We start from the raw sequence: 72,089 nt of genomic DNA on the forward strand, positions 1-72,089 counted from the left end.
GTTTCTTTAGGAAGAAAAATGATCTTCAGTCTTCTTATAATTCCCAGAATCTTTATTAATCTGGAAACCATAATCTGGGGCAAAGGTGTGCTGGAACTAAATTGTGTTGACTCCCAGGAACCCATTATTAAATTTTCAGTGTAAGCATTTATATCTTGGAAGTTGGCGAACACTATAAATCAGGGGTCGATTTAATTGATTGTGTAGGGTGAAAAGTAAAATATACAATTTTTTTTTTTGGAGAGCTAGCTGTTAAACATTTTCTAGAATGCCATTGATCTCTCTGAAAGTTTGGTACCTTCAGCAAGACTTCATTTCTACATCCCATACATATCACATATCTACTGGATGCTCCTTGTGGCTTCCATCATGATATGATAATCTTTCTAGTTTTTAAGAGCTACCTGCTACCTATTAATTTTCTTTTCCTATTGTCTTAATATAGACCAGAGATAATTTTTCCTTGAGGACTGCTTCAGGTCCCATTCTACAAATGTTGTCATGTTATTTCACTATTGAGGTTTTCCTCAACAGTTTGTTTCCCTGATTTATCTTGAATTTTCTTGTAATTCAGACTCTCCCTCTCATTTGGTCAGAAGCTTTTGCTTATGTTTCCTTGTACTGTTTAAGGTTTCACAATCTGAAAAGGATTTGTTTATCTGATTTCTTGCATTTCTTTTTTTTTTTTTTTACTGTCCTTGTCTAACTCTTACCTTTGCACTGAAGTAACCAAGTATTTGTTGGTATGAGGAACTCTCAGGTGATGAATCAGTTCTACTTCAACTCCAGTGCAAGTTGTCACCTTCCCTGCAATTTATAGTCTTAAAGAGTTGACAAGAACACTTAAGAAATAAGTGATTTTCTCAAGATCACAGCTAGTTTGTATCAGTTTAATACTTGAATTCAGGTGTTCTGGTAAGATCAGCCCTCTATCCACTGTAAAACTACTTCTTCATTAGAGTACATGTTGATTTTATTTGGAATTATTTTTTCAAATTCTTCATAGAATTTCTTTACTTCACCCTCTCCGTAGATGGTATATCTTTGCAAACAGTTCATGAGCTATGCAAAAAGAGATTAGCAAACATTCAATGATGTTTTTTGGTGCCTTTAGATACATAATAAACATAACTTCCCCAAATCCTTTGTTTGTCTTTTCAAGGAGAAATTTTGAGCTACTCTTCCTTTTATTTAGCTACAATTTTATCTTTCCATTCATGATAATACCATGGTTGATATGATTCAATCTTTTCAAAAGTTCAATACTCACTGGTTATTGGACAAGGATTTCACATTTAGTGCACAAGCAGATAAATTAATGCTTATCACAGTCTGGAAACTGTAGAATTCTTAGAATGCTTTGCCCCATTTTCTGTCAGAACATGCATTTTTGTCTTAAAGTGAATAGGAGTACAAGGTATTTGATTTAGAAGGACCCATTATCATCTCTTGGTTGGCTTTCAAATTCAGGCACACAGCATCATTTCCCCCATTCCTTCAATTAGGATATTCCTTTTGATCAATGGTTCTAGGTTTTACCCATTGGGACAGTGTAAAAGTTGCCCTGGAGAAACAATGGGAAGGGAATTTGCTGAGGTAAATGACTCAGAAAAGCTAACTCAAGTTTACTTATACCCCTCAATACCATATCTTCATCAGGACTGCCTTAGGCTCACTGGAACTAGTATTAGAAGTAGATTAATTTGGGGAAAGCCATAAAAATATAAATCAACAAATCTCTTTTCAGTCTAGCTCTGAGGCCTCATGCTGGGAATATTTCAAATATGAAAATCTCTCAATCATCTTGCCCCCTATTCTCAGTTTCCTCATCTATAAAGTATACTGACTTCTCAGGGTAATTGGGAGGATTAAATAATTATAAAGTGCTTAGAATAGGGCTAGCACATGGTAGCTGCTATATATATGTTAGCTAATATTGTTAATTACCTATAAAAGGAGATCTGAGAAAATATCAATAACTACCAAGCCCTGTGTCTATTTTCTCCATCTATACATAGTTATTTTAAAATGCAAAATGATATTATTTAGTCAGGTATCTGTGAGAGTTATTTGGAAAAATTCATCCATAGAAATATAATAGGAAGGGAGGGAATCCTTGGTCCTAGTCCCCATACTTAGAATATGAACACTACCAATTCTCTTTCTCTTCGATACATCAGAAATGAATAACTCTCCAGTAACTGCTTCTCCTTCATAGAATTTGTGGAGGAACTACGTGAAAGACAAAAAAGGACTCAAAGCAGCTTCCCAGCCCTCACCAGACAACAATGAAAACTAATTTTCCCATAAACAAAGCTAGATTGGGGTTTTTACTCAGCTGTGAGACATTTTTGCAAAATATATATTTTTTAAAGTCAGTAAGATTCTCATATAATTCTTAGCACCCCAAAAAGGAATATTTATTTCCCCCCCTGATTTTCATATTTGCTTTCTGCCTTTTTTTAAGCTATGATAATAGCTAAATAATAATAATAGATAATAGCTAGCATTTATAAAATACTTTAAAATTTATAAAGTGCCTTACTTATTATCTCTTAATTCTTATAGAATTCTTATAGAATTATCTCTTAATTCTTACAACAACCCTGGGAGGTAGGTGCTACTATTTCCCTTTTATAGATGAAGAAAGTAAGAAAATTAGCATCTAGGCAAGTGATTTTTCCCAGTCACACAGCTATTAAGTGTTTGAAGCTGAATTTGAATTCAGTTCTTCCTGACACAGGTTCAGAGTTCTCACCGTTGTGTTATCTAGCTGCTTTGCTGTTTCTTTTTGCAACTTTCATTTCATAGAAAATGCTGCACACAGATCCAAATCAGCTACGTTGAAAGACATTTATAGCTATCAAATTCAAGATGGACTAAACACAAATTGAGAGATCAATTTTAGAATAAAGGAAAACTTTGCACTTAGTATCTGCCCCCTGCAGAAGGCAGGGAAAAGGAGATAAGCTACTGTTCTTGATCCTGAAAAGTTCCACAAGTTCCTTCCAACCACTCTTCCTCAGGGTTACTTCAGGGGAGTTAAATGGCAGCAGTAGTAGAGGAAACACCTAATACAAAGGCCAATTGCCTCACAGTCCTCTCCTCATTTCTAGTTTCAAGTCATCCATTTGAACTCTTCTTCCAAATAGACTATGTTGGCTCTGCTCACCCTTGTGCCCCAGGGACCTCAGGTGAGAGAAAACATAATGTTATTTTAAGACTTACTTAATCCCTACATCTCCCAGAGGCTCTTTCAAGTCAAGGACTCAGGATGTTCTCTTGGCAGGCAGAGGACTGGTCTTTAATGCCCTTATACAACTCAATGTCTATGTTTGTAGTTTAGTTCTTTATTCTTTAAAAGAAAAAGATCGTTAAACTCTCTTTGTTTACAACTCTTACAATAAAGGTGAAAAATATATACAAATTTTATCATAATAATCTGTATTTGCATTGATGATTTCTTTGATGAGGGTATTAGAAGGGGTTGGGTAAGCCCTCACAAGAAATTTCCAACAGCAGACCAGGGTTTTATCAACACAAAAATGAGTGAAAAACATAAAAATACAAGACTCCACAATACTTGGTTGTTAACTACAGAAAGCACTTGATTTGGTAGAATAAAAGTGCCACAGTTAAGTGCTCTTCTCCAAGGTGTCTCCTAAGCAAGATTTCCTGAAAGAGACAGCAACAGAGATACTTATTCAATGACCCTTCGATCGCTAATATCAAGTGAGGTATAACACAGTGAGATATATGCTCGCTGAAGTTGTGTGCCATTGTCCTAGTGAAGATGCTACCTATAATCAGGCCTCTACAGTCTCTGTGGCTGAACTGAGCTGAAAGTATTAAGCCATGGATGACTTGTGGAGCAGACTCCTTAAGGAGATGGATATAAAATCACCTCCAAAGCAGAGATGAAATGTTTAACAACCCATTCTCATAATAAAAATTGTTTTTATATATGTATATATACACACATATACAAATATTCTCATATACTGTGAAGACTCAATTTTAAATTTAATCTTCATCATTTTTTTCTCTATCACTTCTTAAGCCTTGACAATCAACACAAATGAATTCAGTACTGATTTGTAGTATTTTTTCAATTTTCAAGGTATAAATGTTCATAGTGAAAATTTAACAACTGGCTCTCTGGAGTTCATCTGAGCTGGTTCCAATATTCTAGATCAAAATTAAGTTTGTATCCCAAAGAGATCATAAAAAAAGTGGAAAGGACCTACCTGTACAAAAATGTTTATAACAACTCTTTTTGTAGTGGCAAAGAATTGGCAATTGTGGGGGCGCCATCAACTGGGGAATGGCTGAACAAGTTGTGGTATATGAATATAATGAAATACTATTGTTCTATAAGAAATGATGAATAGGTGGATATCAGAAAATCTAGAAAGAACAGATGCCGAATGAACAGAACTAGAATATTGTACACAGTAACAGCAATACTGTGTGATGATCAACTATGATAGACTTAGCTCTTCTCAGCATTATAGTGATCCAAGACAATTCCAATAGACTTGTGATGGAAAATGCCATCTACATCCAGAGAAAGGCTATGGAATCTGAATGCAGATCAAAGTATACTATTTTCACTTTTTTTTTCCATTTTTGTGATTTTTCCATTTTGTTCTTATTCTTCTTCACAATATGACTAATGTGGAAATATATTTAACATGATTATACATATATAACCTATATCGGATTACTTGCTGTCTTGGGGAGATAAAAGGGGGAGAAGGGAGAACAATTTGGAACTCCATAATCTTAAAAAAAAAATGAATGCTGAAAATTACCTTTACATGTAATTGGAAAAAAAATACAATTAAGTATCAAAAAAAAAAAAATGAGATTGATTTGACAACAGGAAAATCCAAGTGAATGAAAAATGACTTTTGTTTGGACAAATATATATTTGAATGGACAAACTCAGGAATTTGTCTATTAGTATCTTAAACAAGCACTACAAATAGACCACAAGTTGGGCCTAGTACTGAAAGGAATGGGCATAGTTCTACTTAATGACTTAAGTTTAAAATTTAACAATTAAAAAAATAAAACAACTAAGATCATAGCATCTGGGGCTACTACTTTCCTGCAAATAGTGGGATAAGGAAAAAATTTTAAATTCTTGGGCTTAAAGATTACTGCAGATAGCACTGCAGCTATGAAATTATTACTCCTGCTCTTTGAAGGAAAACTATGGCAAACATGAACAGCATCTAAAAAGCAGAAATATCACCTTGCCAATAAAGGTCCATATAGTCAAAGTAATGGTTTTTCCAGTAACAATGTACTTGTGAGAGTTGGACTTATAAGGAAAATTGAGCACTGAAGAATTGATGCTTTTAAATTGTGACACTGGAGAACACTTTTGAGAGTTCCTTGGACAACAAGGAGATCAAGTCAATCAATACTTAAAGAAATTAACTCTTGACTATTCATTGGAGGGACAAATACTGAAGCTTAAATACTTTGGAATCAGAAAACAGGAAACATTTAAGAGAAAAGGAGAAAGGGATGGAAGAATACAACAGATAGTATATGGAAGTGATGAACATAAGTTTGGACAGACTTTGGGAGATAGTGGAGAACAGAATGGCCTTGTGTGATAAGATCCACAGGGTCATGAAGAGTTAGTTGGACATGCCTGAATAACAATGACTTCAAACTTCTCCCTGAAACAAAGACTCGTTAAAAAAAAAAAAAAAAAAAAAAAAAAAAAAAAAGGTATTAAAAAGGCTGCCACACAGTGGGAAAAAACAGGAATTGTTTAGAAGAAATTAAGAAATTTAGTTCTCCGGGTATAGATAAGCTTCAATGAGTGTCAGGAGAGTTGTGATACAAAACAAAAGAACAAACGTAACAACAAAACAAAGTAAGCTATTTGTTAAGAAATTTGCAACTGCTCAAGTCTTACATGAGGATTTTTGAGATCATATATCATGTCCTAAATTGTTAATACTATAAAAAGAACTTTTGAGTTTGCTTCCTTTAGACAATTCTGTCCTGGTCTGAAACATTTACATGTAAACATTAAACCAGAAATAACCGCTGAGATTGATTTTGGGAGTACATAAGAACTTTTTTTCTTCCCTGACTGTATTATGTTACTATGTAAATCTGGGAGACTTTTTGCAACTGCATGATACGGATTATGTATGAGAAATATATGCCTCTAGTGAAACTGATACCAAACACAATGTAAAGTACTTCCCCCCCCCCCAACAATTTAACAAAGGAGAACAGGTATAGAGAACATTATCAAAGGAATGCATGGAAAAAATAAAAGATGATGGATTGGTCACATGGGAAAAAATGACAACCAATGGTTAGGTCATTTACCCACTGGTGTTTTTATGCTACAAAGAATAATTATAACAATCTCCAGTGCAGTTGTGTACCTTCTATGGAAATGTCCAGGAAAAACGTGGATATGAGTCACAAAATGGGCTGGCAGTCGTGAGAAAAATGTTCCTGAGACTTGAAGGTCCAGAGGACTAATGTACAAACTACTGAAATCCTGTCCTAGTTGCCTAGGGTATAAAATGTCAGCCCAAGAGGAGTCAGTGTCCTTCAGACTTGACAGATGTCTCATTGCCATGTGAGTCACCAACTTGCTTAATGACTAGATTGGCTTTTATATGAAGATTGGGGATGGGATGGGTAAATAAACAACGAAATTGGTGTTGTATCTTTACTGAGTTTTCTTAACCATGATATCTTTTATTGTTAGATGACCTTTAAGTAACTCATTTTGTTCCAGTCTCAGACCTAAAGTATTGGAATGGCCTGAGTCATGCTTAGCATAAAACATTGATAGCAAAACTGTATTTGAATGACTTAGAGTTTTGGTGGTTGAAATAGGAGAAGGATAATTCAAAGAAAATTGTGATAGAATGATCTGATATAATAACTACAGGCAAGCCCTCTAGTGGGACAGAAAGGAAACTGAAGGGAGTATTTGTCTAGTAAGTGGTAAAGAAAAGTAAAATAGGTGGTGAAATAAATAATACAAATTCTCTTATTCCTCTTTTTCTTTCTTTTTAAAAATTCTCTTGGCTCTTTGGTTCTTGAGGAAGAGGGAGGAATTACAAAGTGATGACATAAAAACAAAAAATATCATGAAAAAAACTATAAAAAATACAAGTGAATGTGGAGTTGCTTTTGGAGAAAGGGACTAACAGACCACAGCCAAGAATGGTCTTCAACCAAGAAACCGGGGGTGAGGGGGGGGTGAGGGGGGAATGTGTCAAATCCCACCAAGATCAGTAATAGAAGGGAAGAGAATGGAAGTGGCCATGAAGATGAGAACCAGGAATATAGCTCAGTAGAATGAGATTCTCCAACTTAGTCTGTTACTACCTCCATCAAAAGGGATCAAAGACTAGCCCTGAAGACAAGAGGACCCGAGTTCAAATCTGATCTCAAACACTGAACATCTCCTGGCTGTGTGACTCTGGGCAAGTCACTTAATCCCAATTGCCCCAGCCAAAAAAAAAAAAAAAAAAAAAAAAAAAAAAAAAGGATTAAAGGGACAAAAGTTTGGGAGATTTTCAGCTCCAAGGAACTTGGGAAGTTACTGGAGAAGACTTATAATAGCAGCCTGAATCTTTAGAACAATGACTAGAAAGGGTGTGCTCTAATGGGCACAACCTGAAGTTTATTCTGGTGGCAGAGTACCATGGGTTTGGGAAACTCACAGAAGACATACTTTTGCAAAGCTAAGGAATGCTATTTAGAGGCCCCAGATGATGACTCTATTTTTTCCTTTTTACATGGCTAATATGGGGGTATTAATGACAATGTCTTATCCATCTTTTGATGTCCCACAGTGTTTATGTTTAGCACATGACCTTGGACAAAGTATGAGCTCTGTGTGGTCAAATGATGACTGACTGACTGAAATTGAATTTCCATTATTATTCTATATATCCTTCTACGCTCTGAGCATCATGGGTCAGCTCTATTCTTGGGTTAGGCTGGAAATTTATCATATTTATTGTCGTAACTAAAAGTAGAAATAAGAGAGCCAACAACTTGGGTTGGTCATGTTGCAAAGGCGCCATCTTTCATGAATAAAATGTCAGAATGCTATTTGTTACAATAAAGGAGAGACAACAAAGCTTAGTAGATAAAGAGTATAGGATTTGGAGTCAGGAAGACTCAGCAGCTGTGTGACCAAAGGCAAGTCACTGAATCTATCTAAGCTTCCTGCAACTGTCTAAAACTTCTCTACTAACTTAAACAGTATGCAATTGGAATTGGCAGAGGGAGCTTTCGTGCCAATGTAAGTCACAGATGTTTTATTACTGACATATTTGTTATACTGTTTATACTGTTAAGTTATACTGTTATACTGTTTAAATATTATGTTTTTTTAAAAAGGGAGAAATACAGAAAAGAAAGATGTTCAGTCAAAGTTGCTTTTCTGTACTATTTTCATTCCCTATAAAAAGTGCAGGTCAACTACAAAGACAACATTTGGCTGTAGAACCAAAGGTAGCTCATTTTTGGTGCTCTCTTTCTTCAAAATCCCATGTTTTTTGGATGGTCAGTCTAATTATTTATAATCAACTTAAAAGTAAATGTTATCCTTCTTCTATCCTGAATTCTATATTTTACTTTCCTGAATTCCTTTTTATTTATTTCCTAATAATTCAAGCTTCTTAGAAACATGCTTTTCAGAAAGACTACATGCTTCTTTTTCCTGGCTTGTGGGATGGATGACATATGTTCTTCTCTGAAAGAAAAGATCACATTGATGGCTCAAGTCAACAAAAGTATCACTCAAGTATCTTAATTTCTGTTTTGAAAGCAAAACTCTGCATTCTTCCTTTCTTGAAGAAATGAATTAAATGTTTTTAAGCTCAGTTAAATAATCAGATCTCTTTTGGAGGGTTCAATGTTTACTCAAAGCTAAAAAAACTAGAAATTATATAATTAGCTATTAAGCTAGATGAGACCAAAAAGGAATCAACAAAGGGAAAAAAAAAACCAAATCAGTACAAAATGATGAAAAGACAATAGGAAATGCTACTATTAATTTCATTTTTGTTTAAAAATTATATCCTTCATTAACATTTAAAACTCCAGATGGATTGGAAACATAAACCAAATATTACGTCTATTATTTTCCAATGGGTTCTCACTTTCTAGTTTCTTATAAACTTATGGTTTTGTTAATACCAGAACCTCAGTGGATTTTCATGATATTCTTCCTTTGAACAGGAAATGAGCTTCTGCACCACAAACCATTCTGATAGGCCTGTAGAACTAAATATAGGAACTGGTCCTCTTATATGTTCATGTTTTTTTCTGGGTATATTTGGGTAGGAACTGAGTTCGAATAAAGAGGATAAGCTTGGTCTCTGTGAAGAACACAGTCACAAGGGTAGCTCCCAAACACAAAGCCCCCACAATGATGTGCAGAAGCCTGGCCAGCCAGCCTCTCTCACAGCACAAAAACACCTAAAGGGAAAGAAAACATCATTAGAGCCAGGAACGTTTAGCCCAATCCAACTCTCCTAACATTTCACTCCAGAAATTCCACTAGGACCATAAATAATTGCTTATTGTTAGAGAAGCTGAGAGACAGCCCACTTCTAGAAGTAACTGATGGAAAAATAAAGGTCTTGTTATCTCTAGCTGTTTATTCAAACCAACTAATAAGAATTTAATCTATTATGCACACAAGCCTGACATTTTATTGCATGGTCTATCACTGACAAAGTAAACATTTAGGAAGAACAAAATCCAAAGTTGAGTGGGATTGAACAAATACTTATCATGGTAGGCACCTCAAGTTAGACAATACTAAAAGAAACAGGGGTATGGCCTGAGAGAGTGTGTGTGAAAAAAGAAGGGAAACTTACCTCTGAAATGCCAGTAACCACTCCACAAAGCATGTAAACTACAATTAGAAACGGTGAAGGAAGCAGGCCTGCCAGTGGCCTGTAAGGACTCTCTCTGAAGTACCTATAGATATAGCGAATGCTTTGTGCAATCCGAATTCCCATGTTAAAACAGTTGGCAAAGATGAAGCCCACACTGCCTTGCCACTTGGTCAGGAAATAGGAAGACAGCAAGAATGTGAATGACAGGGCCAGCATAATAAAATTGTACCTGTAAGAGAGGGAAGCAAATGAAGCTACACAAGCTACTTATATCATCTATACTTTGGCCTTCTTTTATTCTTTTCAAGGACAGAAAACATAATACATAGTACAGATCTAATAGACCAGAAAAGAATTGGGAAATTTAAAATCACAATATCCCTTAATTTTTAGACCAAAAATTAATGGTTTAAGTGGGGCCTTTTCACTTATTAGCACACATATCAACATTGACTGAGTCCCTGTTGTGAATTATAAGAATGAATATGGAATTCAAATATAATGTAAAATGTAATAAAACTGTCACAGGCAGTGACAGTGTTAATCAAGGCAGAATATTTTATTTTAAAGTGAGTATTAAATTTCATGCCAGAAATGTAGATAATTCCCTCATGAATGAAATTTTTTTGGTGCTTTTCTAACACATATTCTAATCAATAAAGACTCACAAATTTTGTATGAGTTAAGAGGCCTTGAGAGATTTTCTAGCACAATTTCTTCAGTTTTATAAACTTGGAAATGAAGATATATGTTTCATATTCTATCCGTGTTTTATATTGTTTCTATTTATTACATGATTTTATAGGCACTCTAAGACATTCATTTCTTAATAAAGGAAACTAAGAGCCAGAGAAAATGAGCCTTACAGCATGGTAGAACAAACAACCTTCTACTCCCATGGATTTTTCCTAGTCTAGAAATTCTGCCAGTATTGTTACTTTCAGGGCCACTTCAAACTGTGATTGGATTCATATAGTGTTTGGCAGAACTGTGCCCTCCTAATAGACATCTATTTCTTTTGTTTGGCCAAATCAGATCAATACTCATGAATCCTTTTCTTACCAGTTGAAGAATCTCAATGATCGGCCCTTTGATTAGACTTCTAGAGAAGGAGCTTATTTTCTTCTCACACAAGACAAAGTCTTAGTGGACAATCTGAGAACAGAAGCCACAACCACCATTAAATGTCAGAGCTGGAAGGGTGCTTAGAAATCCTTTAGTCCAATCTACTGATATTATAGAAGATAGCACCAAAACCTATATAAGAGAAGAACTTGCTCAGAGATATAAAACAAGCTAGTGCCAGTGTTAGAATTAGAACCCAACGCATGAGCCAAATGCTTAATTAATTAGAAAGACCAACTTCATACTGCAGCTAATGCCAATGATAATAAGGTTTAGAAAGGTATAGTTCTTTGACATTTTTTTCCAATCAATGAGCTGTAATTTATATTACCACTTATAATTCCATTTCTCTGAAACTATGTCTTTGGAAGGCCTAATACATCATTTCTTGGCATGGAATAAACAGTTTTATGAAACCTTCAAAGTCACATACCCCTGTAAATGGTAAATTGGATGAAACTAACAACTAACTCATGAGAGCAGAGATTAATTCCATATTATAACCTGCTCAGTTTAGAATACTAGAGTAAGCAACTTTCAGGCTGTTGGTACAACTGATAATGAAGAATTCTGCTGTCTTTCATCAGAGCAATCTATAGCTGATGCACTTCCCAATTAGTTTCAACCAAAGCTCACATCTATAAACTTAAAAGCATCATACTCTTCTGGGGAAAAAAAAAAGAAAAAGCAAACGTGAAAGAAGCCATTAAAATACCACTTTCTCAATCAATGTAAAAATTATTTCATAGTGACAGTAATTATTGTTCTTCAAGGTTTAGTTAACATAAACAGAAAATTAATTTTAATGCTTCTTTCTCAATACTCAAAAAAGATTAGATTTAAAATTGGGACTTAGTAGAAAAACTGAGATTTTAAAAAAGATACCATGCTTGAGCAGTGAAAGGAGTTTAACAAATTAAATATCATTTTATGCATCTTTTAGAATCAGTAGCCACATATTGTATAAACTTCTATTGTTCTATATATGGCAGATTGCTTAATAAGATGGAACAAAAATTCTTTTATGTGTGTGTGTGTGTGTGTGTGTGTGTGTAATATTCTGAGAAATCAACTTCAATAAATTTATTAAATTTGCTAAAATACTTGTTAAATTAAGTAATTAAAAATCTTGTTATTCAAAGGATCCTCTATATTCAGCCACATGTCCTATAGACATCTCAAATTCAACATGTCAAAAACATGTCATTAGCTTCTTCCAAATTTCACTATTACATTGCCATCCTTGAAATCCAGATCTATAATTTCAGTGAAACCTGAATTTCTTATGCTCACTTACCTAACACATAGAGTTTATTGCCAAATGTTTCTATCTCCACAACATTCCTTGTATACATTGTACTTTCTTCTCCCTATTCACTTACCTAATACATGTCCTCATCATCTTTTGCCAGGACTACTACAATAGCCTCCTAATTAATCTCGTTGACTTCAGTCTCTCCTTAGTCCAATCTGTTCACTACAGAGCCATCAAAGTAATTTTCTTCAAGTGTAAATTGGGTCATGTCATACCCTTATTCAATGAATTCCTTATTACTCTAGGATCAAATGTAAACTCTGCCATTGGCATTTAAAACTTTTCTTATACCTTTTTAGTATTCTTACATATCATTTTCCTTCACATATTCACTGGTCTAGCCATGCTGGCCAGGTTGATGTTCACACATCAGGCTTGGTCTAGCTCCAAACCTTTGTATTATTATCCCCTTTTGCCAGTAATGTTCTCCTGCCATCCCATAGAATCCCCAGTTTTCTTCAAGAATAGGCTCTGTAAAAGACTTTTTCCTCTAAGGTTACTTTGTCCTTCTATCTATCATGTATATAATGATATTAATACTGTTGTTTCCCTCATGAGTCCTTGTGAGTTGGGACTATTTCCATTTTGTCTCTGCATTCCCAGTTCTTTGTACAGTGCCTGTCACATAAATAAGTTACTGATCAATGTAAACTTCAATGGATGTACATGGATTGCATTCATGTGCGCAATTTTTGAACAGGTATTTCCATATATTTATAGAAGATCTACTTAATACCCTGGAGACCTTCCTTTGGCTTTTTAATACTTTGTGATCAAGCTGTCCATCTGTTTACTTCTCACTTGTTATTTAACTGGCCCATTATCTTTTCTGGTCATACATTTCATGAGTGAAACTTCTTTTACCAAACTTCAAAAGGAAAGATCAACCAAAGTCAAAACCAATTTATATCTCAAATTCATTGGGAAAATGCTGTGAAGGAGGAGAAGTGAAGAAAAGCAAAAAATCAGTGGAGTTGAAAATGAAGCTACACAAGGCCTGGTCATCTCAAAATAGTCATAGATGAATTGAAAGGGAAACAAAAAGAGAAATAAAATGAAACAGATCTTTATTCAGTGACATTGGAACTGCCACATTTGGATTTTAGTATGTGTCTATTATATCAGGATATGGAAATAGCACAAAAATGAGATTTGGAAAAGCATTTGGACAAAACCAAATAAATGCTGATAAAAATTTAAAGGCATTCTGGAATGCATAGCAAGATATTACAAAGAAAAAAATTCCAAAATTTTAAAAAATGGTTGATATAAATATAAAAAAGAGAGCAAATGAGAAGACATTAGTACTCAGTTTTCTTTTCCAACTCAATCCATGCACATTGATATTTGAAATTTTTAATACACATGTTGGCTTTCATTTGAACACTATGGTCTCCCCATTACTCAATATTCTCAAGTATTATTACCTTTGTCTTCATTCTACCTCATCATACTAAAAGATGACTATATCTTAGATCTTATCATTGCTTATAACTGTGCTATCTTCATCTTCTTATATTTCCTCCTCTAATCATAACTTTCTATACGATCATATCTTTCTTTCTACTTCACTCTACTTAATCTATTCTTTGTCCTCACTAGAAGCCTCAGTCCCTCTACTCCATTCTTTTTTCCCAGTCCATTTCACTTTCTTTTCTTCATGGTTTTGAATTTAGAATAATTAAATCTGTTTAGCAATTTAAGGTTTACAAGCCCATTAAATAGATTATTTCAAATGATACAACCCTTGAAAAAGATGCTATTCTACTCTTGAATCCTTTGCCTTTTCACAACTTGCCAAACTTCATTTTTGCATTGTTCCACCTTCTATTTCTTTCACATACTGGTCAACGATGCTAGATAAAGCTATATAATCATCCTGAGTGGTTCCACTACATATTTATGTTAACTACTATCAACTGCTTCTTATTTATGCAAAATAATCCTTTTATTCTTTCTTGATTAACTATAACATCTCCCAGAGATGCTGTTTTAAGTCTTCTTTTTACTCCTCAAACTCTAACATCACCTCCTACCTAAGGGGCCTGGCTTTATGTATTACTGAGAAAACAGAAGTCATCTACACCAAACTCCCTCTTTTCTCTTATTTGACACCTTAATCTTTCTAGATTTTGTCATTTCCAATTCTCTCTTCCAGATATTCCCGGTTTTTTGTTTTTTTTTTGTTTTTTATTTGTTTTTTGTTTTTTTTTTCCCCACCTAGATCTACTTCTGAGAGCCCTGCCTTGTTCTCAGGAGCTCATCCTCTTGTTTTTCTTTTTTGATCATCACTGATCCTTCTTTACTCAATGGCTTCTTCCTGCCCACCTAAAACATGCCAAGGTAGTCTCTATCCTTTAAAAAATTTATTTGGAAATTGATGTCTTCTATTTTTTCCCTTTTCATAGCCAAAATTCTCAAAAGATTTATCTAATCTTGTTGCTTCCAAAGCCTGACTTCTCAATTTCTCAAATTCAAGCTTCTGACCCCACCATTCAATCGAACTTGTTCTCTCCAAGAATCTCTATGAACTATCTGATAATTATTTAATCAGATCCTTCTCCTAGATCCTTCCATTCCTTTGGCTTGTGATCCTGTTCCTCTTATTGGCCCCTTCTCTGTTTCCTTTGATATACCATCATTCAGTTTCCTATATAGTTTCTCCTATAAATGTGTCCTGGGTCTTAATTTCTCTTGGCTCTATTTCTCTTAGTGACTTCACTCACTCTTATATGTTCAATTCCCATTAGAATGTAAATTGCTTGAGAGTAGTGATTTTTTTTTCTTTGAATTTTTATCTACCATTGCCTAGCACACAGCACCTTCATAACAGGTGCCTAATAATTGCTCTGTTGCTTTGTTCAGACAATTCCCAAATCCATAAATTCAGCCTTAATTTCTCCTGAATTCTAGTCTCACTTCATCAGTTGCCTACTAGACATGTTTTCCTGCATGCATCAGGCATATCAAACTTAACATGCCCAAAATGGAATTTAATATCTTCTATTTAAATCTATGCCTCCTCCAAATTTCTCATTTTTCTTGAGGATACAACCATCTTTCTAATCACCCAGGTTTAAATCAATCTTAAAGTAATTGATTCTTCATTCTCTCTCACTTGACATATCTAATCATATCCCAAATCCTATTGATTCTCCCTTTACAATATTTCTGGCATCTATCCCTTTTCTCTATTTGCAAAGCTGTTGCTTTAAGTGCAAACTCTCATCACCTCTTGCTTGGCATAAAAGCAAAAAGCCTCTTAATTGGTTTTCCTGTTTCTAATTCTTCATTTTCCAATCTATTCTTCACACAGCTACCAAATTACTATTCCTCATATATAGTTCTGAAACATGTTTGCCTCTTGTTCAAAATTCTTCAATAGTTCTCATTTGTCTCAGGGATAAAATATAAACTCCTCAGCCTGGTATTTAAGGCAGAGTGGCTCCCACATATTTTATCTTGTTTATACTATTTACCTATACCCTCTCCCCTCATTAGAATGTTCCTTCGAGGGCAGAACCTGTTTTTTTTTTTTTGTTGTTTTGGTTTTTTTTTTTTTAACCTTTCTTTGTATCCTCAACAATTAATACAGGGCCTGTCTAATAGTAAGCACTTTTATACATTTTATAAATTTCTTTATTTACTTCATATTATTCCCTTTCAAAAACTCTGCAGCCCAGTCATAAGGACCTATTTCCCATTGTGTAAAATGGATTTTCCTTTCCTCTTTTTTGCATTTTTAAACAAGTAGTTTATTCTCATCTTTGCTTCTCAGAACACCTAACTTCCTTTAATTCACAGCTCAGGTGGTACTTTCTACAAAAAGGCTTGTTTGATTTGTCTAGAAGTAGGCAGGGGAGAAGGGAATAAACCTTTATTAAGAGCCTACTATGTCCCAGGCACTGTGCTAATAAGCGCTTATGAATATTATTTCACTTGATTATCTCTACTGTGAGACAAACAAGGTTAGATTTCCACAGAACAGTTAAAATTCAATTCCTCAGAAACCTTGATGAGACAATGAGAAATATTGAAAAGCTAAGCATTCTTACACAGAATGTTGTAAGCCTCAAGGTAATGTGAGATAATAAGTATCACTGACCAATGAACTTTAAGAAGAGACTCACTTGGCTCCAAATTTTTGATAAAGGAGCATAGGCTAGAAACTGGCTTAAATTGCCAGGATCCATGACCAGGAGAAGGCTTTTCTTTATGGGGCTTGCTTAATAAGGCTCATACTTAATATCTTCTCTGCTCAGGGGGGAGCAATAATATAAATTTAGACACAATAAAGTGAGGAAGAGGGTGTTCCTAGAGGTCCCAGGAATTGTTCTTCTAAGGAGGGGAATAACCTCCTCTGGCTTCCATAACTAGTATGCCCATTTCCCATAAGAATCAAAGGCTGCTTCCTTCAATCTTGCTTACTCTTCCAATAAAACATCACAGACTTTGAAACTGACTCTGGGTCTTGTTTCTAACACTACCTCTTGGAAGGTAGGTGCTATTATGATCACTATTTTACAATTGAGAAACTGAGGCAGATAGCGGTGAAGTGACTTGCCTAGTCATGCAATAAGTGCCTGAGGGAAAGTTTGACTTTAAGTCCTTAGGACTCCAGGCTGGAAGTTCTGTGCACCTGGCACCCTCTCACTGCCTTTTTGATAGGAGAGACTATTTTGTTCTTGCCTAGGGTGCTTGGCACACAGAAGTAGGTATTAATCAAAGTTTAATTGAATTTATCCAACAGTCCAATTTGCCAACTTTTCTATCTCTCTAAAATCTTTAAGAGGCTGTTCTACCTAGATACCTATATAGATAGAGTCCTTGATAAAAGAACAAGCAATGTAACACATAACCAGACTTTCACTACTACTCTGCTCTCTACAGGAGACCACATCTTCACAGTCACATAGATGACTTAGAGATGTAAAGAATATGAGTCCTATGTTTATTTTCTGCTGACTAAAATAAAATTGATACAATAAAGACAAAAACACAGCCTCTCCAAAAAGGTCTCTTCCACATTGACTGATCTCAGCTTGGTTCGTTTAAGATTGATTTTTTCAAGTCTTGCATTTTCCATTAAGTTTTTACTCTTCTATATCTATCTTTCAAATTGAAGTTTTTCTTCCATTTAGTAAAAAAAAATTCGCAGTTAATAATGTCAAATGATGAAATAATTTTAGTTATTGTTCATACAATTCCTGTGGGAATAAGGTATTCAACAGCCCATACCACAATTATTTCCATTCAAAGTGTTTGCTATTGATCTTGACACTATTAACTAACTCAATTCTGTCTAAGCCCTTGGACCTCACAGAGCCATTTGTTTTGCACCTCTCAAGTGCATTTACTATATTGTTGTACATGATCATTATTTGTGTATATATTTATTTCCCTACCATACTGAATAGCAGGTAATCATTGAACATTGGCTAAGGATTCTATCCTCTCTAGGACTTACCAAAGTATTTTCTATAAAGTAGGTATTTAATAAATGTCTGTTTAATTGAATTCATGTCAGTTACTGAAATAAAGTTAGAACAGTAGGTAAAAATGAGGATGGGGAAGAATATAACAGAAATGTAAAATTTTTGGAAAAAATCTGCTGGACTAATATGTTTAAGGATCACAATTTTTTTTTTAACTTTCAAAAAAGTTAAAGACCAGCTGAAAGGTCTATTAGGAAGACACTCTGCTTAGCATTAATATTGAATATTAACATGAAAATAATTATGTCAATGTTGTAGAAACTCCGCTACAAGTTAAATAATATAAATTTCCTTTAGTTCACTGGAACATAATTTAGCTGGAATAGATGTGGGAGGAAAACAAATAGCTAGTGAGTATATTCTACAGTTTGGTTGCAACAAATCTCCTTCTCCCCCCCTCCCATTTTTATAAGTTTGGCATTTTAATTGACTTTCTCATATACAGTACTCAGTGCTTGTTCAATCTTTCTATGTATATTTGTATATGTACATATATAAACACACATACAGAAACACATAGATAAGTAGACAGACTTACATGTATAGAAAACTAGAGAAAAAAAAAACTTCAATAATACTGAAATTACAGTATACCAAAAAAACTTTCCCTTCAAAAAGATGGACACAAGATAGATTGTTATATGGATATATACATAAGTATTCCTGAGTCAGGGATTCTTAACCTGGCACTAAGATCATGGTTGCAGGGGTATATAGATACATGAAGAAATTTCAGAGTGTCTTGTGAACTTGGATGGGGGAAAAAATTACAACTCTAACTGAAATTTATTATTTCCTTCAATTATGAATTTTTTAAAAATATATTATTTAGAGAAGGGATCCACAGATTTTTACCATACTGCCAAAGAGTCCAATACACAACAAAAGATTAAGGATTTCTTGTATGAAGTTAACAATGAAAAAAGCCATGGGAAGACACCTTCTCTTCTTTTCCTCTTTTATTTTTTTCTTTTGAGTTCCCATTTTCAAATACACACACCTGCAGATGGCACTTCTGAACACTACTAACTCCCCATTTGTGGAATTTAGGGCTAAAGGGGTGAAATGACCCATCCTAATGGGTCTAGATTCTGATAACACTGAATAGGAAGGGAATGAGTTCTTTTCCTACTTCTTCAGATTCCTTTATGATTCTAAAAAAGTGGACTAATTTTTTTCCAATTCTTTTTTTAAATTATTATTATATAGCTTTTCATTTATAAGATATATTCATAATTCATTTTTCAGCATTGACAGTTGCAAAACCTTTTGTTCCAACTTTTCCCCTCCTTCCCCCCACCCCCTTCCCCAGATGGCAGGTTGACCAATACATGTTAAATATGTTAAAGTATAAGTCAAATACTATATGTATATATATATATTTATATATATATATACATATGCCCATACAGTTATTTTGCTGTACAAAAAGAATCGGATTTTGAAGTAGTGTACAATTAGCCTGTGAAGGAAATAAAAAATGCAGGTGGACAAAAATAGAGGGATTGGGAATTCTATGTAGTGGATCATACTTATTTCCCAGAGTTCTTTCGCTGTGTGTAGCTGGTTCAATTCATTACTGCTCTACTGGAACTGATTTGGTTCATCTCATTGTTGAAGAGGGCCATGTCCATCAGAATTGATTATCATATAGTATTGTTGTTGAAGTATATAATGATCTCCTGGTCCTGCTCATTTCACTCAGCATCAGAGTGGTCTAATTTTTTGAATTTGCTATCTATCTATATAACAGATACGATAATATCAATCACTAAAAATGTATTATGTACCTACCATATGCCAGGCACTGTATTTGGAGCCTAGGATATAAAAAGAGGCAAAAGACAATCCTTGTCCTCAAAGGATTGTAATGTTAATAATAAAATATTAATTGTATCATATCTATATTATGAGAATGTCATAACCAATTGTTTTGAAAAGATCCAAAGATAAACAGAACCTCACTTTGAGGTAGACAAATTGGTAAATTATTTCATTTTCCTAAGAGCTAAATTTGCACTTTCTTTTTCTAATTTTTAAACATTTTTATTTAAAATTTTGAGTTCCAAATTTTCTATCTATCCCTTTTCTTTCTATACCCCTAAGATGGTAAGCAATCATATATAGGTTATATATGTGCAATTATGGTAAAACATTTATATAAGAAGACTTGACCAAAAGAAAAAAACAAAACAAAAGAAAGGAAAAAATACCATGCTTCAGTCTGTATTCAATCACTTTAAGTTCTTTTGCTGATGGTAGATAGTATATTTCATCATTTCTCTTTTGAGATTGTCCTGGATCATTGTACTGCTGAGAATACACAGCAATTGTGTGTTGTGCTTGTGCTATATTGTTTGATGAAGAACTGTGAATGATTTAGCTATTCTCAGCAATACAATACAATTCTTAAGTTACCCACCTGTCGACTTCCTCTTTGCTCATAGAGGCAAATGTGAAACATTCAGTTATGCCATTTACCGCAAGTAGGAGAACGTATAAACAATAGCATCGAAGGAGAATAGGACCTGGAAACAAAGAGCCATACAAAAGCTTATCAAAACCACAACAGAAAAAAATATATTTTTCTTTAGGTCTGCTTAGGGTTCACAGGAAAACCAACAACAACAAACCAGAACTCTTGTCTGTTGTTGCTAGGATCAGTGCTTTGCAGATTTTATGTTCAAATCTACAGTTTAATTATTTGGAAAGATTCCCAGTATTCCATGGCAATGAACAGAGGAAATAGGCCAAAACAAAAGAACAATTATGAATAAATAGTCCAGATTTTTTTTCCTTGACAGTTGAAAGCTTGTTTGGATAGCAAGTGCCACTTTCTCACTTTTTAATAAACATGAAAATTTGCTAGTCTCAGCACCATGAAGAAGTACCTTCCCTGAAAACTAAGGGATCACAAATGTAGAGGCCATGATGAAGAACAGACTTTGAGAAAAAGCACAGGGCCAAAGGCCAAGAACAAGCAACCAGTGAGAAACATCAACATAACTGCAATGAGAACCAAAGCTTGTGCCTTACTCTTGGTCAAGATGAAACAGATCCAATTTTATAACCAGCTAATAAACCTCTAAATGATACTCTCAAGGTAAGGGGAACCTTTCAAACATTATTATTATTATTATTATTTGCTGGGGGGAGGGAAGGAGGCCATCAGGGTTAAGTAGCTTGCCCAAATTCAGACAGCTAGTGACTGAGACTGGATTTGAACTCAGGTCTTCTTGTCCTCACAGATGGTGATCTATCCATTGCAACATCTAGATGCCTTGGAACCTTTTTATATGGGATTGAAGCACTAGATCTGCAGAATCTGAAATGTATCCATTTTTTAAAAAGATTGTTATTATAAAATATCCTCACCTGAAACCCAATTTTTTTAAAATGAAAATCATAAATTGCTAAATGGATATAAACAATTCAATCTGGGAGACTGCTAAGAATTATTTCAATATCTCAACCTTAAGTTTTCACTAAAGAAAGGGTCATTCCTCCAATGTCTTTTTAGGTCCTCCAGTAGTACCTGTTTGAGATAAGATAAAGCCAAGTAGCCTGGCCTACTACCTCTGCTGGAAGAAGCTGATTGTAGTAGAATCTACAATGCTAGCCTTCTGGATTTTAAAAGAAGTTCAGGGTCACACATGTGCAAAAATGTTTGTAGCAGCCCTTTTTTAGTGGCAAGAAAGTGGAAACTGAGTGTATGCTCATCAGTTAGAGAATGGTTGAATGAGTTATGATACATGGATGTAATGGAATATTATTGTTCTAAAAGAAATGACAAGAAGGCTGGTTTTAGAGATGCCTGGAAAGACTTACATGAATTGATTCTAAGTGAAGTAAGTAAAACCAAGAAAACATTGTACACTACAATCTCTGATGGATTTGACTCTTTTCAACAATGAAGTGATTCAAGGCAATCCCAATAGACTTATGATGGAAAGAGCCATCCACAAACAGAGAGCACTATGGAGGCTGAATGTGAATCAAACCATAGTATTTTCACCTTTTTTGGTGGTGTGGTTGCTTGGTTTTTTTCCCTCTTTTCCCCCCCTCTTTTGATCTAATTTTTATTGTACAACATGATGAATATGAAAATATGTTTAGAAGAATTGCTCATGTTTAATCTATACCAGATTGCTAACTGTTTAGGGGAGATGGGATGGGGGAAAAGGAAGAATAAAAATTTGAAACACAAGGTTTTGCAAATGTGAATGTTAAAAACTATCTTTACATGTATTTGGAAAAATAAAAAGCTATTACTAAAAGAGAGAGAGAGAGAGAGAGAGAGAGAGAGAGAGAGAGAGAGAGAGAGAGAGAGAGAGAGACGTTCAGGATCAAAGAGTGAGTTTTACATCTGATGCAAGATTCCTTATTGTCACTGCCACTCTTTATGCTTACTCTTTACACCCTCTCTGTTGAAAGAGAAGGATACTAGAACTCTCTCTTTCACCATTCCAGAAACCTCCAGACTCATCTGACATTGGAAAACATTGGGCCACTTTCAAGTGGTTTAAAAAAAAACAAAAACAAAAACAAACAAACAAACAAAAAAAAAAAAAAACAGCACACAATCCAGAGACACAGAACAAAAGAAAAGGATTTGAGTTGAGGTACTGAGGCAATAGTAGGATTCCCTGAGGGAAAAGATGTTGAAGCTGAAGCATCCAAGCATGACCCAGTCTCAGATATTATAACGTTAGAGAGGAAGGAAAGGTAGGTATATGATGATAGGCCAGATCTGGGAACAACTTGGCTTTGGGAGGATAAAAGAGAGAAACATGTAAGGTGACACTGAAGATCCATTCTGGAAAAATGAAAGAATGATTATGTTTTAACTTGGGCTGGGAAACTCTGAGAAAAAAAAGAGACATAATTGCCATATGTCACCAGTATCTATAAAAATAGCAGTGTTTGGGAAAAGCACCTGGATTAAAGGCTTTGGCAAAAGACTATATAAAGATGGGCACAAATTAGAGAAAGACAAGCAACTTTTGCCTTTTAAGTTTCTTTGTGTTTCATATTTTTAGTTGCATTTGTTAAAGGCTTATTATGTACCAGGCACCATGCTGAGTGTGGGTGGAGATGTGGGGGCAAGGGAGAAACAACAAGTAAACAACCACATGCAAAAAAGATACAGGATCAATCAGAGATAATTTCAGAGAGAAAGCACTAGCATTAAGGGACACTGGAAAAGGCTTTTTGTATAAAACTTTAGCTCTTTAAAAAGTCAACTTTCTTTTTTTTTTTTTTTTTTTTTTTTTTTTTAAAAGAATCATACCTGTAATGCTTTTTTAAGGAAGTTGTCAGAAATGATCTTCCAAACACCTGGCTACCAAGTTTAAGTCTAATTCTCCTCATTAGGGAGCTGGCTTTCATTTGCAAAGGAAAAGAAATTAGAAACACTGAAAATGAATCTTTATGGCCTACTTTTCTTTTTTTATTAAAGTTTTTTTTTTACTTTCAAAACATATACACTGATACTTTTCAATATTCACCCTTGCAAAACCTTATGTTCCAAACTTTTTCTCTCCCCTAGATGGCAAGTAATCCAATATATGTTAAACATGTGCAATTCTATACAAATTCTATACAAATGCAGTTACCATGCTGCATAAGAAAAAATCAGATCAAAAAGGAAAAAATGAAAAAGAAAACAAAATGCAACAGAAAACCCCGAAAATACTAAGTTGTGGTTCACATTCAGTCCTCACAGCTCTCTCTCTGAGTACAGATGGCTCTCTATTTCACAAGATCATTGGAATTGGCCTGAATCATATCACTGTTGAAGAGAGTCACATCCATCAGAATTGATCATTGTATAAGTTTGCTATTGTCATGTAAAATGATCCCTGATTCTTCTCACTTCAGCATCAATTCATGTAAGTCTTTCCAGGCTCCGCTGAAGTTATCCTGCTGATCATTTCTTATAGAACAATATTCCATAACATCCATGTACCATAACTTATTCAGCTATTCCCCAACTGTTGTTCTAGTTTCTTGCATGGCACACTTAGTAGTGAAACCATGTCTTCATCAGAAATGTTTAAAGCACTTAATTTTTTACAATGCTGTGCCAGGTGCTATAAAAAAGGAACTAAAAAGGAGGCTCCTGGAAGGCAAGGGCTGGGCCTTTTTTTTTGTATCTCCAGCACTCAGCACAGTGTCTAGTACAGAGGATAGGCTTAATCAATGCTTACTGAGATAAATGCGTATAGGTTAGGTTCTAACATCAGCACATAATGCAAAAATCATATGGAATCAAAATTATCCAATGGAGAAAAATCTAGGCCTTACTGTTCCTGGGAGATAGTGGATTTTTTTCCCATTAGTTAGAATTCTACCTGTGAACTAAAAAGTTTCTGTTTCTCTGCTCCATCCCCCATTACTGCCTTTCTCCCCTGGCACTTTCAACCTAGTACTTCTCCTGTTTTGATTGGAGGGATAAAATATCACCTCATTATATCCTCCAGACAACTTACGATGAGGAAACTGAGGCAAACAGAGAGAGCCTAGGATCACACAGCTACTAAGTATCTGAAACTGAAATTTGAATTCAGGTTGTCCTGACTCCAGACCCAGCACTTTGTCCACCAACTATGTAGCTGCACTTGTTTTATTTCAGATCCACAAAAATGTAGAACAGAGAGAGACCACCACTAAAGCATTGTTAGGGAAATAGTAAAAAGGATTCCTTTTGGTTTAACTGTTCCTTCTTCTCAAATTAAGATAATTAAGATCTAAGATCTAAGATAGATTGGAAAAGGAGTTCCCAGAGTTTTATGATTAAGAAAGTTTATGAAAAGATAAGGAAAGGTATACCCTATATACAGGACAGAGGAAAAATTCATAGTTGAGTAGCAACAATAAGAAGTTACATAATTAGATGGAAAATGGAGACACATTGCCATAGGCATTCCATATCTTGGTTTGGGAGCTGAGACTAAGACATGAGATCTTTTCTGATCAATATAGAAAGCTTTCTTGTATCCCAAAGAGACAATAAAAAGGGAAAGGGACCCATACGTGCAAAAATGTTTGTAGCAGTGCTTTACGTAATGACAAGAAACTGGAAATTGAGTAAATGACTATCAATTGGGGAATGAATAAGTTATGGTATATGAATGTTATGGAATATTATTATTCTATAAGAAACGATCAGCAGGATGATTTCAGAAAAGCCTGGAGAGACTTACATGAACTGATGCTGAGTGAAGTGAATAGAACCAAGAAAACACTGTACCCATTTGCACCCAAAGAAGACTGTGGGGACTGAATGTTTCATAACATAGTATTTTTACTTTTGTTGTTATTTGCATGCATTTTGTTTTCTTTCTTATTTTTTTTTACTTTTTGATTTGATTTTTCTTGTTCAGCATGATAATTGTGGAAACATGTATTGAAGAATTGCACTTTTAACATATATTGGCTTAATGACTATTTAAGGGAGGGGAGGGAGAAAGGGAGAAAAAAATTTGGAACACAAGGTTTTGCAAGAGTGAATGTTCAAAACTATGCATATGTTTTGAAAATAAAAAGCTTTATGAAGAAGTAAAAGTTAAAAATATATAGGAAGTCCTCTTTGAGGAGGGAATTTGAAGCAGCTTAAAGCTTATTTTCTTAAACTGTGGTTTGTGACCCCCTATTGGTCTCATAACTGAATGTGAAGGTTGCAAAATTATGATTTGCTATCAGTAAATGTTTGATTTGTATACACCTATTTTATATATCTATATGCCTCGGGTCACGTAAAAATTTTTTGGGCAAAAAGGGATCATGAGTGGACAAAGTTTAAGAAGTCCTATCTTAAAGGTTTGAGAAGAGAGAAAGACTTTAAAGATCACCAAATGTAATCCCTCTCCCCTTTTACAGTTAAGAAAACTGAGCCTTAGGAGACATATGAGATCGATGGCTTGGTAAGCTGATAAAGGAATGACAATTTAGGTGTGTGACAGTTTAGAATAAGAGAGAAAATTAAGAGTGAGGTAAGTGTATGATCAGGACTCAAAACTGATGTGTCTGCAATGAATAGAGGAGAGAAACTAAGGAGAAATAAACAAAGTACATCCTGGTGAAAGATTTTGACTCTTGGACTTGATCTGAAATATACTAACATGAACTTATTGGAGAAGAAGCTCCAATAGGGAATAGTTTGTGGAGCCAGGAGGACTTGAGTTCAAGTGTTGACAAGCACATAGTGGTTCTCTAACTAGGGCAAGTCAGGTAACCAGAAGATACTGGACCGTCATTGGGAGAGGTAGTTCCTTAAATGGAACTCCTTATGTAGTATAATCAGATTTTTCTCTTGCCCCCAAAAGGGGAAGCAATCATCGAACCTTTATGGGAATATAATCCAAGTCAAAAATAGAAGTAATCAGAGGAAACTGGAAGTTCATGAAGGAGACATTTTGATGAGGAAAACACCATATAAGAAAGAAAGAACTTGCAGCGGGCTGTTTATAATGAGGTCTCCATATACTTCTCACACCAAATCTTAAGAATGATGCCAGTCATTTCATCTGCTTAAGGGCAGATTGTTCTTTGTTCTTATTTACCCAAACTTGATTTTCCCTCTCTCTCCAAACCAAGATAGCAGGCCCCACTACAGCAGATAGCTATAACAAATGACTTTTCCACAAAGATTTAACAGCAGGAAAAGATATGTTTTTTTTTTCTATTAACCTGAGGAATTAAAATAACTTTTCTACTAAGAAAAAAGACTACAAATGGTGGCCAACATGAAGATAATGCTTCTGTCCAATGCAATTTGAAATAATGAGCCTTAATTTATAAGATCACAAATTAAAATAATATAATACAATTGCTAAGAGAAATTGTATGTCTTGAGTTGCTTAAAAGTTAAATCTATCCAACCAACTTTTCCTAAACCCAGATTTATTGGAATAAACAAACCATTCATTTGCACAATTTGCTCTAATTCTTTAAAAATTATTCTGAGTTATTCTTTAGAGGTTTTTATACATGAAGCCATTAGACTTAATGGAATCTATTATCTTAAGAAACTCATTAGCACTGTTACAGTCATTCTAAGGGAACTTGGTGAATTGCTCTACAGGAAACATTATGTGGCTAGAAGAAGAATAGCACTGAAGTGGATTTATCCACCTCTTCCAGGCTAAGGTCTGTGTATCAAGAAGAATCTCAGAATCATCTAAGTACTAATTAATACACCTGATTGTTTGGGTAGGAGATATATCCATTGGGAAGTTTTCCCATCTACTGACAAAATCATCATTCTGTATGTACACAACAAATGAATTATTATTTCTCTTTAGAAAAATTACAGATTAGGTTAAAAACATGAAACATACCTGACCCAGTACTAAGCATGGACCCTCCATAAATATCCAAGGCCAGCTGAGAATATGAATAGCCAAAAACAGTAATTGTCAGACCAACCAGAAGGACAAGTTTTAGCAGGGACTCTAAAACTGTTGCTGCCATGGCAATATCCTCCTGGGATAGGAAGAAAAGTAAAGGAAACCATATGAATCATAATCTAAAGGAAAATATCTCTACTTTTGATACTTGAAAACATCTAGACTTTCTCCTTCATCAATGTACATCAATAGTACATACACTTTTACAGTTAGTGGTCTAATGATCTTCAGAACCAGCTTTTGAAACCTGAATATGTTTTCCCATAAATTAGCAAAGGAAGAGAAATAGAAAAGAACAAATCATTTATGAGGTGAAATTTTTCCCAACTGCTTCTGGATAAATTAACTTCAACTGTCAGCATGTTACATTATGGAATACCTTGACTAAATTCTTTGAAATACTTTCTTTTTTCCCCTTAACTTTTTCATTAAATTAAAATGAAAGTATATCTACTGGCAGCAGCAGCTCTCCCATCCACTTTAAGTTTTCAATATTCTGAAGACAATGTTAATATATAGTAATATACATACTAGATAAGTGAAGAATAACAATAATATTAAGCATAGTATTTGCTAGCAACTGTGCTAAGTACTTAGAACGCAAAAACAAACAATAATACAATTACTGACCTCAAGGAACTCACATTTGAATTCGGGGACAACATGCAAACAACATAATTTATAGATCTTGACACATTTGACAAAATCTCTTATGATTTCTTAGGGCAAAAGCTTCCCCTAATCTGATGATAATTTAAAGTCAAATCAAAATTTTGAAGCAATTTCATGTGAGTATACAATTTTTCCATTTCTTGGAATCATTACTACATTTGCCATATACCATGTAGGATCTTAACATGAATATTTGTCTCCAAACAGCTAATGTTTTGCCCACATTGTGGGCAACTCCCATGCATTAGAATAGAGAGGGGTACCACATGACTCTTCACCATTCTACTTAAGCTATGATTCTTAAATTTTTTATTCTACAGATCACCTTGAGGCCTTTTTGGGTACCTCATATCCTTTGACCTAAGAGGGAAATGGGATACAATTTTTGTCCTTCCTAAGGGAAGAGCTATAGTAGTGAGACAGCTCTTTTCTTTCCTTTGATGAGTAGGAGAAACGAAGACAGGATTAGGATAAACCTCCAAAGTGACAAATAGGGACAAATTAGAGAAAGAGAAGAGCAGTATAGAATGATAGAGCCATGGGGAGACCCATACCCCCAAAACATATGGAGTCAGACTATGCAAAAGAATGATAAGAAGAGGAAGTTAAAATCTTGGAAACACATCTCAGATATAAGGCATAAAGAATAACTGATGCTTCTGTTTTTTTTGTGTTTTTTTACCTCAGCAATGAATGAATTTAATTGAGAACTAATATGAGAGCAAAGACTACCTGTTTTTGAAGCTTGACACTCTTTCCCCTCTCCAGAACCTTAGCAAAGAATATGTAAAAACTCTCCTCAATTGGCAGGAAAACCAATCTGGCCACAAGGGAGCCGAGGTTGTTCACTATGTCATAAATACCTAGTGGAACAAAAAAGGAATGTTATTAATCTTTTGGTCCTGGATTATTCTTCTATAGGGGCAGGTTTTAAAACTTATACAACACACATTTTATTTTTCATGTTGGTTTCTATTTCTGTTAACTTTGCAGAGCAAACAGAAATTCAATTTCAAAAGAAGCAGCTATAATCTATAAATATATTGACACATAAGGAAATCTCTAGCTATATAAACATACTCAAAAGCAATTTGGCTTAGAGAAAATGGGGTTCATCCTCTACCAATATAAACTACCACCCCTTTAGGGATCAACATCCCAGGTCCACAAAGCAGTAAGGGAGAGTATAATGTTAAAATACTTTAGTACCACCACTGGACATTTTAAAAGATATTCTAAACTTTTTATATGCTTACAAAGAACAACAGTCTGGTATCTCTAGAAATTTCATTTTTATAAAAAGCAATAAATCAGTGAACAATATTAATCATTTATTGTTATAAGATATTGCTATCTTATAAACTTAACTATGGTAAAGCTTACCTTGGTCTCCAAAATTTAACACATTCAAAAATGTCATCACATACCGTTCACCTATAAATTTGAAAAAAAAAAAAAAACATGTAAAACACAGATGAAAAAATATATAACATTTAAAACACGAGTTTCAGTTTCTCTTGTCTGACTGGTAGAGCTTTTAATTGAAAAACTGTGATTTTCAGATGAGTCCAGCTTTAATGCTGACTCTAAAAGATTGAAATGTAATGAAAAATATTTTGAAATTATTTTTGACTAAGTTATGGTAAAATCTAGGATGATATTCCAAATCAAGATAATTTCTTCAATTTTTTAAGATAGCAAGTATTCATGATAGAGGACAGAGTTGGTCTTGTAGTCAGAAAGACTGGAGTTCACAGTCTATTTCTAACCTATAATGGCTGTCAAGCTAACACTGGGCAAAACATTTAACTATCTCAGTGGCCCAGGCAATTCTTTAAGACTATCAGTGGCAGAGAAGGTACTGATCTGTGGCAAAGATGACCAAAGAGGAAAATGACAATATCAGAGAGCTATAGAAAAACTAATAGATAGCTGGTGGAGTTATGATTTGATTTTGCCACTTTGTAAAGCAATATGCAAAAATGCTCCAAAAGTCATTAAATCATGCATACCCTTTGACCCAGAAATATTATGCCTAAGCATATATCCCAAAGAGATCAAGGAAAAAGGAAAAGGACCTATGTGTATAAAGATATTTATTACTTCTCTCTTCAAAGTAACAAAGACTAAGGGAATACCTACCTATTAGAATATGACTAAATAAATTATGGTACATGAATATATACTGGAATATTATTGGGCCATTAGAAATTATGAATTGGATGATTTCAGAGGAAACAGAAGACTTTTATGACATGATATAGTGTAATAAACTAAATTTAGGAGAAAAAATTATATAATGACAACAACTTAATAAAGAAAAACTACTTGGAAATACTATAGAACCCTGATCAATGCAATGACAAATTACAATTCCAAAGAACCAAAAAGAAACACACTAACTACTTTTTGCCGGAGAAGTGACAAATTTAAAATGCAGAACGAGAACCATATTTTGGGACAATTTTTTTTTGCTTGAATATATATTTATGAAAGTTTTTTTAATTTTTAAATCATTCAAAAGAAGAGGGAGGAGAAAGAATGCTTATTAATCATAAAAAAAGTTACGATCAGCAGGATGATTTCAGAAAGGCTTGGACAGACTTATATGAACTGTTGCTAAGTGAATTGAGTAGAACTAAGAATATTGTACATAGCAACAACAAGATTATTTGATGACCAATTCTGATGGATGTGGCTCTTTTTAACAATGAGGTGATATAGGTCAATTTCAATAGACTTATGATGGAGAGACGCATCTGCATCCAGAGAGAACTATGGGGACTGAATAGTGTTTTCATCTTTTTTGTTGTTACTTGCTTTTTGTTTTCTTTCTCATTTTTTTCTCTTTTGATCTGTTTTTCTTGTGCAGCATGCTAAATATGGAAATATGTATAGAAGAATCACACACGGTTAACATATTGGATTGCCTGCTGTGTAGAGAAGAGAGCAGGAGAAAGGAGGGAGAGAAATTTGGATCACAGGGTTTTGCAGGGGTGAATGTTGAAGACTGTCTTTGCATGTATTTTGAAAATGAAGGGCTATTTTTTAATATTTAGTTAAAAATTTTAAAAGAATATACTAATTTGCAAGAAGCTCCCCATACCAATGGAATCCCAGGTTTTGTTTAAAGGGGTCTTCTTTACTGGATCTTAATCCAGGTTGGTGTAGTAATCACTAACAGTGGTTCCACAGGGCCTTTTCTTCTTTCCTCATACTGTTTTACTTCGTGATCTCATCAGTTCACAGGGCTTCAATTATTTTCTCTATGCTGATGACTCAAAGCTACTTACTGTCCTAACCTCTTGGCTGACCTCCAATCTTGCATCTCCCAGTTTTTCAGACATTACAAACTGGATATTCATCAGACATCTTAAATTCAGTTATATCCCAAACTAAACTCATTATCTTTCCTTCTAAACCTTGCTTCTCTCCAAACTTCCCTATTACTGTTGAGGGCACAGTCCTGCAGGCTCCAATTTTCACTTCTCATTCTCATCCCCCATATCCGATTTGTTGCCAAGGCCTGTCAATTTCACCTCGAATATGACCCCTTCTCTTTCCTCTGACATGGCTATCATCCTGATGCAGGCTCTATCATCTCACTCTTGGACTACTGGCCCTGCTGGTCTCTTCCCTTGACAATCTATCTTCCACTAAGCCATCAAAGGGATTTTTCTAATGATTTTCTTAAAGTGACAGCCTGGTCATGTCACCTTCCTCCTTAACAAACTCCAATGGTATCCTGATCATCTCCACGATTAAAGACAAAATCCTCCGGCATTCAAAGCCCCTCCTAATCTAGCCCTACCTCACTTCTTTTCTAGTCTTCTTACACCTTATCCTCCATATGATCTTCAAGACAGAGACATTGGGCTCCTTGCACTCCACGAACAAGACAGTCCATCTTGAGGCATTTTTTCTGGCCATTCCCCATGATTAGAATACTCTCCCTTCAAAACTTCACCTCCTGGCTTCCCTCCTTCCTTCAAATTCCAGCTAATATCTCACTTTTCCAAAGTCTCTTAATTCTGGTACTTGCAACTTGATAATTATTTCTTATTTATCCTGTATATGGTTTGTTTGTGCATATCCTGGTGCTTTGTTTCCCCAATTATACTGTAAATTCCCCTCCCCATCTCAGACAGAGGCTGTCTTTTGCCTCTCTTTCTCCAATATTTCTTTCTCCAGCACTTAGCACAGTGCCTAACACAAAACTATTTTATAACTTATTTAAAATGTACATTTCCATTTAAACACTTTTTTACTTTTAGGCATTCTAAATTTGACAAATCCCAACAAATATGAACATTTCCAAATACTAAGAACAAAAAAAAAAAAGAGAATTTTATATGTGACTATCAATTATATGCAGCCTTTTTTTAAAAGTCTGTAATAGAGCCAATATATTAGTTTCAAAACTAGCCAGCTGATTTGTCTCTCTGAAATTCTTAATCTCTTCTGTGAATCTGTAAAAGATTCCTCAATGATACTCTTCTGATACTTTTACTAGTTCCCTTTTCACCATAAAATCCTTTCCTTGATCTTTAATGGAAAGGATTTCACTATTTAAAAAACAAACATACACAAAAAACCCAACAACAACCCCTTGTAATGAATGAGTACAGTTAAACAGAACAAAGCTACCCATTGACCATGTGTGAAAATCTATGTTTCACATGTATTGGTCTACCTGCCATCTGGGGTAGAGATTAGGGGAAAGGAGGGGGAAAATTGGAACAAAAGGTTTTGCAAATGTCAGTGCTGAAAAATTACCCTTGCATATAGCTTGTAAATAAAAAGCTATAATAAAAAAAAAAGAAAATGTATGTTTCATTCTGAGTCCTAGTCCATTATCTCTTATCAAGTTTCATCACTAGTTATCTGAAGTCAGGAATGAACACTGCATTAATCAGGATTCCAAATAGTTCAAACTTGTTTCTTTTACAATGTTGTAGCCATTATATAAATTACTCTCCTAGTTCTAATCACTTCACTTTTTCAGTTCTTTCAATTCTTCCCAGGTTTCTCTGAATCTATTTTTTTTATCATTTTTTTATTCATTGCAAATATAAATTTTAAATACAAAATAGAAAAAAACATTGCCAAGAACACAGCAGAATATGAGAATTCAAAATGTAAAGCCAAAAATATCCATTTAAAGAAAGCCTACATAATAAACATTACACAGTGTGTTCAGAGCTATCCATTTTTTCTTTGCTTCCTTATAGGTTTTCTTTTATTCTCTGCTATGCAATTTTTACTTTACTCTTTCCCCCTCTCCCCTAAGAAAGCAACAATTAAGTGAGGATACATTTATAAATGCACATATGTTCAAATATACGCAGATATCTATAATCATACATGTATATATGCATATATATTCACATAAATCTATATAAAATTGTACTATGCTGGTTTGTCCTGTTTTTCTGAAGTTGGAAAGTATCTTCCTTCTTAAGTCCAAGCTTTTTCATATATTTCTAGATCCACTAACTCACCATTTCCTATACCACAGCAATATTCTAACCTTATATAAACTATAGTTATTTTAAATAGTCTAGAACAATATTTATACTACTGACATACAGTATAGTTTCCCTATTTTTCTCTTTTGATTAAATCTATTTTAGCCTTAATTTTGAAATCATGATTACTACTCCTATATTTTTTACCTAATAAATTCTACTACTGATCTTTACGTTTGTGTGCACCTGACTCCTCTGCTTTACCTCTACCTACTTACTACCTTGCCCTTCTATTATTTAAATTACCCCCCTTCAAGGATCCCTTCCTTATCTCCTCCCTCCACTTTTATCCCATTCTCTTCTATACCCCCTCCTTATCTTCTTCCTTCACCCTCTTATTCCTTTATAAATTTAGAAGACTTTTATTGCTTGCTAAATATATATATGTAATTTTCTCTTTAACCCTGATCTGATGTAAGTAGCATTCCCTCTAAAAATCCCTCCTTTTCCACTGTCACTATCCCCTTCTCCTCCCATTTCTTTCTGAATTTAGAAGACTTTTATACCTTTGTAGACAATACATGTATTGTTCCCTCTTTAATCCATTCGTGATGACAGCAGGATTAAGAACTACCAGCTCTCCTCCACCTAATTCTTCTGTTTCCTACATTTGCTTTTTAGGATTACATCAGGGGCAGCTAGATGGCGCCAAGGATAGAACACCAGCCCTGGAGCCTCAGACACTTATCACTTACTAGCTGTGTGACCCTGGGCAAGTCACTTAATCCTGACTATCTCATCAAAAATAATAATAATAGAAACATATTCAGCTCAACTCCAATTTTTTTCAAACTAATGACAATAAGACATATTTTACATTTCCACCTATAAAACATAAACTGCTTTTTCTTATTGAGTCCCTTGTAATAAATCTTTGATGTTCATCTTATATTTCTCTTGAATCTTGCAAGTCACATTTTCTATTAATTTCAGATCTTTTTGTTACAAAATCCCAAGAGTCTGACAATTTTTGGAATATCCTTTTTTGTGTGTGTTCAGGATTATGCTTAGAACTTTTCTGGGTAGAATATTTTCAGCCACAATCTCAGATCTTTCTCTTCAATGTAGAGTGTTCTAAAACCTGAGGTCTTTTAATGTGGATAACTGCTAGATCTTTGCCAAAATTGAATTTTTTTTCTTGTTGCTCATAATATTTTCTTCTTAACCTGGGGTTTCAGAATTTAGGTATGATGTTCTCAACATTTTCCTTGTAGGATCTCTTTCAGGTGGTGATCAGTGGATTTTTTTCTATTTCTATTTTCCCCTCTTACCCTAACACTTCAGGATAATTTTCTTTAATTATTTCTTATGTTATTGTATCAAGATTCTTTTTTTGGTCCTAGCTTTCAAGTAATCCTATTATTCTTATGTTTTCCTTTTGTTACTTCTTATATTGCAATAATATTCCATTATACTGATTTTTTTTTTCCTGCTGAGGCAATTGGGGTTAAGTGACTTGCCCAGGGTCACACAGCATTAAGTATCTGAGTGTTAAGTGTTAAGTATCTGAGATCATATTTGAACTCAGGTTCTCCTGACTTCAAGATTGGTGTTTTATCTACTGCACCACCTAGCTGCCTCTCATTACATTGATTTTTCATAATTTGTCCAGCATTTTCTTTATATAGGCACCCCTTTAGTATCCAGTTCTGTGCTACAACATAAAAGATTGCTGTATTTTTGTAGGGATAAATCCTCTTCTCTTTTAAAAATTTCTTTGTGACAATCAGCAGATCTGGTAAGACTTATATAAACTGATGCTAAGTGAAGTGAGTAGAACCAAGAGAACATTGTACAGAACAAAAAGAAGATTACATGATTATTGACTCTAATGGATTTGGCTCTTTTTAACAATGAGGTGACTCAGGCCAATTCTGATAGACTTGTGATGGGGAGAGCCATCTGCATCCAGAAAGAGAACTATGGGGACTGAATGTGGATCACAATTTTTTTGTTGCTGTTTGCTTGCTTGATTTTTTTTCTTTCTTATGTTTTCCCTTTTTGATCTGATTTTTCTTGTGTGGCATGATAAATGTGGAAATATTTATAAGAATCACACATGTTTAATTATATTGGATTACTTTAGGGGAGAGGGTGGGGCAAAGGGAAGGAGAAAATTTTGGAATACAAGTTTTTGCAAGAATGAATGCTAAGAAAAAAAGAGTGAATGTTGAAAACTATCTTTGTATGTAATTTTGAAAATAAAAAGGTATTATTGAAATTTAAAAAACAATCTTTGTGGCTATATACCTAGTAGTGGTATTGCTGAGTCACAGTAGAAACACAGTTGGGTGACTTTGGGGAAGATTCTCAGAATGGTTAGACCAAATCTCAACTCCACCAACTGTGTATCAGTCTATTTATACTCTCACAGCAACTCCAACAATTGTCATTTTCCATTTTTGCCTTCTTTGCCTTTGATAGGTATAAGGGGAAATCCCCAGTGTTGTTTTAATTTGCATTTCTCTTCTTATTAGTAGCTTGGAATCTATTTTTCATACAGTAGTTGATAATTTGGATTTCTTTCCTTGAGAAGTACACCTTTATATTCTTTAATCATTTCTTTACTGAAGAATAACTCTAGATGGCACTGTGGATAGAGCATCAGTCTTGGAATGAAGAGGATCTGGGTTCAAATCCAGATTCAAACATCTTTACTAGCTGTATGAGCCTAGGCAAGTCACACCTCCAATTGCCTTGACTCCTTATCTCCCCCCCCCCAAATAAAAGTAGCCCTTGGTCTTTCATATTGAAATCAGTTCTCTAAAGGTCTTTAATTCTCCCCTATTCTTCACCTATCACTTAAGTGCTTTCTGATACCATCTCTATCTCCTTCTCTGTCTAACATGATGAAGCAGCTTTACTCCAAAGATATCCTCTATACTTATCCAAGTGACCTCATTCAATCCCCTCTCCTCCAAAAGGCTATGCCCTCTGCTATCCTTACTCTATGTTCAGTCTCTTCTCTAGTATCTCTTCCTACATCCTACATGTCTCCTTCATTCTGAAAAAACCCTCCTTTGATTTTCCATCTTGATAATTAATCATCCTGTATCTTTTCTGCTCTTCATACCCAAACTTTTCAAGAAGGCCATCTATAATAGGTTTCTCCACTTCTTTCACTCCTTCTTAACCCCTTAAAATCCAAATTCTGATTTTATCATTCTACCAAAACTTCTCTCTCCAAAGTTACTAATGATTTTTTAGTTGCCAAATCTAATGGGTTTTTTTCAATTCTCATTCTTTATCTCTGTGCAAACTCTGACACTTGATCCCTCTTTCCTTCTTGATCCTGTATTCTCTCTAGGTTTTTAGGACATTGTTCTTTCTTGGTTTTCCTCCCAACTAAGTGACTACTCCTTCTCTGACTCCTTTGCTGAGTCTTCATTTAGATCATACCCTCTAAACTTATGTGTTCCACAGGGATCTTTCTGTCTGGGGCCTTCTACTCTTTTCCCTCATATGCTATTTCACTTGGTGGTCTCAACAGCTCCTATAGATTTAATTACAATCTCTATCTTGATGATTCTCAAATCTACCTCCCAACCATGTATCTCCAACTGCCTTTCAGACATCTTGAACTAGAGGTCCATCTTGAACTTAATATGTCCAAAACAGAATTCATTATCTTTCTCCTAAACTTTTCTCTCCCTGCTACCTTTCCTATTATTGAAGAGTAACACTATCCTCCCAGTCTCTCAGGCTTGCAACCTGGACTCTTTTAATTTCTCTTTACCTACCATATCCAAGTTGGTGACAAGATCTATTGAGTTCACCTTTACAATATCTCAAATACATTCTCTTCTCTCCTCTGACACCATCACCATTCCAGAGCAGGCCCTCATCACCTCATGCCTGACTTACAGCAAAAGGCTACTGGTAGGTCTGCCTATCTCCATTCATTCATTACAGCGATCTTCCTAAAATTTCAAGTCCTACTATATCACTCCCCTACTCAGTAAACTCCAATGGCTCCCTATTGCTTCCAAGATCAAGAATAATTCCTCTACTTGGTATTCTAAGCCTTCCATAACCAATCCCCTCCTACCTTCCTTAATCTTACACATTACTCCTCAACATGTAATCTTCAATCCAGTGACATTAGCCTCCTGGCTATTCCATAAACAAGATATTCTGTCTCCAGGCTCCTGACATTTTCTCAGACTGTCCTCTATATTTGGAATGCTTACTGTCCTCACTCTGTCTACTGATTTCCCCAACTTTCTTTAGGTCTCTACTATATACAGTCTTTCCCCAACTCCTCTTGCCTTCCTTTGGTAAATTACCATTTATCTTATATTTGCTTGTAGTGAATAAATTTGTTTACATATTGCCTCTCTCATTAGCTTATAAGTCTCTTGAGTGCAGGTCTGTCTTTTATTTCTTTTTGTAACCCCAATACCAGCACTTGTTGGGTTCTTAGTAAATATTTATTGATTGATATCATACTGGTTTTGTAATAGAATCTAATTTATCTTTAAAGCCAGAGACCACACAACACATTTTCTCCTTCAGAATCCAAATTTCAAATGTAACCCATACAAGCCAACAGACACTTATCCTATCCTGTTGTCCTGAAATTATACAATTTTGTGTTTTATCTTAAATGAGAGTAATGAATCAAAACAAAAATGGGACTTATAAAATCAACTATAGCCCAACATGAAAATTTTTACACATTTGTGGTGTCATCAGTAACAGCTCCTTATTAATAAGCATAGGATTCACAATCTAACCATACCCATATTTGCTGTGACACTTACAAGCTTTATAGGTAAGGATAAATCAGTTAACCAAAAGACTGATTTTATATTAGAAAGATAATATGACAATTATTAAGGCTGATTTTTGCACTGAAATACCCCAAGAGACTTTAAAGACCTTTATTTTACAAAAGAAGGTGAAATTCAGAAGGGAATTCTTTTAGTGAGTTCTAGTTACATTTTCAATAGTTAAGGCTTGGTTGGTAAGTTTGTAGATTTATATCTCATATAAAAAAGGATTTAATGATCATTAGTGATCTAGAAAACAAATATGGGCCACAATGCAAGTAGAATATGCTTTCTGCAAGCTAACTATAATTGCTATAAATCATCTGGGGCCAAGAAAAGGTGCATATAAGCAAAAATATTTGTCAAAAATATTCAGTTGGACTTTCCATGTTAAAATGTGACAAACTGAGCAGCACTCTCATGTCTACAAAGTATTAGTGCTAGTTTTCCTATTATGTCACATAAAAGAATATTTGATTCTGTTTTCTCTGAAAGTTCCTGAACCTCTTAATTTAAAAAAGCTAAGTATCTATATTTAGGTTAATAGTACCAAATCCACAAAATTAGAAGGATCCATCCCCCAAATTTACAGATGAAGGAAACAAAATATAAAACTGAGAAGGGTTTTTATCCAAGTCATAGAATCAATCAACAAATATTTCCTGAATCTCTATTTTTAGCTTAATGATAATCAAAACCAAATAAATTTGTCGCCATTATGTCTATATTCTAGCTATACCTCTATTAAGATTAGGGTCTCATCATATTCATTACTTGGGTGAATCTCGTTTCCCTATGCAAATGAAATAATAAAAATCTGATTCTTAACAGCCCATTCATAATATGAAAATGGAAGCAAGGATGGAAAGTTAGGAGATTTGTGTACCAACAAATAATTAGCTTCTATGACAATGAGCAAGTAATTTCCCTTTTCTTTTTTTTATATACAAATTAAGAGATTGAATAAGATCATCTTTGAGGTTCTTTTCAGTTATAAGAGTCTTTATTTCACATGAAGCAGTTAAAAAACTAGATGACAAAGTCAGGAGTCAAAAAGATAATTCTTAGGCTGGGGCACTTCTCTGAATCTGGAACAGATGAAATTCAGGAGGGATAAAGATAAAGTCTTATACTTAGATTCAAAATATCCATTTCACAAACACAAGAGGAAGGAGGTATAGCTAGGCCAACGATCTATCCAAAAATAATCTGAAGCCTTTATGTTAGTAGTGTGCTGTAAAAGCTAAAAAGCTAATGTAACTTTGGGTTGCATTAAAAAAAGGCTGTACTGCTTCTACAAGTGAGGAGGTGACAGTTGTACTCTCTATATATAGTGCCCTGGTCAGTCCCTGTTTGAAGTAATATGTTTAGTTCTGAGCATTATGGTTTAGGAAGGCCATTGATTAGCTGAAGAGTGTCCAAAGAGAGTGAAGAACCTTGAAAGCATGTCATAATAGGGTTGCCTGAAAGAATTTGGGATATTCCCAAGGAAATACTGAGGAGGGGAAAGGGACCTGTATGTGCCAAAATGTTTGTGGCAGCTCTTTTCGTAGTGGCTAGAAACTGGAAGATGAATGGATGCCCATCAATTGGAGAATTGTTGGGTAAATTATGGTATATGAAGGTTATGGAATATTATTGATCTGTAAGAAATGACCAGCAGGAGGAATACAGAGAGGCTTGGAGAGACTTGCATGAACTGATGCTGAGTGAAATGAACAGAACCAGAAGATCGCTGTACACTTCAACAACAATGCTGTATGAAGATGTATTCTGATGGAAGTGGATATCTTCAACATAAAGAAGATCCAACTCACTTCCAGTTGATCAATGATGGACAGAAACAACTACACCCAGAGAAGGAACACTGGGAAGTGAATGTAAATTGTTAGCACTACTGTCTATCTACCCAGGTTACTTATACCTTCGGAATCTAATACTTAATGTGCAACAAGAAAATGGTATTTACACATATATATTGTATCTAGGTTATATTATAACACATGTAAAATGTATGGGATTGCCTGTCATCAAGGGGAGGGAGTAGAGGGAGGGAGGGGATAATGTGGAAAAATGAATACAAGGGATAATGTTATAAAAAAAAATTACTCATGCATATATACTGTCAAAAAAATTTATAAATAAAATTAAAAAAATAAATAAATAAAATAAAATAATAATCAACCAATAAAAAAAAAAATAAAGAATTTGGTATATTTAGCCTGAAGGAGAAAAGTCATGAGTGGTGGAAGGAGCATGAGAGTTTTCTTCAAATATTTAAATGGCTAAGAGGTGAAAGATGGGTTAGTTTTATTCTATTTGACTTGATGTAAAAACTGGAATCAGCAAGCGGAAATCTCAAAGAGGGAAAATTTAGGTTTAAAGTTAGGAAAAATCACCTTAGCAATTAGAGCCATCCTGTGCTCCCAGGAAATAGTGGGTTCCTCCATAATGGATATCTTCAAGCAGATGCTGAATGGCTACTTATTAGGACTATTACCTCCTTATGCCTGAAAGCAATATCTCTTTTAAAGCAACTCAAGATCACATTTTAGTAGGAATTTCTACTGAGGTAATAAGCTGGACTAGAAGTTCCTTCCAACTCTAAAATTCTGCATTTCTGTGAACTCATTGTTAAATAAGGAGTCATATTTATTTATTTTAATTACTTCAAATTTTATCTTTCAAAAATTCCACTGAGAAATACTAAGTAACTTGTTAATTTGGTCTTAAGTTATTTCAAGTCTTAGGAAAATTCCTTCTGATTTGTTATCCAAATAAAACTATGACTTCATGACAGTTCAAGGAAAGCCTGCTATTTATTTTACTCACCTTCTGTCAAAATCTGTTTCAGGAAGGATTGCTGGAAGAAACTCCATGTCAATTTAGCCTCTTTCCAATTAACAAGAGTCTGTGGCATACAGAGAAAAAGGGATTTAAAATTCTGGCTTTATACAATGTATTAATAAAGAAGAAATATCTTACTTAAATTCCTTTCTTCTATACCTTCCCCAATTCTTCAGTCAATGCTGAGCACATAGTAGGTACTCAATAATTGCCAAATTAAATCCATTATCAATTATAAATATGAACTCTTCCATCTTGGCAGCCTGTTTAGAAAAAGCCTATCACAATATCCATATATTGATGACAGTTGGAAAATTGCTTCACTTATTTCAAAAGATCCCAAGAATAAATCAGCAATACTTCATTCAATATAACATTCCCTACAATCAATAAACAGCAAGTACTTTGATTTCTTGGCTGTTGAATAGATGTGAAGTTGTGAGGCTGCATGTAGGGAAACAAGTTTTTTTAAGTTTTATTGCTGCTTTTGTTTTTATATTACATTCATTTCTGAATACACCTCTCCCCCTTATTTTTTCCTGTAGAACAAACAGTTCTACAAAACTAGCACAATAACTGACATGCTATGCAATGTTTACACCACTTCTGTAGTCCCCATTTCTCCAATAAATGGGGAGGCTCATTTTCTGCCTTATTCTCTGTAAAAAAAAAAAAAAAAAAAAAAAAAAAAAAAAAAAAACCCACTTCAACTAGACCCTTTACCAATCAGCCCTGGGGTTTTTTACTCACAGTCTACTAAAACCTCTGACTGCTATAGCAAAGGAATCATGACCTTTATGCTACAAATTAAGGAGTTAGTATTGAGTTTTTCTTCAGTTACAGACTAAATCATGAACTATCAACATTACTTATCTGTATCTGATCTCAGTGTCCATGTAATGAAAAATATTTCAGATATAGGTCTATGTTTATTGAGCACAGTTTATTGAGTCTTCAATATGCAAACCAAATGTCATTCAGTCAACAAGCATTCCTAAAAAAGGCTCCAGAATAGCAAGGGAAGCTTGTCTTGAACCGCTGGTACCTCTCTTTGTTCCCTAATTCATTCTTCTTCATATTTTGGAGCTCTGGTATGCTGACCTTGCTCTATTTATAAGGTTTCTTCATAAAAATGTGTTGAAATGTTACATTTCTCATGCGTAGAAATACCTACATTTTTAAAACAGGCCTACAGGAAAATCAGCAAGCTTAGCTTGTGGAGAATCAATCTCTAACAGGGATATTCTAGGTATCATTAGGACTCTACAGGGAAGAGAGTCTTCTAAGCACCCCCTAAATTATACAGGATGGGTAACCATCTACTCCATTCACTCATAAAGGTGGTCCTCTCCCTGCATTATACTCCTAAGCTTGTCAATGCTGCAAGGCTGTCATAAGGATCAGGCTGACCTAAGCATGTTTATTTCCTTTCTACTGACTTAGTAGTATAGAGGGATCCTCAAAGGAAAGTAAATTCTAGCAATTTCACTGCTTTTATCCATTCAGCAGAATCCTAGAAGGCAAATGATAAATTAGGTTCCTCTAAAATCAACATGGCCTCCTAGGATCCTCCTCTCCAACTCAATGTGCAGTAGAACAGTATGGATTTAAACTGGAGTGATATAAACATTTGTAGATATTGACTTTTTATTTATGCTACATATTTTAATATACTTATTGTCTTCTCCATTTGAACAAAAACACACTTTTTATTCGTCTCCTTATATGATCAGCACGCAGTAGATGCTTAATAAATACTTGTTAATTAATGTTAAATCACAGAATAAAGGAATAATTCTTTTCTAAAAATTCTAAAGGATAAATTCTTTTCTAAATCTAAAGGAACAAATTCTTTTCACCTAAATGCATCAGCCTTCTTAAGTACCATAGCTATATAAGTATCTTTCAGATAAATATTAAACTTTAGGGTGATAAGATGGGTTCACAAAATACTCTTTAATCACTATTGATTAGAGAAATTCAGATTAAGATAACTTTGAATTACCATTACACACCTCTCAGATTGGCTAAGATGAAAGATAAAGATAAATGTGAGAGGGGATGTGGGAAAACTAGGACACTAATACATTGTTGGTAGAATTGTGAACAGATCCAACCATTCTGGAGAGTAATTTGGAACATGCCCAAAAGTTTACCAAACTGTGCATTCTCTTTAAAACAGCAGTGTTTCTATTGGGCCTATATTCCAAAGAGATTACCAAAAAAGGAAAGGGACCCACATGTCCAAAAATGTTTGTGGCAGCCCTTTTTGTAGTGGCAAGGAACTGGAAACTGAGTGGATGCCCATCAGCTGGGGAATGACTGAATAAATTATGGTGTACAAATGTAATGGAGCATCATTGTTTTATAAGAAATGATCAGCAGGATGATTTCAGAAAGGCCTGGAGAGACACGAACTGATGCTAAGTGAAGTGAGTAGAATCAATAGAACATTGTACACAGCAACAAGATTATGTAATGATCAACTGTAATGGATTTGGCTCTTTTCAAAATGAGGTGATTCAATTCAGTTTCAATAGACTTGTGATAGAAAACCATCTGCATCCAGAGAAGGACTATGGGGACTGAGTGTGGATCACAACATAGTATTTTCATCTTTTTTGTTGTTGTTTGCTTGATTTTTTTCTCATTTTTTCCCCTTTTTGGTCTGACTTTTCTTGTGTAGCATGATAAATGTGGAAATATGTTTAGAAGAATTGCATGTGTTTAACATACATTGGATTACTTGTTGTCTAGATGAGGGGGATGGAAAAGAAGGGGAAGGAGAAAAATTTGGAATAGAGTTTTGCAAGGGTGAATGTTGAAAACTATCTTTGCATGTATTTTGAAAATAAAAAGCTATTATTAAAATTTATTTATTTATTTCTGAGGCTGGGGTTAAGTGACTTGCCCAGGGTCACACAGCTAGGAAGTGTTAAGTGTCTGAGATCACATTTGAACTCGGGTCCTCCTGAATTCAGGGTTGGTGCTCTATCCACTGCGCCACCTAGCTGCCCCTATTATTAAAATTAAAAAATTTTTAAAATACTCTTGAAAACAGGAGATGAGTATAATACTTTGGCTCTGTAGAATAACTTTCTTAAGTCAATTATAGTTCAACTTCCTATTAAAATGTAAAAGCTTTCAGAGCACATCAAGCTTTCAAGAGCTTTACAGAAATGTGAAATAGGAATGAACATGTAAAGAGCTGATGGCTCAACTTTAGTGCATTTCATCCAAAAGTTCTGGCTTAAGGTCGAATTTCTTCTATGTAAGTAGACTTGTGGTTTGGAGGCAATGTTCTCACCATTAACTGTTTCTAAAATGTTCATAAAAGTTAGACAAAACAGAATCCAGGATTGGAACTGGCTCTAGAGGCCACTGATAAATAACATGGGAAAGAAAGAAGAGATTATTTTAATTTTCTTCATGCTATGCTGAGTAACTTATCAGGAGAGAAAGAAGGGAAGAAGACTTGTACTCCTTAACATTTGAGAAAGATGTCAATTTTTACAAGGCCTACATGTGGAAGCATTTGACCAATGTGCCATTCTCCAGCCTCATTTTATATTAGAAAGAAAGCCACTGAGAAAAGAAATGTAATATATATATGTATATATATATATGTATATGTTAGGAAAAATCATAGAAGTATATCTCAGAGGCTCAAGGTGTTTAAGCTGCAGTCAGCCTATTTTCACTCTCAAACTTTTCTCTCCATGAGTATAATCTTATTAACCAAGTTCTCTCTATAAAGGCCAAATGTCCCTAAAGAATTTTTACAGGCCTTTGATTTCATGCTGGTGTTCAATACTTTTTTTTTTTTTTTTTTTTTTGCCATGATGTAACACATCTTAAGATTAAAAGATTTTTTTAAAAATCTGAGTTTTATAGGTATAAACAATTTTAAATTCCCTTAACTTCATTAATTTCATTAAAGTTATTAATATGGGATTCAAGAAATAAAAAGTTGGATGTAATAATTCTACCTTAGTTTTTTTCCTAAACATAATACGCTTTAATTTTTTTAAAACTATTATAGAAATTCTCAATCTTAAACCCCCATCATAAAATAATCAATTTAGAGAATTTCATAAAGTAAATTTTTTATTGTAAAATGGCTTTATATTCTGTTGTTTATCCAAATCCCCACCTCTCACTTTATTCTCTAATTTTTTGACTTTGATCATTTTGTGACAGAAAAGTCCTATCTCTATCATTCCCATTCGAAAATATATTGTAACTGTGGGCACATCCTTAAGGAAGAATCAGTTTCAACAACCTCACTAATTGGGCAGTTTTTGCTGGGTACTACATAGATGGGTTATTCACACTATCTTAGAAAGAACTTTCTTAGTGTCTTCACAATTGACTTTGTGTGAATTAGATTCCTGGCATGATTAATATCATTGAAATCTAACTGAATAAGCTCTTTGCCTAAATGTGATTTTAAAAAAAAAAACAAAAAACTATTCTGATGAAAAATATGAGGTCAAGAAGAATCTGTATTTCCTCACTGTTTCAAATGAAAGGAAAAGAATTATAAGAAATTATACAAGATATATAAGAGCTATTTGGTATTGACTATTTTCATATGAATAAAGTAGGTTTAAGCTTAAGAAATATTTATTCTCTCATGGAAAGCTTTACAACAGAATTTAAAAACTTCTGAGGGTTAAATTTTATAAGTTCTTTAATATTTTCCAAGAAGCAAAGAAAAAAATAAGTACAAATCCCCTCTAACTGTTCTACTTTTAAAAAACAAAGATAAAAATGAATGGTAAAAGAAAAGCAGACCTAGTTGAGAACAGTCTCACCAAAGCATCCTTGAGAAACCACCTGATTAGGGCTATGATTATATAAATGATGTCAAAGCAGTAAATAGCATCATTATGTGGAGAGGTACTCAAAGAATGCTTCTTTGAAACAATGAAAGAAAAGATTAGGTTGGCCAAGAAGAAGGAATCAACCATTGATTAGAAATACTGGAACTTTGGGACGTAGTTAAAATTCTCGACAGATAAAAAAGGGAAGAGCAGGCATTGTCTGACACATATCCCAAACTTTAGAGAAGCAGATTAATAAGATCTCAGATATAGGACAAGTAGAATCCAGTAGTCAGATGCTAAGCAGAAAGTAAACTAAGTAGGCATAGGAGATTTGGGATATTCTCTGACCCAGAGACTCTACTACTAAGCAGGAACCCCAAGGAGGTAGTTCCTAAAAAGAAAGGCTCCATATACACCAAAAATATTTATAGCAGCATTTTTCACAATAGTAAAAAACTGGCAACAAAATAGATGGCTATTCATTGAGGGTTGACTAAACAAACAATAGAGCATTAAAAAATAGAATATTACTGTTTAAAAAATTATAAATATGATGACTGTAGAGATGATTCATATGAACAAATGTAAAATGAAGTGAGCTGAGTTAGAAAAATAATATAACCAATGATTGTAACAACATAAATAGAACCATAACAAAAAAAAAATTGAAAGTAAAGGAGCAAGTACAAGTTTAGCTCCAAAGAAAAAACAGAGGAGACAAGAGGTGGAAGTCCACACGTGTAGAACATTGACTATATCATCAGGTTTTCTTGATGTCTTGCCGATTTTCTCCTCTTATTTTTTTTAATTACTTGTCTTAAAGGATAACAGGAGGAGAGGAGACAGTGAAGGAAAAAGATGTTCAGCAAAATCTAAACAATATATAGACAAAAGACATCCCTCCCCTCTGGAATCTAGTATTTTTTTTTGACAGATGAGAGCTATCAAGAAGGAAATTTTAGCTAGGAAGTCCTAACTGAATCTAATATTGAAAAATGAGAGAGCCATTGAAGGATATTAATATCATCACACACATTTGTTGGCTAACTGATTTTTAAAAGGGCATTCATGAGGAGCCATAAAAAGCACATATTAAAAGAGTAGCAAAGTCTTATAAGAATAGTATTAAAAAGGATAATGTACATTGTAAACTGAAATATGTAATAAATATTAAACACAGCAAAAGAAACTATTTAAAACTATGCCAATAGTAAGAACACAGAAGGGATAGAACACCTGCTCAGGGGAAGGGTAGGTGACAAGAGAGGATGAAAAAAGACTGGCAGAATCAGAAATTACTCAACTGTATTATGTTTTTTTTTTCAACCAATGATTTTCAAAACAGTAACAGCAGAGTAAAATTTGTTAATAAGGAACTGAAACCCAAGAAAAGTAAGGAAATGGTCAGAAAGCATCTAAGTACCTTCATTTTAAGTACACATCACTTTGAATAAGTAACTATATCCCAAAGTATGGAAAGAATTTGCAAATGTGATTGTTGAGCTACTATTGGAAGATGAGGGATCATGGCAAACACAAAAATGAAAATGCCATAAACAAAGTACATTCATTGCAGCAAAGAATATGACAAAGTCTTTCAGGATATCCTTGTGGGTAACAGAAACAAGTGAACTTGATGACAGTACAGTTAGATGCTTTCTCAAACTTGATTAACAGATGAATATCAACCTGAATAGACTTCTCTAATACCACAGGTTTCTTTCCCTGACCTCATCCCATCTAACATTTTATCAATAAAATGGATGAATAAACAGAAGATATGCTAATCAAATATACAAATGACAAAAGTCTAGGAGGGATAGCTAATAGTTTAGATGACAAACTAAGATTTTAAATGACTCTGACAGAGTGAAATCATGGGCTGAAAAAATGACAAAATGAAATATAATAGGGATAAACATAAGGTCACTGAGATTTTTTTTTAATCTGTACAAATAAAGCACAAAATGGGAGAGATATAGCTAAAGAACAATTTGTATGAAAAAAGATGTAGGGATTTTAGGGAACTGAAAGCTGCATATGAGTCAGCAGTGAATTACAGTTTCTAGAAGAGCTGATGCCATCTTGGGTTTTGTACACAAAAGCATAGTTTTCCACAGTGAGAAAAATGATGGTCTGATTTCTGCCCTGGTGAGACCATCTCTGGTGTGCTGTGGCAAATTAAAATGAGCATTGAGAAGATGGAGCAAGATGATGATATGATGCAGAACTATGGCACAGGTTGCTAAGTTGAAAAGTTTTGTTTAACTAGAGAAGACTGGGAGGAGGCCTTCAAGAATCTGAGGACTCATATAGGAGAGGAATTGGATTTGTTCCACTCAGTTGCAGGGAAGAAATAATAACAGATAGTAGAAATTATAAGGAGGAACTTTTGGGCTTAAATAAATGAAAAATGTATTACAATTAGTACTGCCTAACAAATGTGGAATGGGCTGCTGTGGGGAGAAGGGAAAGTGAGTATGAGGGACACACTATGAAGTGTAGACAGTTCTTTAATCACTGGAGATCTTCAAGTAGAAACTCCAATCAATCTCTTGCTGGGAATGGTATAAACAGAAATTGTCCTTTGGGGAAAGTTAGACTAAATGGCTTCTGAGGTCTCTTCAAACTTTGGAATTTTATGACTTCCTAAACTGCCATTATTAATACTTATGTGAACTATGCAATAAAGATTTGAACACAAAAAGAATCTATTTTATTCTCAAAGATCAATATCTAGAATTCCAAATGTCCCAAATAAGGAACTGTTCATATTTAACTAGTATTAGTTAATACTAATAATTATATTATATTATATTATATATATATAAATAATAAATATTATAATAAGCATAATATTCCTAGTAAATGCTTTTTAGTGACTCAGTAGAAAAGACAGACCTAAAAGTAAAAAAAGTAATATTATTTTTATGGCCCTTTGTCACTTTACAACCAACACAGTTTATGGTGAAGTCAATTAGGAATAGACGGACTTAATTAGAAGGGTAAACAAATTCTAGTTTCCTTCCTCTAGTTCATACCCCAAGAATGGAACAAGCACCCATGATAAAATGAACTTGATAGATTTTGGTTATTTACCCCATTTACTGTGATGTGAGGTAACACATCTGTCATTCTTGAGATTGGAAGAGACTTCTTGGTTGACTCTTGGGAACTCATTAACTTCATGAAATGAATGGCATAACAGCACACCAAAACAGTGGTATATAAAAGCTGGAGAAAAAACAGAAAAGTTAATTTCACAAATTTAAACAAAATGGTTTTTCAAACTAAAGTAAGATCAAGTTGCTGCATCTGCTAAATTTAACTTCAAATGCCAATCAAGAAATAAAGCTGCTACTGAAGATTCCATAGAATCACTGATCATACATTTTTATCTAATTTTGTCATTGATAATCACTTCCATAAAGAACTGCTACACCTAGTAGAAAAGAACAGGGCCAGTGTTAAACATTACATGGGTGCATGACAGGACAGCAAGGAGAAGGGTCCTTTTGCTTAGTCAAAATGACATGAATAACTTTAGAGGGACCATAATTTCCAGCATTAGCACTACTCAAAGCTCCATAGCAATATAAGAACACAGACAAATTAGATTAGTGTTAGATAGAGTAGCCCAGTTCACACTGCCTGCCGCCTAGGGATTTTCTCCTTTTATATGAATGCTTTCCATAAATCCTGGAAATCTGAAATTATGATTACAAAAAGACCCCCATCTACTTTATTTACAGAGAAGCTGCCAGGCCTTTCTTCTCTTCTCTACTACATAGTTGGCAGGATGGAAGGAGAGCGATAAAAGAGGCCCCTCCCACTCCACCCATCCTGGAAACAAAGACCAATTCAAGAGGTGGATGGCTGTGTTCTCAAGCTGGGGGAGGAGCAGTGGACCCCCACCCCCATCTCCATGGAGGAAGAAATCCTAGCCAAAAAAACAAGAAAGAGAAAAATTCTCCCCCACAATAAGTCTTTCTGCTTCAGCCTATCTTGCCAAAAGAACCCCAGGGACAAGAAGTTTGAATGTGGGAAAAATACGATAAAGGGAAAATTCCTGCCCTTCTATTCCCTTGGAGATTGCTGGAGCTTTACTCAAAGTATCCTAAGTGCTCAGGCAGCAACTTCCTTTGGCCAGGAACCACAGAGAACTGGGCAAAGTCCATGAATAGTTGAAATATAATGTATTTTCATTACTATGTATTTGCTGCTAACACTTGGGAACGAGTAAGACAGTCTGCTTGAGGAAAGGAAGGAGGCGAACTTGTATCACTACAGTGGGCATGGGGAGATTACACATTTTCTACTGCAATACTGAAGTCTGAGGTTTCTATCTGGATTTACAGAGCAACCTGTCAGAATCCCTGAAAGGAATTTTAAACAGGGGAGAAAGGAAAATCGGGATCCTGAGAAGACTTCCTGTAAAGCAGTGAACTCAGAATGAGGTCTGATTTAACTGCTTGCTGAATTGGCACACAGCCGCTACAAGGACTGAAACAAGCAAGAAGAATGTGCCTTTCCTAAAAATAGCTTTATATACCAGGGTGTGGTCCCGAATGAGAGAGCTATTCAAGGAACTGCAACATAAAACTGTGAAAAACAAAAGATAGTACTAAAGCTTTGCCTTTTCCAGTCAAGCATGACCAATCAAACTATCAACAAATATTTATTAAACACCTATTATATGCAGACTTAGGGCAGAGACTGTGGACAATACAAACAGGAAAAGGTGCAGATTGGGGAATCGGAGCTCATACCTGTTGAAAAGATTACAAACTAAATTATAAAGTCATATATGCCAATATGTGCCAAGCAACTGACAGACAATCCATGCTACAGTTCTGAGAAGATCAGAGCTCACCAGGGGCTGCATGGTTAAACAGACTTTGTTGAAAAGCTGGAACTTAAGTGAGGACTTGAAGAAGGGTGAAGAGGGTCAGGGAAGACAATTGCCAGAGGGTCATTTCTGTGTTCTATATTCATGTCCTTCAAATTCTTTTATTTCATCTTTATGTATAATATTATATGGTTCTTGGTCAATTATGGTCAAAAAAGTATTTTCCTGGGATTCAGAGATCAGCTATCACTTCATGAAGCACAAGCAGTGATTCTAATGAATCTAATATTGACTCAACTAGTCAAAGTCTCTCATTTTGGACCACTAATTTTCCTTTTTCAAAACTGATAACTGTTCAATTTTTAATTTTTATCAAACTTAGCTTTTTATTTTTGTAATTTTCTATTTCTTTTAAAGTATGAATTATAAAACCAAGATACAAGGGATATTTTTTAAAAAAACATAATTTTAGCTCACATAGTTACTAAACTTCTGTAGCTTCAGTAGCATGGTGCCTTGTATGAGGTAAATGCTTAATGAATATTTTCTGAATTAAACCAAATACTTTGCCATTTTACAATATAAATTGAAATCATTATTCAAAATGTTATAACAAGGTGTCTTTCTATATACTGGTCAAAAGCTTGCATAAGTTTAAGATATAAAATGAATAAAATCAGAATGCACACTAAGAAGAGATATTATGGTAAGGGTACATAAATTTAGAAAATTCTTAGGTTACCTTATTTAAGACATGATTTAAGATGAGGAGAAAACTAACTTGGCAGAAATTCTACTTAATTCACAGTACCCTGTATAAAACCCAAGAAAGAAATATAAATTCATTTTGATTCTTTCCTTTTCCATCAGTCTTATAGTTTTCAAAGGAGAAACTCACTATAAAAGATCTGGTACATATTTACCCAAGATCATCTAGAAGTATGTTACATAAAGGCATATTTATCTTGCTTGTTTCAGCTCTCGAATAGGCTCTAAGCCAATTCATTAAGTGGTTAAATAAGACCTAATTCTAAGTTCCCTGCTTCTCAAGCCTTCTTAAGGCTATTTCCTTTTCTCCCCTATTTAAAATTCCTAAACAGGTCAGGTTCCTAAACAGAACATACCATGTTACCAGGAGTCTCTGTGATTTCATTAGCATAAAGGTGACAACCAAAGATGAAATAGTAGCCCAACTAACAATCTAATATTTCTGTGATCCTTCTTTTCTGAGATACTTGGGATACAAACTACTTGTTTAAATTAAGAAGAATAAACTACATGAACGAATAAATGACATAATAAAAGAAGAGAATTTTTAAAAATAGTTATAATATAAAAAATTAAAAAGCTATGAATTTTACCTGAGCTAAAGAAAAGATGTAAAGTCCCCAATGAGGCAAACACACGACTAAAACAGCTGTCAAAATACATTTGAGGATTATTGACAGACTTTCAGCAATCACCTGCAAAGATATTTTTAAAAGATTAACTTTAGCTAACAACAGTTTAATTAACAACATCAGCTAAAAAATCTGAGAACCCTATACAAACTTCTTACATGACTATTTATAATATTACTTTTCTTATTAAACCTGTTCTTCATAAATCATAATAGTAAAAGTCAATTTTGGCCTCTCTCTCTTCAAAGATATCAAATGAGTGGAATCCAATTTAAAGGGCTATCTCTACACTATAACAACATCTTTTTTGACTTCATTTAAGTACAGAACTAGAAAAAAAAATCCCTCTTTATCCAAAGTAACCTTTTCCCTTCTTTTCAGCATTTTCTTTATATAGTCATAATAGATTAAGTACTAACCTTAAGCCTGACCAACATATGTGTTTGTGCTAAGATCCAGAAAGGTTCTCCTAAGAGTTCAACCACGGCTGAGAGGCCAAATGCTGCTACTCCAACTCCATAATTGGGTACTACATTAGGATCAGGTACTTCAAGGATCTGGGACCAGACCCAACCCAGGAACAAGGACCAAAACAAACCCAAGGGGACTCTAAAAAAAAATTTTTAAATCTACATTAAGGCAATTCAGTATTATCATATGTTTATAAAAATAAATTTAAAAATCAACATAATCTATACAAGAAATTCATCTGTATAAAGTAATTACATTATCTTCCCAAGATATACTTGAAAATTAAAAATACTAGAAAAATTTTGATCCTGTGACCTGCCAGAATATGTGGAAATGACAGAAAGCACTTTTAGTAATAAAATTTTAAGAACCCAAAAACATACAATTCAGCAATGCATCATTTATACAGCAGGTTTATCTTCTTCCTACCACACCCTGATGCTCTGAGAAACTACATATGAAAATGAGATTCAAAAATAACCTGGTTTGAAGTTACTATTTAATTGGTTTTCTCAAATACTCTGATACTTTCTTTGATTAAACTCTTTTTTCTCTGACAAATAACAACGTACGTTAGCCATAAGAGGTTGAAGGTCTGGCTCCAATTTCGATTTGTACTCCTACTCAGACATGCTCTGCGAAAGGCTTCTCTTGCTAAGAAGATGACAGTTGAATAAAGCAATGTTAACCTAGGGAAGAAAAATGGGGGAAGTATAATCATGTTTGTTTCTTCCTAATAATTCCTAAGACTTTGTCAGTACTGTGAAAAGCTAAGATTCTGTAGTAACTGGTAAAGTGTAGTTAAGACAGTTGTCATCACTAAAATTTTCCCAGAAGCCAAATTTAGTTGTGCATCAAGACAAAGCATAAACTTAGAGGAGTTTTGGGCACATCTATATAGGCCATGATCAGTTTTAAGACATAAGGCAAGTACAGAGCTGTTCAAGAGCTTGAAGACCTCATGGTTGTGGGGAAAAGATGCTTTTGAATATGAAGAAGTGAAGGATAGAATTAGAGAGACACTGAATAGATATTCAAACTATACACGGCATGAGATTGGTCCAATGCAATTTAAAGGTAAACTTTTATGGAGCTTAAAATCAAACTAAGTCTTTGCCTTCATCTAAAAGTATTTTAGATTTCCTTTCCTTAATAGAGGGAGAGGGTAACAAAAGTTAGGATGGTAGAAGGGCAATTCTCTTCAGAAATATGCTACTTTTAGCAAACCAAAGGAAGGTTATGCCATAGTAACAAAAGTGGAGACATACTCTAAAGACTATTTTACTTCAATTGTTACTCAGTTATTCATTATAATTCTCTAAAAAAGGTGAAATACTAGCTACTTTGCTGTGATTAAACAAATCATTATCTTTTTCCACTGAAGAAATTCCACTCCTCATAGGACTTATTCCACTGGTGTTAGAAGGACACATGTTTATAATTCAATCACCCTCCTCCCTTTGACAAATTCCCTATGGGACTCTGAAAGCAAACCAAATAGAACACCTGGCCAGGAAAACAATCCATGTGGTCAATCAAACTAAAATCAATTATTTTCTCAGCTACTCTATAATCCTGACTTTTCTTTACCACAGTTGTAAAGCAAATAAACAAAAAACCACAAAAACAGCACCACAATATAAGACTTGACAAAAGGAGGCACATATATTGCTTCTGAAATAAGATGACAAATTGCTCTAAAATATAAGGAAAAACATAACTAGAGACATTGGGACAATGATAAAGCATGTTTCTATTTACCTGACATTTACTATTCCTATTATTTCTTTTGAAAGAAATCGAAGTGTAAATGCATTCAAACCAAAGGTAATCAAACGAAACAATATCTACAAAAGAAAGAAACGTCAGAATAGAATCTTAATCATATTAATAATAGCTCTCAGGTGAACAAAATACAATCTCACTAAAATCATTTAAACAAACAGATGAACAAAAGGTTTGGCAATTGTCAATGTTGTAAAATTACCCATGCATATATCTGGTAAATAAAAACTATTAAAATATATTTTAAAAAATAAGTAAACAGATGGATTTATCTTTTCTTCTTAAACATTCCTGTGAGAAGGTATGAAAAAGTATCCCAGAAAATATTTTATGTCATTCCCAATTTATAGAAAAGGCCATCATAAGGATAAAAAGTGATTATTTTCAGGTAAAAAGGAAGGCAAGGAAGAGACTAAGTTTGGGAACCATACTGGCATTCCCTCTAATTGAAAAGCTGTATTCTATTTATAAATGTATAAATATATATATACACTACCTGAGATACAATAGAGCTCAGCCAACTCAGTACAAGAAACATAAAAATCACTGGGTTGGTGTTGTTACAGTTTCATTTAACGATGAGCCATGTAATATGTTTTTATTTCAAACTGTCCATTTATAAAACTAGGCATTTGGAATCTCTCAATCTTTCTATCTCAATATTTGGCATTGATCTAACTCATTTCATTCTTAAGGTGAAATAAATCAATACTTTGAAAACCTCATAAGGGTATGACAATTAAGGCATAAGTAATGTAACAATGTTGCTTAAAATCCTCAGTGAACAGGTTGGTGTCCGAGGCAACATGTTATCATACATAGAGAATTGGGCTCAATTGCTAACTTTAACACACAAATCACAAGTCTGGATAAACAAACAAAACAAACAAATAAATGAGTTGGGCTAAGGGTAATAACTTTTTCCACTATCTGTTGCCTCTTCAATAAATCACATACCTCTATGCTTCAGTTCCCTTATTTATAAAATAGGGCACACAATTGTTCTGATTACTTTATTAGGTTATTATTCAAGATCAAGTTAAATACCAGAAGTGGAAGCAATTTGAAAAAGTTAAATGCATTAGATAAATGAAAAGTGTTACCATTTTCCCCCTTTTCCCCTGACTTCCAAGTCCCCACCCCTTAACTATAGGTTTAACTACAAAGCCATCACCAGCGTTTTCATAGGTGAAGTTGAGAACTATACAAGATTTAGTGAAGGGCATTTTAAGAATGCTAAACATTATGGTGATTATAAAATCATGCATCTATATTCTATCCCCAAAGTCAAATAAGATTTTCATGTAAATGCAAGGCTTTGAGGAACACAGGCGCTAAATAACTTGCGTGTATAAAGAAAGCAAGACATTCTCACTGCATAATCTTTTAGATGTGCATGCGCATAACAGAAGGGAAAACGATGCCTTCACCCTCACAGTGGACAGTGTGTACTTGTACCATTTGTTCTTTGATTGTTTTTTAAATATTTACCTTGTTCCTCTACATCTAAGAAACACACCCTAATCAAATGTTTTTAAAACAACTATTAGCACAAAACACTGCACAGGGTACTCCATGAAAAACAGCTTGTGTACTGTTAAGATGGATAAATTTAGGATACAAAGTAAAAACACATTAATGGAGAAATGGAACATGAAGGGAAGGAAACAAAGATCACTTGGTGAGGACGGTGGGGGCAAATCATCCTGCAGCCTCATTTTTGAAGGTGTCGGAGAAGATGATTTCTAAAGTCCTTTCTGGATAGGAAACTTAGGATAAAAAACCAACAGATACAGCGAACATGGTTCTTCCGACTCTTTTATGTGTTTAGAGATAGGTGGGATGGCCCAAGTTGCGTTTTCCACTTACAATCTTTTTTTTTTTTTAATTTCCATCTGATTGAATCGGCAATTTAAAAACCTGACATTAGCCTGTATGTAACTATGGTGTTTATTTTTAATCCATTATCCCATATGATTTTCACAACTATTTTATGAGGGTGGTAGGGAAGAATTAGTTAAAAACTCAGCAAAGTTTCCTTATTTAAAAAGAAAAATGCTCAGATCTTTTTGAGGTTCTTGTAGGATCAAATGAGGAAAATCTACATAAAGGACTTAAAATTCTGTTTTGATGTAACTAGAAAAATGAAATATTGGGAAAAAATGAAGTTCTATGTTGTTCAACTCTTTTCTCCGTTTTCAGAGGGGAGGCCAGAGGTCCGCATCTGCCGCCTGATTTGCTTCCGGGACAAGTCCCTTGCTTTCTCCGTATAAAATGAGAAGATTGGGCAGTTCCTTTCGATTTGGATGCTTTAAGAGATGACAGCTAAGTGTAACAGCTAACTCGTGGAGAGCACTCTGCGCTAAGTATGGGGCTGCACACTTTACGGTAGTTTTAGTGGCTCCTCTCAACACCCTGGGGCCGCCGGTGCTATTATCAGCCCCATTTTACAGATGAGTTAACCGAGGCACGTGTGGTGATTGACCCAGGGTCACACAGATAACACGTGTATGAGACCGAATCTTAACTCGGTTCTCCCGGACTCCACGTCAGGCGCTCGCGCCACCAACGGCCCCCAAAGAGGCTTGTTCCGGAAATAGAACCCAGGGTTCCAGGGCTAGCCCTTGCTCCCTCCCCGCCAAGATACACAGGAGAAAGCAAGGAGAGGCCGCGGCTTTCCCGGGGATGGGCCGGGCCGAGCTGTCCTGCGGCGGCGCGCGGTACCTGCAGCAGGAGCCCGGAGGAGGCAAGCCGGGCGGCCTGGCCCAGCACCTCCGGCCCCGGCCGGGACTCCAGGCCTGTCACGGACTCCCGGCCGCGCATCCCCGTCCCCGCGCCGACAGTTACCAGGAAACGCCGTACGCCGCCTGCGCCCCGCCCTTCCCCTTGTCGCGCGGAGATGGCGTCACGCGACGGTCGGCCTGCTGATTGGTGAGAACAGCCAAGGGGGGCGGGTGCCAAGCATCCTTGGGCGCCTGCGCCGGTCGCAGGCAGCATATCATTCTTTTATTTAAAAAAAGAAATTGAGACCCAGAGTATCCCAAAGTCCCTTTGACTAAGAGTGGTGGGGCCGAGATGCCCCAGGCCCCTGGCCCCCATTCTGCCTTCGTTCTTCCCGCTTCGCTGCCCGGCCAGGAGTCCTGCCGGGGAGAAGGGGGCGGGGCGAGGAGGCAAGGACACGTGGAGGCTTAGGGTTAGCGGTTGGGGCTCCCAGAGGAGGCTCTTCCCCCAGTGCGGCTGGCCACCCTTTCCGCAACTTACAGAGGGATTCCCGAAAGAGTCGAGGACTCCGGACTCCCCTGAACAACTAGCAGGGCTCGCTTGCGGTCAAAACCATTTTCTTAATAATATAAAAACATGACTTACCTGTTCAAGCATCCTAGAGTTTTTCCAAATTGTCTAAGTATAACTTCGGGTATCTTTAACCCAAACAACATACCGCAAACAGATGGAGAATCAAGCCAGACTCAAGAGTGACACAAATAGGTAAAACAATTCCATTCGCGCTGAATTTTTTTCACAAAAATATATTTTTGTTAACCCAGGTAAGGTTTATTATTTTAAAATTAACCGCTATTTGTAAGACTTTTAATTCCTAATATAGAAACTATACCATCCACATAAACAAAAAGCTCCGAGGTCCTCGATAATAAGTGTTGAGTCACAGGAGCAACATCTGAGAGTATTTGCAGCTACCGGGTCAGTTTATGCAGAGGTTAAACTTGAACTTGGTTCTTCCCGGCCTTAAAGCCGGCTCTGCACCAGGCGAGGCTGTCTGTGTACGAGATGGTGCCAGTCGCAAAGCCCGTGCTAAGGATGCAGCTGGTACAGAACTGGGTGCCTTCACGTCTTCCAAGTGAAGAACCAGAAGTAAAGACCTCGGGGTAGATCACACCTTCGGATGAGGATGCCTTCCTCCTGACAGTCTGCAGATGTCCTGATAGGTCTCACATAATAGTGCTGAGATTCAAAAGGAGACCCCAAGCTTGGGCTGTCTCCCACAAATTCGCATCTTCAAGCCAAGGGGGCAAAATTTATTATAATTGCAACGCCCATTGAAGTGGGCTCCCTTTTAAGGATTTAGCAAAGAACCAGGAGAAAGAAGATAATTTGTTAAGACAAAATTAGAAAGACCAGAGTTTTGTGTTACTTATTTGTTACTTATAGATAGATTTGAGTGTGATTTATTCACTATTGTCTGAGGAACTTGGTTATCACTGACCAGCAGATCATCTATCTGACAATGGGCAATATTTGTAGGCCAGAAGACTTTAGAATCATTGACAGATTGTTAGAATAATAGCATTCTAAGGTCAAAGGACCTCAGAATCACTGTTACATCTTCCTTAAAATCCAGAGAAAGAAATATATGACTATATTATTATATTTCTATATAATATTAATATAACTATTATTTTTCTAAGGCCAGAAGACTTTAGAATCATTAATGAAAAATAGCTCTCTAAAGTCAGAGGACCTCAGAATCACTGGTATATTTCCCCTAGAAGTTGTATCCCCTTCAAGAAGATCCATAAATGTCCTCCTTTCCAAGCAGCCCACAATAAGAAGGAATAAAGTGGGATGGAGTCATAGGTATAACAGGTGGTAGAATTGAATAGTAATGTGATGGAAGTAATATCAATCAAACTACGTTCTCAAACTGGACATTTATTCGTCCAGCCGGGTTATGGCAAATGGGCTGAGGGGCGGAGATAGAGTGTGAGCTTTTGTTTTTACCATAGTCCGGCCCTCCCACAGTCTGAGGGTCAGGGAACTGGCCGCCTATTTAAAAAGTTTGAGGATCACTGCAATAAACATTTATTAAGCACATAATACTATTCTATGACAAGTATTGTGTTGAAGTGAAAGGTGAAAAGAATAAAGATGAGCAGGTAAAAAAGCACTTTTTTATGCTTTTTTCTCTCTTCCCAAGAGGTCACAGACTAATAGGGGACAACATGAAAACAACTATATTCACAAAACATTGTTGTTGTTTAGTCGATTAGTCAGATCCAACTGTGACTCAATTTGGGGTTTCTTGACAAAGATACTGGAGTGATTTACTATTTTACAGATGATGAAACTGAGGCAAATGAGGCAAAATTACTTTCCAGTTAGTAAATGTCTGAGGTGTTCCTGACTCTAGGACCAGTACTCTATTCCACTCTGCCACCTACTTGCCCTCAGACAGCATATATGCAGGAAAAATTGTGGATGTTGTGCTTTGTTCTCAAAGACAAGTGCTATCTTGGAAATGATGCTATGACATGCAAGTGAATTCCAATTCATTTAAGTGAGGGAGGGTGTAGAGGGTCACAGACAGTGGGGAAGGACTGGATGAGGTATAAGACCCTTTAACTCAGAGGGAATCTGCTAATAATGTCTGGTTCAGCTCCCCATCTTCCCTAAGGGCTCTCTGTTTTCCTGAGAAGTCAGGAGGCAGTGACAACCCATGTTGTGATTGAAGCAGAGGGATACCCTGTAGCACTCTACATACAGTAGCAAGTTGTTTATGTGGTATATACTTAGCATGTGTGCAGTATTGTTTTGGTTACATAAGGGAATTGGAGTATAAAAAGGGGAAAGAACTGGGAATAAATGGACTCCATTTTCCTACCATCCTCAGGAGTCTTACCTCATCACTTCTCCACAAAGACAGTATGTTTTAATCATCCTGGCATGGGGGCTCTAGAAAGCATGCTACCTTTTATCACCCCAACTTGGGGGCTCTAGAAAACAGGACACAACAGGAGGGTTATACAAAGTCACCAGCCTTTCTCCTCCAGAGCCATCTGAGTCCAGTGGCCAGATAGAAATCAGGATGATGGAGATGGCCTTGGATGAAGTGGGAGACCTTGGCCTATTTAAGCTATGCTCTTTCCCAGGTCTCAATGTATCTGAGGCAAAACCCATTCAGTGACTTAAGGCATGGAAGAAATGAGGCAAATTGGCCTGCTTTGTCCACTAAAAAAAAAAAATTCAAACTGGGAAGGGGAGACTCTCAGGGTTTCTGGCCAGAACAGAAACAATTACTATTTATATTCATTCTGTATCATCAAAACCGAAATGACAACCAATAGGGCTGGAACCTATAGTTGGCCAATCAGTGAAAACCAGAGTGATTTGAGTTTAAGGCAAGCTCTAGTAGTCCCATTTGAATCCCAGTCTTAGTCTCAGAAGGGAGGCACTAAGATTAAGGAAGACTAAGAAAGGCTCCTTACAGAAGATGAGACATTAGCTGAGATTCTAAACCAAAGAAGCTACAAGGCAGAGATGAGGAGGGAGAGAAACAGAGACAGCCAGAGAAAATGCTTGAAATCAAGAGATAGAGTATGTGGAAAGGAGTAATGTGGACCATGAATCAATAGTGCAAGATAAAGGGCAAGGTATAAAAGATTGAAAATGTAGGAAGGGATCAGGTTATAAAAGGCTTTAAAGATCAAACAAAGAATTTCATATGTAAATATAGAAGTTAAAAAAGAAGAGGGGGAGGAGTAAGGAGATCTGTGCTTTTGGAAGATCAACTTGACAACTAAGGAGAGTATTACTGGAATGGGAAGACACTTATGATATCCAAAAAAGCTACCAGAATATTGTCATAATTCAAGCATGAGGGGATGAGGTCCTGCACAAGAGTGGTGGCAGTTTCAGAGGAAAGGAGTGATTTATGAAATGTTATGATGCCAGAATGTTCAGAACATGACAACTGATTGGATATGGTAGGTGAATGAAAAGAGAAATCAAAGATGACACCTAAGTTTCCATCCTACATGACCGAGAAGATTGTGCTACTCTTGATAGTAATCGATTAATTAGAAGGAGGGGAGAGTGTGGGTAGTAAGAAGAAGGTAGTAAGAGTTCAACTTTGGACATGTTGAGTTTAACTTACTGATAGAGGACATACAGTATGAGATGTCCAATAGGCAGCTGAAGATGTGACTCAAAGTCAATAGAGAAGTTAGAGCTGGACAAATAGATTTATTTTAAATTAAAGCTTTTTATTTTTCAAAACATATGCATGGATGATTCTTTAACATTAATCTTTGGAAAACCTTGTATTCCAACTTCCCCTCCCTTCTCCCACCCTCTCCCCTAGATAGCAAGTAGTCCAATATTTGTTAAACATGGTAGAAATATATGTTAAACCCAATATATGCATACATATATATACAATTACCTTGCTACATAAGAAAAATCAAATCAAACTGGGGAAAAATGAGAAGGAAAACAAGATGCAAGGAAACAACAATAAAAAGAGTGAAAATGCTACGTTGTGAACCACACTCAGTTCCCACAGTCCTCTCTCTGAGTATAGATGGCTTTCTTTATAACGAGACATTGGAACTAGTCTGAATCATCTCATTGTTGAAGAGAGCCTCTGGACAAATAGATTTAAGAATCATCTATATAGAGATGATCATTGCAACCTGTCTGATGAGATCACTACATAAAATATATGGAGGGAAAAAGGGAGAAAATTCAGGATAGAGCCTTGGAGACCCATGACTAGCAAGTGTGACCTGGATGAAGATCCAGGGAAAAAAAACAAAACAAAAAAACCTGAAGAGAGGTCAGAGAGGTAGGAGGAGAATTGGGTTTGAATAAAGAGTGGGGACTAGGTGATCCCAATTGATATCAGGCAGATTAAAGTTGTGATTTGTGCAAAAACACTGCAGTTCAAAGCAATGTCCTCCCTCTCCCCAAACCATCATTACCCCCCAAGTTTTGATAGCTATGCTAGATTGAACCTATGGGATACTGCTTGACTATAAGCAGCCACAATTTTGGAAATTTCATCGTCCAGAATGAGCCAATAGGAGTTGAACAAGAAATCATTCATAATGGGATAACCCTGGATTTGAGAATCATCAACATGATCCGAGGCAAACTAGATACAGACAGATCAAAGGGTCCAAGGGCTGAGATGTCTTCATAGAGAAGATACTGAAAAGGTAATAAATTATACGACTTTATACCTTCTCATCCTGTACAGCTCTTGTATCATATAAGCCATATTTGATGGCTTAGGGAGTCAAAGGAGTTAGATACATTTTTCTAGATTCTTGAACATTGTGGGGATACTATTGAGCAATGTAGTGACCAGCCACAATACCAGAGGATAGATAATGAGAAATGCTACCCTGACAGAGAGGTGATGGACTCAAGATGCAGAATAAGACACTCATTTTTAGATATGACCAATGTGGGAATTTGTTTTGCTTGACTATGCATATATGTGTATATTTTATATATATGAAAAAAGACATATATTTTAACCAAGTTTGTGCTTTTCCAATGGAGGAGGAAGGTAAAAGGGGCAAAAAAAAGTGCTTGTTAATTGAAATAAAAGTTGAAAACATTTAACAACTTGGTAAGATACAAATGTAGATAATTATACAACAACACATAAATTTATTAGAAAGATGTGAAATAGGTATTTTTATCTTGTCTTTGTGTTGAGAAGATAAGATTTAGCTCTTTACTATTTGGGTTCATTTTATCTTTCCAGGTTGATTGCTCTTCCTCCTATATTCTTCATTCCAGCAAAATTGGCCTCTTTGCTATTTCCTCCATTGCATCCTCCATTGCTATCCCATTGCACAGCCTGTACTCTTTGCCTGTTCTCTCTACTTACCTCTGATTCTTTATAAAAATAAAGGAAAGCAAATAATTGGAGGAATATTGATTGCTCATGTTTGAACTGAACCAAATATTTTTTTAAATGATGATAATACTGTTGAGATTGGAAGTGATCCCAAAAGGTTGAGGGGTCACAGACTGGCGTAGTAAGATATCTCAAAAGAATTTGCAGGCTTGAACCCATATCCAAATCAAGGGGCAAAGTTTATTGTAATTGTAATATCAATTGAAGAGGGCTAAGTTCCAAAAGAATTTAGCAAAGGACCAAGAAAAAGGAGACACATTTATTCATGTCACTGATATGTTAATTTTATGGCCAAGAAGTAGAACTTAGGACAGGACTCAGGAATTTGGTTATTGCTGACCAGCAGATCCAGGACTATCCTAAAGCCAGAAGACTTTAGAATCATCGACAGATTGTCAGAACAATAGCATTCTAAGTGATTCTAATGATCTCATGGTTAACTAATATGTAATCTCTAAACTAAAGGAAGAAATATTATTATATTCCTAGGCCAGAGGACTTTTACAATCATTGATGGACAGATTGCCAGAACAATAGCACTCCAAGGTTGGGGGGCAGGGACCTCAGGATCACAGATTCCAAAGCCAGAAGACTTTAGAATCACTGACAAATTGTTAGAACAGAAGCACCCCAAGGTCAGGGGTATCTCCCTCGTGTTGTCTCCCCTAGATGCTATATTCCATCACTACCTAAATTCATTTATAGATTTTGCAATTTACCCCAAGGAGTTACTTTATAGAACTCAATAAAATAATCAAATTCATTTCGAGGAACACAAGGACTAAAATTGCAAGGAAAACAAAATATTTTTTAAAAGTAAGAATGGATTTCAAACTATTTCACAAAGCAGTAATCAAAAACTAGTTGGCATTAGTTTTAAAAAATTGAAAAGCATATTAGAAATAGACCAGGAAAGCAAGAATTTGAAACAATCTTAACTCAGTAACCCAGGATATGATAAAGCCAAGAACATAAGCTATTTATGGAATAATTTCCTATTTGACAAGAACTACTGAAAAAAACAGGAAGGCAGTTTGGCAAAAAAATAGGTATAGACCAGCACCTTACAAAATGTACTACAATAGGTTCCAAATGACTATTTGACCTAAATATAAAAGGTCACATTGTAGAAAAATTGAAGGAAAATGGAAGAAGGTTCCTTTCACAACTATGGCTGGGTGGAGAATGCTTTACCAAACAAGGAGTAGAGGAACTCAGAAAAGATAAGTGGGCCATTTCAAATACATGACATCAAAAAACTTTTGCATGAGCAAAATTAATAAGGTTAGGAAGAGGGAAAATCTTAGGGGAAAAAAACAAAAAAACCTTCGTATCAAATGTCTCTAGTAAAGGTTTGATATCCAAGAATTATCAGAAATAAAATTGTCATTCCTATATAACTACTGTTAAATGATTAAAAAATATGAAGTTTGCAAAAGAAAAATTATAAACTCTTAAAAACTATATGATTTCTCCAAATCACTTATATTAAAAGAAATATAAGTTAATACAACTGAGGTTTTATTTTACACCCAATAGTGAGGCAAAAATGACAAAAGACGGAAATAATCAATGTTGGAGTGTTTTCAAGAAGACAAGCCCATTCATATATGTTGATAGAGCTATGAAGGAGTCTAATTATTTTGGATTTCCATTTGTATTATGCAAAAAAAAGTGACTAAATCATAATCTTTGATTCAGAGATTCCACTAGTAGGCAAATATTCCAAAAGGATCAAAGAAATAAAGATCCCATTATTGTATAACAAAATTTAGAGCAACATTTTTTGAATAGGCAGAAAATTGGAAACAAGATAGTTATCTATCAATTGGGAAACTTAATTTTTTTTACTTTTTTATTAAAGCTTTTTATTTTCAAAACATATGCACAGATAATTTTTCAACATTGATCCTTGCAGAGACTTGTGTTCCAATTTTTGCCCTTCTTTCCCCCATCCCCTCTTCTAGATGGCAAACAATCCAATCTATATTATACATGTTAAAATATATGTTACTATTGTTCTATAAGAAATGACCAGCAGGATGAATACAGAGAGGCTTGGAGAGATTTAAATGAACTGATGCTAAGTGAAATAAGCAGAACCAGGAGATTATTATACACTTCAACAACAATACTATATGAGGATCAATTCTGATGGATGTGGCCCTCTTCACCAATGAGAGGATCCAAATCAGTTCCAATTGATCAGTAATGAACAAAACCAGCTACACCCAGTGAAAGAACACTGGGAAATGAGTGTGGACCACAACATAGCATTTACACTCTTTCTGTTATTGTTTGCTTGTATTTTTTTTTCCTTCCCAGGTTATTTTTACCTTCTTTCTAAATTCGATTTTTCTTGTGTAGCAAGACAACTGTATAAATATGTATACATATATTGTATTTATTTAACAAGTATAGGACTGCCTGCCATCTAAGGAAGGGGGTAGAGAGAAAAAGGAGAAAAGTTGGAACAGAAGTTTTTGCAAGAGTCAGTGTTGAAAAATTACTCATACATATGTTTTGTCAATAAAAAACTGTAATAAAAAATAAAATGTATGTTAAATCCAATATATTGTACAAAAACTTTTTAACTTAATATAACCAAAATTATCTATTTGGTGTTCAATAATGAGTTCCAGTTCTTCTTTGGTCACAAATTCCTTCCTTCTCCATAGATCTGAGAGGTAAACTATCCTATGTTCTTCTAATTTGTTTGTAATTTCATTATGTCTAAATCATGAACCCATTTTGACCTTATCTTGGTAGATGGTGTTTAGTGTGGGTCAATGCCTAGTTTCTGCTATACTAGTTTCCAATTTTCCCAGCAGTTTTTGTCAAATAATGAGTTCTTATTCAATTGGGAAACTTCTAAACAAAAGCGTTTTATGATTATACTGAGATATTACTGTGCCATAAGAAACAATGGGTATGAGGAATTCACAATAATGTAGGAAGTACTGAATAAACTGATTCAGAATGAAGTAAGCAGAACCAAGAAAACAATTACTTCAATATTGCCCTCGGGGAAAAAATGAAACTGAATACTATGTAATGATAATGATTAGTCTTGACTTTGAAGAAAGGATGAAGAAATGTCCCTCCCTCCTTTTACTGGTGAGGTTGAGGATTATGGATGTGGATTATTGTATATACTGTCAAATTAAGGTCAAAGTGTTGATTTTACATAACTTTTTTTGTTGGTACAAGGGAAAGTTTACTTGGGAGAAGAAAAGGAGGGATTTCAGAAATGGACTGAGATATGAAAAAAAAAAAGACATCAAAAATTTTTTTAAATAAGTGTTGGGCCAAAAAACTCTGAGGTCCCTTTTCATCTCTAATTCTCTCCCCTTATGATATCTGTCCATCTAGCTTCATCATTCTATATTTCCATAATTCTTTGTATATTTGGTGGAATTTAGACTGTTAGATTTGAGTTAGGAGATCTGAGTTCAAATGTGAACTCAACTTATTTGTAGGATCTTGAATAAATCCCTTTACTACTCTAAGTTTCAGTTTCCTTTTCTGTAAAATAGGGATAATTATACTTGCATTCTCCACTTTAAAGAGTAGTTACTATAAGAATAGAGTTTTGTAAACTTTAAAGTTCTCCAAAGTTACCAATAATCTCAGCTGCTAAATGTAATGTCTTTTTCCTCTATTTTCATCTTCTTTGATTTCTTTATAGCTTTTGACACTGTTGACTACTCCTTCTCTTTAGTATTCTTTTCTCCATTGTTTTCCTTGACCCTTCTTTATCTCAGTTCTATTCTGACCTGCCTGATCATTCCTTTTCTAATATTATCTAAGTCCCAACATCTAACCATAGATGTCTCTCAATCCTTTAGCCTTAGCCTTCTTTTTTTCCATTTCTATATTCTATTTCTTGGTTATCTCATCATTTCTCATGAGTTCAAATGCATCATCTCAGTGCAGATGACTCCCAAATCTATATATTTAACCCTGCCCTCCTAAACAACAGTCCCACATCACTGCCTACTAGATTTATCCACTGGATGGATGTCTCAATGGCATCTTAAACTAAACATGCAGAAAATATAACTTCTGTTTTTCCCTAAATCCATCCTTCCTTCAAAGTACACTATTTTTGTTGACATGTAATTTGTCACTCAGTTTTTACATGAAGTTATCTTTTACTCTTCCCTCTTCTCCACTTCAATATTCAATGTTTTCTACTTTTGTCCATTTTGCCTCTATAACTCTTGAATCCATATCCTTTGCTCCATTCACTGGTAGCCCTTATTTCAGGTCTCTATAACCTCTTGCCTGGACAATTCTAAGTAGTCAAATCAGTCTTCTGTCTTCTAGTCACTTACCTCTCTAAATGATCTTTTGTACAGGTTCGAAAATAATATTCTTGAGCCATCTTCCCCCAAACTTCCAGCATTTGCTATTACCTCTAAGATAAATGCCTTTCTTTGGTGTTTAAAACTGGTTTTGAGTTCTTGGGTCAGAAACTTAGGCTTGAATCTCATATTAGATTTACTATTTGTGTGTTCAAGTTACTAAACTATTCAGAAACTTAGTTTTCTCATCTGTAAAATGGTGACATTACTTGTACTATCTATTTGATAGGATTTCTATGATGCCAGGACTTTACAAATGCTATACCAATGCAACTCTGATTCCATTTCCAAACTTATTTCCTGTTATTCCCCTTAATACACTTCAGACTTTAGACAGATTTCACTGCTAGTTCTTCCCATTTTGCTTTTCCATCTTCTTCCTCCATGCATTTATTTTAGCCTCTCAGAATAATTATTTATATTCAAAGCTCATGTCAGGTGCAGACTTGTCTATGAAGCCTTCTTAATGTCTTCTTCAATTGGCCTTGTATTTATTTCTGAACATGTATATTCAAGTGCCTCTAGGTGGCAAAGTGGATAGGGTTCTGGATTTGACATCAAGGAAAATATTTTCATCAGTTCAAATGTGATCTCAAAGAGTAGCTCTATGACTCTGGGCAAGTCACTTAATCCTGTTTGCCTCAGTTTCTTCATCTGCAAAATGAGCTGGAAAAGGAAATGGCAAACCATTCCGGTATCTTTGCCATGAAAACTCCAAATGGGATCAAGAGTAGTCAGACATGGTTGAAATAATTTAACAGAGGTATGTTGTATACTTGCCCAATAGAATATAAACTCACTGGGGAAGGCAGTCTCATTTTTGACTTGTTCATGGAGTAATGGATAATTCACAAGATCTGGAGGTTCAAATGCTGCCTCAGGTACTTAGCATCTGTGTGATATCATGCAAATTACTTAATTTCTTTGAGACTCAGTTCTTTCATCTGTGAAATGAGGAGGTTGGACTCAACAACATTTAAGATTTCTTCCAGAATTAAATCTTGTTATTGTAATAATCACAGAATAATAATCTTGTGATATCCAATACCAGCAAAATATCTGATATATAATAGATGCTTAATAAATGTTTGTTAAAGGAATGAAAGAAAGAAGCATTTATTAAGCACCTCCTATACGCCAGGCTACATTTCAGCTCTTTACAAATATTGTCTCATTTGATCCTTATAACAACCTTGGAACATAGGTGCCATTATGATCCCCACTATACAGTTGAGGAAATTGAGGAAAATAGAGGTCAAGTGACTTGCCCAATATCACACAGTAAGTGTTTGAGGTAGGATCTGAATTCATGTCTTCCTGACTCTGAACCCAGTGCTCTACCCACTATATCACCTCCTGCCTTTGAACACTAAAGAGCTATTATATCTTTGCTATTACTATTATTTTGATTGCACAACATAGAGATCAGGAGCTCAACCCAAGTTCTATTCTCATTATTGCAGAATGAAAGGAGAAGGGATGGGAGAAACTCTGTTATTTTAGATCCTTGGTTCTTAGGAAACCTTTCTTTACATGAATACTTGCATTTCTATATGTTGTTGTTATTTGGTAATTTTAAGTGTTTCAGACTCTTTTTGACCTCTTTTGGGGGTTTTCTTGGCAAAAATACCAGAGTGGTTGCTATTTCCTTCTCTAGTTCATTTTACAAAGAGGAAACTAAGATAAACTGGACTAAGTGACTTCCTCAGGGTCACACAGTAAGTGTTTGGGGTTGTATTTGATTTGAGGTTTTCCTGACTTCAGGCCTGGCACTCTAACCACTAAGCCACCTAGCTGTCTCTCTCAGCACACAAGAAGCACATAATAAATACTTTCTCATTACTGATTAGGAAGGGAAAGAGGAATCTCTGCATATAGAGAAAAAAGATATTGACAACCTGCCCTTGAACCTTTCCTGTTGTCCATTGTCATTATCTGGGGTATGGCTCCCTGGTGCTGGAGGGTCAAATCTTGTTCCCCCAAGCTGAGCAGAGCTGCTGGGTTTCCCTGGGGCCTTGTTCCTCGACATTTTCTCATCTTCATATCCAGATGGTCCTAAACTGTGATTAAGTGATCCCCTGCAGAGAGAACAACAGTCCATCCAAATTCCATCCATGTTTATAGTACCATAACATTTTGCTAAGGTCTGGTCATTCTTTTTATCCTGGGCCAAAGTTATGACAATACAAAAATGAAAGCATGTTTGTTGATGCAGAAAGCAGAACTCTTTACTTCCGTAAATTCCAGATCCAACATCAAGAAGACCATCTATGTAAGACATCCAAGAGTCACAACAGAGAGCCAAAGGACTCAATTCAACTATTTTATATGCATTTATTAAGCACCTACTATATACCATACATTGTACTCTACTCATATAACAAATTCAAAATTTTTAAACAGTCTCTGCCTTCCAAGGATTTATTAAATGGAGGATGAGGGATAAGATAGATCATGTGTACAGGAATATTCTACATGTTAATTTGTATAGAGAAGGCCCAAACAAAACATCAATAAAAATACTTCACAGTAATGTCAAGGAGCTGGGCTACTGGGTCCAAGTTCTGATTCTACCATTGACTCTGCAAAAATAAGAAACTTGGATTAGATCAGGGGTTCTTAAGCTCTGCTCCATGAATCTATGGTTAAATTTCAAGGAATGTGAACTAAGATAAGAAAATATTTATATTTTTGTTTTCACTATTTGGTTTCTTTTGTAATCCTATGTATTCCACTTTTCCTTCATTAAAAACATTATTGTTAGAAAGTGTCTATAAGCTATATTGGACTGCTGGAGGAGTCCATGACAAACACAAAAATTAAAACTCCTGAACTAGATGGACTTATATTTCCTCCCAGTTCTAAATCTACAATACAACCACTTTTAAGGCTCCTAAAATGAAGGAATTGGGCTCAACATCTTCAATGGTCCCTTCTAGCTTTAAATTTATGATCACTTTTCACATTCTAGGGCAGGTGTCAATTCTAGTGTCTTCATACTACTGATTATTTCCTATTTACACCATATATAACTTGTTAGTGTGCAGTTGGGTGATGTTTCCACTGGTAGCTCATGAGGTCTTCAAGGTCAGGAACTTTTGCATTTGTATCTATAGCACTTAGCATAGACACAAGGTAAGGGTTTAATAAGTGCATATTGACTGACTATGATCAACATAACTTTAAAGCCTGGAACTAGGATTGTTACAACTCCCAGAAATGGCAAATGAGTAGAGGTTGTTCAGGCCTCATTTTCTGTTTGCATTTACCTAAAGAGATCATTTCTCAGATAAATTACTTTTACTTTGGGCTCCTATCTGTGTTGGGGAAGATGGCACCTTTCAGAAATAAAGGTGAATAGTTGTTTTGAGTTTGTGGTTTTCATTTCCCCTAAAAGGAAGAGGACAAGTCAAATCAAGAAGCACTTATTAAGCACTTACTTTGTGTTAGGCACTGTGCTAAGCACTGAGGATACAAAGAATGGCAAAAGTAATAATAGCAACAAATCTGCCCTGAAATGAAAAAGCTCATATTCTGTTGGGGGAGACTATGGGCAAACAACTATATATGCAAAATAGTTAGGATATATATAGATGGATAGATAGATGGATTAGATAGAAAAATAAATAGCTGGGTTAATCTGCTAAATAGTTATTAGATGTTCAGTTGTGAATAACTCTTTGTGAATCTGAGATTTTCTTGGCAAAGATACTGGAGTGGCTTGCCATTTCCTTCTTGAGCTCATTTTACAAATAAGGAAACTTGAAGCAAACAGGATTTAAGTGAGTTTGCCTAGGGACACACAGGTATTTTAGACCACATTTGAATTTATGAAGATAAATCTCCCAGACTTTAAGCCAGTACTTTAGCCCTTGTGCCACCTAGCTGCTCTGAATGAGATAAAAGGATGACTTTGTTGAGTCATTTCCATAGTGGGAATCTCTGTGTGACCCACCCTTTCTTTCTCCAGCTTATTTTACAGACAAGGAAACTAAGGTAAACAGGAGTAAGTGACTTGTCCAGTCACACAGTGACAGTGGCTGAATGTGAACACAGATCGTCCCTGACTTCAAGGCAGGAGCTCTATCCACTGCATCATCTAACTGCCCTTATAGGTGGATTAGTCAGAAAAAGATAAATAGCCAGATAGATGGGTGGATGGATAGAAGGATGGAAGGATGGATGGATGGATGGAAGGATGGAAGGTTAGATAAAAGGCTGGATGGATGCATTAGATATAAGATAGATGGAGATATAGGTAAATAAACGAAAGGACAGATACATATATACATACATGTGTACATATATAGATAAATGAAAACTGCTAATGAAACGTCTCTTCTCCGGCTCGGCTCCTCAGTTCTGCTCCCTTCCTTTGGGCCCCATCTCCCGCCTAAGCCTTTCAAGCAAAGATTACCAAAAAGGGGGGCGGGGGAGGAGAGCCGTAACTCACGGTCCCCACCCGCTACACTCACTCCGCAGAGAGTGTGGGAGCCCACAGGCTGCTTGGGGCACACCTACCCATTACGGAGCGGGCAGGCATTGGATCTGTAATCTTTAAAGAAATCCCGCCGACTCCTTTCTCGGATTGGAGGGGAAGCTGCCGCTTGGTCTGTCCCACACTGGAACGGCCAAGTGGCTCCAG

General features: G+C 35.2%; 1 protein-coding gene and 1 long non-coding RNA gene across 3 annotated transcripts; one reads left to right on the forward strand and one right to left on the reverse strand.

Moving 5' to 3' along the window:
* Positions 1-958: 958 nt before the first annotated feature.
* RFT1 (RFT1 glycolipid translocator homolog) lies at positions 959-57,302 on the reverse strand. Of its 2 annotated transcripts, XR_012484926.1 has the most exons (15): positions 57,137-57,301; positions 54,389-54,474; positions 53,200-53,316; positions 52,576-52,765; positions 52,118-52,219; positions 49,007-49,141; positions 41,064-41,142; positions 29,315-29,365; positions 28,664-28,794; positions 27,191-27,335; positions 20,272-20,377; positions 9,894-10,143; positions 9,208-9,489; positions 3,229-3,355; positions 959-1,062 (listed from the first exon to the last, which is right to left on the reverse strand). XR_012484926.1 is itself a non-coding variant. In XM_074283532.1 (13 exons), the coding sequence occupies exons 1-13, from the start codon at positions 57,233-57,235 to the stop codon at positions 9,325-9,327; spliced, it is 1,656 nt and encodes a 551-aa protein (XP_074139633.1). In that variant the 5' UTR covers positions 57,236-57,302; the 3' UTR covers positions 9,053-9,324. The 2 variants fall into 2 exon arrangements, 1 of the variants encoding a protein (XP_074139633.1); XM_074283532.1 differs by lacking the exons at positions 959-1,062; positions 3,229-3,355 and having other exon boundaries at positions 9,053-9,489; positions 57,137-57,302.
* LOC141551655 (uncharacterized) lies at positions 20,464-40,191 on the forward strand. The gene is made up of 3 exons (XR_012484927.1): positions 20,464-20,952; positions 21,098-21,697; positions 30,804-40,191. It is a non-coding gene; the product is annotated as an uncharacterized LOC141551655 (long non-coding RNA).
* Positions 57,303-72,089: the final 14,787 nt, after the last annotated feature.

This window comes from Sminthopsis crassicaudata, chromosome 1 (assembly GCF_048593235.1).
Source record: "Sminthopsis crassicaudata isolate SCR6 chromosome 1, ASM4859323v1, whole genome shotgun sequence".
Lineage (NCBI taxonomy): Eukaryota > Metazoa > Chordata > Mammalia > Dasyuromorphia > Dasyuridae > Sminthopsis > Sminthopsis crassicaudata.

What these genes read in the sequence shown, in the direction of transcription:
- RFT1 (XM_074283532.1), bottom strand. Translation starts at nt 57,235, where the DNA reads ATGCGCGGCCGGGAGTCCGTGACAGGCCTGGAGTCCCGGCCGGGGCCG. An exon ending in CTCACATCACAGTAAATGGG is followed by an intron (nt 41,143 to 49,006) that starts GTAAATAACCAA and finishes TGTATGCCACAG; the next exon opens with ACTCTTGTTAATTGGAAAGA. An exon ending in GAAACAGATTTTGACAGAAG is followed by an intron (nt 29,366 to 41,063) that starts GTGAGTAAAATA and finishes TCAAATTTATAG; the next exon opens with GTGAACGGTATGTGATGACA.